General features: G+C 39.1%; 2 protein-coding genes across 4 annotated transcripts; one reads left to right on the top strand and one right to left on the bottom strand.

The window, feature by feature from the left end:
• Nucleotides 1-13,146: 13,146 nt before the first annotated feature.
• On the bottom strand, nt 13,147-38,998 carry tut4 (terminal uridylyl transferase 4). 3 transcript variants are annotated; one of them, XM_084909900.1, is made up of 31 exons: nt 38,854-38,998; nt 38,597-38,742; nt 36,984-37,545; nt 36,743-36,894; nt 35,502-35,618; nt 35,235-35,412; nt 35,020-35,108; nt 34,881-34,932; nt 34,626-34,695; nt 30,641-30,767; nt 30,111-30,230; nt 25,114-25,302; nt 24,847-25,021; nt 24,242-24,768; nt 23,374-23,524; nt 22,926-23,012; nt 22,518-22,621; nt 22,359-22,416; nt 22,153-22,256; nt 21,952-22,041; nt 21,224-21,337; nt 21,021-21,098; nt 20,590-20,767; nt 20,456-20,503; nt 18,837-18,919; nt 18,613-18,728; nt 17,418-17,572; nt 16,032-16,129; nt 14,751-15,315; nt 13,761-13,931; nt 13,147-13,674 (listed from the first exon to the last, which is right to left on the bottom strand). In XM_084909900.1, exons 3-31 carry the CDS (start codon nt 37,465-37,467, stop codon nt 13,586-13,588), a joined length of 4,569 nt encoding a protein of 1,522 aa, XP_084766026.1. In that variant the 5' UTR covers nt 37,468-37,545; nt 38,597-38,742; nt 38,854-38,998; the 3' UTR covers nt 13,147-13,585. The 3 variants fall into 3 exon arrangements, with proteins under 3 accessions (XP_084766026.1, XP_084766029.1, XP_084766028.1); XM_084909903.1 differs by lacking the exon at nt 38,597-38,742; XM_084909902.1 differs by having other exon boundaries at nt 38,597-38,998.
• Nucleotides 38,999-41,573: 2,575 nt separating this feature from the next.
• Nucleotides 41,574-49,836, top strand: gpx7 (glutathione peroxidase 7). The gene is made up of 3 exons (XM_084910871.1): nt 41,574-41,918; nt 46,661-46,922; nt 47,063-49,836. The coding sequence occupies exons 1-3, from the start codon at nt 41,787-41,789 to the stop codon at nt 47,224-47,226; spliced, it is 558 nt and encodes a 185-aa protein (XP_084766997.1). The 5' UTR covers nt 41,574-41,786; the 3' UTR covers nt 47,227-49,836.
• The last annotated feature ends 5,744 nt before the right edge of the window (nt 49,837-55,580 follow it).

The following is a 55,580-nucleotide window of genomic DNA, read 5'->3' on the forward strand; positions in this document are numbered from 1 at the left end:
GATTACTTATTTTCAAAAGTAATTAATTACTTAGTTACTTAGTTACTTTTTAAAAACACGATTTACAACCTGAATAGGTAATAAAGCAATAGATCTTTCAGCCCAATTCTACTTTTTCTGCATAATCCATCATATAAAATGTAATCAAATGGAAAAGTCTCTTTTAAAACTTGTTTTATTAGTTTTAATCTTTTAACTTTATGCATCAAGCAAAAATTTAATTATATGTAACATTCTCCGACTGGAAGAAATTTGTTTAACATTTAAACCTATTTTCTGCACATTCCAGCACATAAAATAAAATATTTTTTGTGTTTACACTCAGTCTTTGTTTTTGGGGTTTTTTTTGCCTGTCCCGTTTGGCTCTTTTGCCATCAGAATTGTTGTCTAAAGGCGAAGAAAGATGCCCAACGGATTTACTTTACCAAATGGACCATCCCAGCCTTGCCATAATGGGTCTATTTGACTCACCTTTTATTGTTTATTTTATTTTACTTTCACTTGTTAAATACGGGACAGACTTGACTGGGGAAAAGAAAGGGGCGAAAGAAAGAGGGAAAGAAAAACAGTGGGGAAGAGGGATGGGGATAAAGGGCAAAAAACAAAAACCAACAAAATAAGCAGATAAAAAATACATATCAATCACCTGGATCACCTGTTGAGAAAGAAAAAAGAGAAAACAAGCAGAAGAAAAAAAAAGAGCAATATAATAAACAACATCATCGCGATGATCTATGGGAATATAACAGTAAATACTAAATATTAAACATTATTGTGCAGCACGTAAGATCGAAAGCACACGGTGTGCTTTGAGGTAGGAGCCAAAAAGGGTGTAGTTTGTGTGTGTGAGCACCCGTGTGTACACCTGTGAGCATGAGCGCGCTTGTATTTAAAAGGTTCCTTCATGTAATGATCTGCTAGAGGGTGTGGGGGGCCATAGCCCCGTCCTCCAGGGCATGAAGCAGGTATGGAGGAGATCAAAACTCCAGACATCCAGAGGTCCTCAGAACACAAGAGACCAAGGAAGACCAACAGAGGGGCAGCTGCGCCACTATCCCAGAAAGAGCTGAGGAGAGCCCCAGATAAGGGGTCACTCAGTTATGATCTGGATCTATAACTATATCGAGTACTGTGAAATTAATATTAAATTAATTAATATACTGTTTATGTAATGGCATGCCACATCTGGCCTGATTGTGGTTTGGTGTATATGGCCCAGGCTCATAGAAAACAGGTCTGGCCCGGTTCCGGCATCAAGCTGGCACTTCTGACTGACTGGTGTCATGGCAGGGTGTATGTCAACCAGATGTGGGCCAGGTCTGGCAATGATGGCAATATTTATGTTCCTATTTTCCTATTTTAGTTAGAAGATCCAAATGCCATTTTGCAATACTATACTGCTATGGTGGCCAACGTTTCAAATGCAGGTTTGACAAGTTTGTGAGTGTACACTTTATCCAAAACCTAGTGAGGGTTTACTCATATTTGCCACTGGGTGGCTGTAGCTCAGGAGGTAGAGCAGGTCACCTACTGATCAGAAGGTTAGTGGTTTTATCCCTGGCTCCTCCAGTCTGCGTGTCAAGAGTGTGAATGTAGTTAGCAAACACTCAGTTTAGAGAAAGTGTGTGATTGGGTGAATATGACGCTTTGTATAGAGCACTTTGAGTAATGTGGGTGTGGCGGGGCGTGGCCTGCGGTGCCGTGCACGGCATCCGCAATCATGCCGCCGAATTAAATATTGTACTGGGTCCTGTGGTTGGCGTTGTTGTTGTGGTCATTATGTTGAGCTGGCAGCGGGAGAGCTGCAGCTCTGGGTGCGGATGTACAGCAACCGTGAAAGTGTTAATAAAGTATGCTGCAAAGCATGAACGTGCACCAGGATCTGCCGTGGTCATTTACAATGGGAGAGTAGAAAAGCGCTATTTAAGAGTCAGTCTATTCACTGTCTGAACTAGGGATGGGTACCGGTATCCGGTGCCATTATGGCACCGGTTCTGACATAAACGGTAGTAACCAGACCGAAAAGCAGCGCACATTTTCGGTGCTTTATTTCGGTGCTTTTTTTTCCTGAGATGTCATACACTTTGGATTCTAGCCAATCATTTTACCTTTGTAAGCGTAGTAGGCGGGCCCAGGTACATACGTTCTTTTAGAGCAGAGCTACAGATTAAAAATCTGGGGTTAATCTTGCCCAAGGATATTTGGCATGCAGACTAGGGGAAGCCAGGAATCGAACCACCAACCTTCCGATCAGTAGATGACCTGCTCTACCGCCTGAGCTACAGCCACCCCTTGAGGCTGTTTTCTTGTTTGATGGCAGGTACTCCCTTCACCCTGGCCAAAAAGGCTAAAATGACCAAAGAAAAAGTGGAAAACAGAGAGGTTTTTGGACAAAGTTTGTGTTTTTTTCCATTGTTTAAGCACTGCTTCCAGCCAAGAGTGATACCATATGTTATCTTTTTACAAAAAAAAACAGCTAAACATGAGAGGTTTTTGGACAAAGATTGTGTTCTCCATTCTTTGAGCACCGTTTAAGCACCAGCACCGTTTCAAAAGTACCGGTTTGGCACCGGTATCGGATAAAACCTAAATGATACCCATCCCTAGTCTGAACAGAGTTTCGTCATGTTACTTTTGCACTATTATGTTCCGGCACATGTTGTTATTACATGGCTTGATTAAGGTACACATTAGGCTGACATCTGGGGCCAGAGCTGAAACTGTTCTGGACCAGCACAGGGCCAGCAGTGTGTCTGCAACTGGCCTTGTGCTGGCCCATGTGTGGGTTTACCTCTGGTAAACCAGATCTGGGCCACCAAAGGTACGTCATTCTTTGCGGTATGCGGGCCATGTGTAAGCATATTGTGTGGGACAGATCCGGGCCATACCAATTTTGCTATGTGGGATGAATTATGTAAAAATGGAAACATCATAAAATTGAAAATGAACATAAAGTAACATGTACTGAATAGAACATCAGTATGGCCATCATTATTTGCTTGGAAAGTCTAAAGTTCCATGGCTTTGAACAGCCAGAGAACACAATGCCCAGCTTAGAGCGACTAAAAGTAACTTCTTTTAACATTCTGTCCACTAAAAATAGTAATTTGAAAAAAAAATATTCGGCATTTTTCATCAGTTTGGGTTCCTCTGTTTATAGTAATTAACCCAAGTTTTAGAATAGAATAGAATACCTTTATTGTCACTATACAGTTGTACAGTGAGATACAGAGCATCTCCTACTCAGTGCAAACATGCTGGGGGAGGGCTCTATCCGCCTTAGTGCAGCTTCCGTACCATACCGTGATGCAGTAAGTTAGCAGGCTCTCAATGGGCGAGTGCTGGAAGGTCAGCAGAGGATGTCTGGGATGATTGTACTAAAGGCTGAGCTGTAGTCCACGAAGAGCATTCGGACATAGCTCTGCCGCTGTTCTAGGTGACTCAGCACAGAGTGGAGGGCGATGGCGTCTTCTGTGGATCTGTTTGTGTGGTATGCAAACTGGTGGGGGTTGAATTCTAGGGGGGAGGTAATCCTTGGTGTGCTGAAGGACTAGTCTTTCAAAGCATTTCATGATTACCGGCGTGAGGGCCACAGGGCGTGATGAAAGATTTTTAGTTTTGTGTTATGTTTAGTTGTAGCTTCATTAAAGTAAGAAGAGCTTGTGAATTAGAACCACCACAGGAAAAGAGAGTGGAACCAGATGTGTAGATGAATGCGGTGACATACGATACTACCTCCTGTGTTAACAGACAAGTTAACGGTCTCTCTCTCTCTCTCTCCTTTTATGGGAATGTTTAAATTTCTATACATACCAAGCTATCTCCTGTTTCAACAGACAAGCTAAAGGTCTCTCCTTTTATGGAAATGTTTTTGTATTCTGAACATGCCACTCCTACTTCCTTGAAAGCTCACTTGAAGTATAAATAAAGAATGCGCTGAAAGCCCTGCGTGGTTTTTTCTGTGTCACATCTGTTGTGCACGCTGGTGCAGAGCAGATCGGACCGTGACCGCCCATGCGCATGTAAAATAGATATCTGAGTGTAAGTTTCTTTGCCTTCTAACAATTTTCTCCTCACATTTTCTTGGTCCTCCGAGCCGGAGAGGAAGCATCGGCCGCTGTATCCTGACGTCGTGGAAAGCTGCACTGAAGCCTGTCGACAGCCTCTAGGTAGGAGTGAAAAGTCCAGGGACGTTGAAATTCGATTCCTGGCCAGTGTTTTAATCGAGTGGTCCACGACGCTGGGATCCAGTGGCTGACTTTCAACATAGCCAGAGAATCTTGGGGAGGTAAAGAAACCACTCACTTATACTCGCGTAAAACGAACTTAGGTCTAATCCACTGAAAGGATTTAATGAGTCTGATCCACTGCACGGATCTGTAAGAATAGGACTAATCCGCCGAAAGGATTTCAAATTAAAAGTTTTTTAAGGACTGATCCGCCGAAAGGGTCCACGTGTAAGAATAGGACTAATCCGCCGAAAGGATTTCAAATTAGGAATTTTTAGGACTGACCTTCCGAAAAGGTCTGCGCGACTGTGTAAATGTCTGTGTAAATGTTTGTGTTTTCTGTGTGTTGAGAGTGAACTGATTTAAACAGCACAATACGCTGCTGAATCACTCTCATTGTTATTGTTATTTTATTTCCTGTCAGTAGCTGAAGTACTGGTGACAAAAGAGAATGGTTGAGTTTCATCTCATAAAATTGACACCGCTCCAGAATAGCTGGAGTAGAAGGGCGTGTCAATAACCACTCTTATTCGTCTAATACCAGTGAAGGCTCTGCAGTTCTGTTTAATGGGTAATCAGCCCACTAAGTTTACTGTTGACGAACAGTGGTTAGAAAAAAAAATGTCCAGGCGCCGGACAAATTAGTGTGCAGAGATGGAGAAATCCATCTGCACTATTACAGATACAGTAAGAGAAACAAAAGATTTAAAGAAAGAAGGAAAACGCACGCAAGAATTAGAATATTTCCAAGTGTGGAAGCGAGAGGTAACAGACAGGGACAGAGGAGAGGAAATAGAGGCAGAGGAAGAGGAGGATTTAGAGGAAAAGGGCCAGAGATACGTAGGACAGACAGACTTACGCGAAAGAAGTGAAGAAAGAGATAATACGTGCTGGAACTGTGGCAAGGAAGGGCATTTCGCCAGAGATTGCAGACATAAAACAGACAAACGGCAATATTCAAATGAATGACTAAATGAGAAAAAGCCAAATGAAAATGACAAAAGTGATGCAGAAGTATTTAATGTCTATCAATTAGTGTCTGAAGTAAAAGCCAAACTTACGCTGACAGTATATGTTAATGGCAAACCAGTGCAGATGTTATGTGATACAGGAGTATGTAAAACCGTTTTGAACAGAAAACCACAGGAAGTACAATTCTCAGAAGATACTTTAATAGTAAAATCAGCATCAGGTCACACTACAGTGCAGTGACTGATAAAACCCTTATTAAGTGATCAAAATAGTTTAAAGTAGTTTAAAAAGGTTGGAAACAGACCCCACCGAATAGATATAAATATAAGAAGTACAAAAATAAAATAAATACAGACAAAATTACATTAGAACTTATTTTTAACGTATTGAAACTAATAATAGGAAAGATAACAACCTGTAAACTGATATTAACAATGAAACATAGTTGGCATGACGATCATGCCCAGAATGTATAAAATGAATAAAAGGAAATAATTCACACGAAAACCTTTTAAATAAAATAGAGAGATGCATAAGGTACATTAGGGCTGTGTCATTGTTCAGCCAAGGAAAGTGTGTGAAAAGGTAAATGTCTCCAGCTTGGGAAAGGGTGAAACTGCAGATCACCCGAAGCCCTTGATGGATACAAAATAAAATATAAAATATATAATAATAAATTGCTTGGTTCGTCACGCAACAGAGAGAATGAATGTGACTGAAGGTTGGATCTGAGATGAGACAAACAGAAGACCAGTCTAAAAAGTAGCCACAAACCGTTTCAGAGAAAAGCAAATTTGTACAGATTGGATGAATTCTAAATTATCTGTTTGCTGAGTAAGATGATCCTAATTATTAAATTGGCTCAGTAGTAGTATAGTGGTATACACTAATAAAATATTGTAATATACTATTGTTATTATATAGAAAGAAAAAGATGATAATATTAATAATGATATAATATTAATAATAAGAAGCAACCTAGTCAGTTATGATGTGAGGTGGACGATTGTTATGAAGTAATCTGCATTAAGCTTAAGGTTTGCTCAAACTCAGTATAATGACATATGAGATGAAGAAAATAAAGAAACTATCTAAACTAATTAAGTGCATAGAGGCACTTAACCTGCTTAAAAACCTGTCATTTATCCTAGATAAAATATTACTGAGATATAGAGCACACCTATAATAACAACTAATAAGCCAAACCCTGTAGACAACAGCTAAAGCTACAGGATTGAGAAGCTGAATTAAATATGTGGACACCGCTAAGTTGATGAGCATGTTACACATTTTCTTTTATTTTTATTTATTTGTTTGTTTTTAGAGCAGAAGCTGCATAAAAGCCAACACATGCAGCTGTCTGTGAGCTCAGTTTTTCCCTCACACTTCTGCTCTGTTTCAGTAGCAGCATTTTTCTTTTTGTGTCCTGACTCATGTATGTTTTCTGTTTTGTTTGATTATTTTATTTTGTTGATTTGGAAACGAATTTGTGACCATACTTGTGGATCACAGTGACACATAGTGATTAGGCATATGATTTACAAATGCCTAGTTTTAGAACTGTGAGCAATTCAAAGTTTAAAAAATATATATATATATATATATATATATAAAAAACCCTAACTTCAAAGTTTGAAATATGTAAGATGTGTGAGATGGGTGAATTCTTTGAAAAACTAGAAATTATCTAAAAATGCATTAAGTGAAAATGTAATGTTGCATCTATAGAGAAGAAAGAAGAAACATTCAGTTATTTAAAAATAGGCATTACAGACAGATACAGTTTTAGCACTGCCTGACTATGATAAGCCTTTCTACTTACGTGTAGATAGAGGAGCAGGTTATATGAAAGCTGTGATAACACAGGCATTTGGAGAAAAACAACGCTCGTTAGCATCCGTGGTGAAATTTAGACTCGTGTAAATTAGACTCTGTAGCGTCAGGCCTGCCTGCATATGCAAGCCTATGCAGCCGCAGCAGAGGCAGTAAAAGAGTCAGCTGCACGTATGCAGTCATACGTGCATATGAATTGCACGCAGGCCAAAATATAAATATATACACTGACAGCCAGTTTGTTTTTTCAGCAGTGCACCACTTTGCAAAAATTTGGCATAACAGAGGTATGGTCACCTCTACGGATAACCCCGTGCAACACGGCAGCTTATTAAAAATTTTATTGGAAGTGATCACCTTGCCAAAACAATTGGCACTTTGTAAATGTGCAGCACATCAAACAGACAATTTTATTGTCACAAAAGGAAATAACTTTGCAGATCAAACAGCAAAGCAGGCTGCATAACAAACGATAATGCTTCTAACATCCGAACATTGTACACAAATACCACTTGACATACTAAGAGCCGAACAAAAAGCTGCAACAACCACTGAACAGAACAAGTGGCTGAAATGTGGAGCACAACTGAAAGATGACTTAATGGTCTGTAATGGAAAACCAATATTACCAGAGTCGTTACACAGGACAGCGGCTGTAGTGACACATGAAGTAATACATGTGTCAACAGGAGGGAAATATAGTATAGATAAACAATACACACTTTTACACTATAAATTTTGAAACTTCAGCGAAAAATTTGTAAGAACATGCCTATTCTGTCAAAAACACAACTCACAAGGAAACTTAAGACCTAAGAGAGGCCAGTTCTCCACACCATCCACATGGATTTTATTGAATTGAATGAATGTCAAGGATCAAAATATGCCTTAGTGATCATAGATGTGTTTTCAAACTGACCAGAGATATATCCAGTAAAAAGCAGAGGCAATCTCCATTGCAAAATGTTTATGTAATCATTTTATTCCAACATATGGTATCCCTTCTCTGATAAGATCAGACAATGGGACACATTTTGTCAATGATGTGATCAGTAAGGTCTCTGAAGCACTAGGATTCAGCATAAGAAATCATTGTGCTTATCATCTATGGAGTGCAGGGTTAGTAGAGAGAACTAACGGCACCATAAAACAGAGACTCAGAAAATGCCTGAAATAGATAAAAATGCAAAGAGTTTAGTTTATTTAAAAGGCAGTGTGTGTGAGAGGATTATGAAATTATTGTGTGAATGACGCTACATTTTAGATTAAAAGTTAGTAGAATTACAGAGGGTTTGTAGATTGTAAATACAAAATGAGTTTGATTAGCCTGTAGAAACACAAAAGAGAGTAACAGGAAGTGTGTGTGTGTGACAGGAACTTTGCATGCCCATAGAGGGAGTGAGCACCCAGAGAGAAAAACAGAAGAGACAGACTCTAGCCAGATGAAGAAAATGGAGGCTTTAAGAAAAGAAATGAAAATGATATTAATGGTATGGTTTAGTGTGTCAATATAGGTCACAAATAAATAAAGGTGGACTTTTCTCAACCTAGAACTTTGAGCATAGCAGCAAAACCATAGATCAACATAATTGGGAGAAAACAAGCCAAAGTTTGGCTTAAAATTTTACAGCTTGACCTCCCACTTGTCCCGATCCTGAGAAGAAGCTCAAAGGACAGTCAATCTCCTGATGAAGACCAACAGAACATCGTGGACTTGAAGAATTAACAGCAGGCTGGTAAGAACAGTGTGACATAACTGTTTAAAGGCACTGAATGTGATATTTTGCCAGGCTGGGACTTAATCTAAAAGGAAAATACTGAAAAGAAACAGAGAAGAAACAGATTGTGTTTGCTGGAGATTTAAGACAACAAAGGACACTTTGAGAAGGGTACAGGGGCCAGTGGGAAGGTGAAGCCCAGAGAAGTATAATTGGGTTGAAATTGAAGCCTGAACTCATGATGGTGTTTAGAGATGTCCACCAGATCACAACAAAGAGGTAAACAAAAATAGAAAACACACATATATAAATTGTTACATGTGAAATTATTTTTGGAAAGAATCAGAAGTAAGATAGTTTGAATCAGACCTCAGTGAAAAGATGCATGAATTGTGTGCATGAAAGTGAACCAATAGATAAATCTGTTAGAAAGACAACTTTAGTAGAATGAATGGCAAAACTAGTAGAAAATAGGGATATTGTTTTGAACTGCCGTGCGACGCTTCTCAAGTCTCTTGCAGATTAAAACCAGGTGATTGGGTCCTTATACGAGTACTCCAGAGAAAGAATTGGAACTCACCTCGGTGGGAAGGTCCATACCAAGTACTCCTAACGACGCCAACAGCTTGCAAAATCGCTGAGAGGCCCTCTTGGATCCACCAGAGCCATTGCAAAAAGTGGAAGTGAGTGACAGCACAACCTAAAGACACCACCACCCCGACTCTTTGGTGATCTACAGGTGAAGGGAGGGCTGATTGGGTATATCCCGCCTTCTACTTCTCGCCTGTAGTCTACTCACCAGAGTAAATCGGTGTGTCTGGTCATCATGAAGATTATTCTGTTTACCACCTTGGCCCTGCTGCTTACAGCATGGACTCTGATGCACTTAAAGGATCAAGAAGCCAACTTGCATAGAAGGGCATGGACATATGACAACTCACACCTGACTGAAGTGACACAGGACCACATCCATCCCTGGATGAACAACGCCTGGTATAGATAATATATAATCGCACAGAAGGCAAAGATTGTTATATATGCTCACACATGCCTGCTACAACACAGCATGCTACATTATATGGCAGACCTATGAACATGACTCAAGTGACATGAGCACCAAGCTTTGCCAGTCTAGGTTATCAATATTCAGGAATTGTCCTAAACCACAGCGACCCCCTGACTATTGGACTATAGTTTTGGGCTGTTTTTAAATGCATCGACCAGCATCAACAAAGAGCAAAATCAGGAAATTGATGCCATGAGAATAACTGTTATGCAACACCGAGTTGCCCTGGACATGATCTTGGCAGAAAAAGGCGGACTGTGTGTTTTGTTCAATACAACTTGTTGCACATATATTCCAGACAATGTGCATTCTGATAATATGACAAATGCTCTACAATTACTTAGAAATGTTCAACAGGCACAGGTAACCAATTGGGCAAATTTACAAAGTAATTGGTGGGATTGGCTTATGAGCGGCTCATGGAGAACATTGATGTTTAAGGTTTTGATGTTTATTGGCCTAATACTTATAATACTTATCATGTTTTGTATCTTTACTACATGCATTATCCCCTGTGTAAGAGGAATGGTATCAAGAATGATATCCTAATCTCTTGTTGCATATGTCACTGTGCCAGACGAGGAGGAAGGAGAAGACGATGAGTATGAAACTAATGTGATGAATGATTATGTTTGAATGATACACATTTTATGACGACCAGACCGAAAGCACTCACAATGTAGGGTCTGTGTCTGAAACACATTGATGTATCTTTTTAATGAAGCTACAAACAGGAGGGAATGATGAAAGATTTTTAGTTTTGTGTTATGTTTAGTTGTAGCTTCATTAAAGTAAGAAGAGCTTGTGAATTAGAACCACCACAGGAAAAGAGAGTGGAACCAGATGTGTAGAGGAATGCGGTGACATATGATACTACCTCCTGTGTTAACAGACAAGTTAACGGTCTCTCTCTCTCTCTCTCCTTTTATGGGAATGTTTAAATTTCTATACATACCAAGCTATCTCCTGTTTCAACAGACAAGCTAAAGGTCTCTCCTTTTATATAAATGTTTTTGTATTCTGAACATGCCACTCCTACTTCCTTGAAAGCTCACTTGAAGTATAAATAAAGAATGCGCTGAAAGCCCTGCGCGGTTTTTTCTGTGTCACATCTGTTGTGCACGCTGGTGCAGAGCAGATCGGACCGTGACCGCCCATGCGCATGTAAAATAGATATCTGAGTATAAGTTTCTTTGCCTTCTAACAATTTTCTCCTCACAGGGCGATAATAGTTCAGGCTGGTGATGGGAGACTTCTTTGGCACTGGGATGATTGTGGCCGATTTTAGACAGGATGGGATGGCTGCTTCATCCAGTGAGAGGTTGAATATTCTGGTAAAGATTAGGGTGAGCTGGTGGGCACATGCTCTTAGCACTTTACCAGGTATTCCGTCTGGACCGGCTGCCTTCCTGGGGTTCACTGCTAGGAACACACGTCTGACATCGTGCTCCGTTACAGTGAATGGAGCGGTGCAGGAACCAGGGGAGGATGGGAGCAGGGCTGAAGCAGATGAGTGCTGCTGTTGTGGTGTTTCAAAGCGGGCGAAGAAGCTGTTTATTTCCTCTGCTAGCTGCACACTCAGGTTTTCAGTTTTCACAGTTCTGCCTCTGTGGTTTTATTCTTTTATTCCCTGCCACACCTCCCTTGTGTTGTTGCTGGACAGGTGGGACCCCTTTTCAGGTCAGCTCAAGCAGCCCTGTACAGAGCTCTGTCACCTGACCTAAAGGCGGCATCGTGGGCTTTGAGGAGTGTGCAGACCTCGCTGGTCATCCAGGGTTTTTGGTTTAGGAAAACCCGAATGCTTTTGTCCAGTCACATTTGCAATACATCTATTAATCCCCATATCCAAGTATCAAAAAGTGTAAAAACAAATTACGTTCTTTCCTCAGTTTCTATTAATAAGACTTAAGATTACATGAAATTATTCAACATTATATACATTATTCATAAGGAGACAAAGAATTCAAAAACAACACGGAGAATGTCTTGATGCATGCTCAATCATCCAGGTAATTAAATCCCCAAAGTTTGATTCTGTTCATCTGGACATAGCATTTTCAATGGGAGAAAAGTTTTGTCACTCATCCAAGTGACTTCTTCGGTTTCAACTGATTTCCCCAATCTTATAAACAGTACATTGCATTTTCAGTCATGTACTGTTTAATAAAAAAAACTTTTTTTTGCCTTGACAACATACATTCGTCTTCATTTCAAATAAGTAGTTATTTTTCACACAGAGAGCAGTACGATTCTCCAGTCTCTGCTGTCCAAAACTGTGCTGTATTCACCTAGAGGCACTGTGTGTAAAACCAATTTAAATAGCTCTCATGCTTAGTCTGGGTTTTAGTTTGGTGGCCTCTTGTCTCTTTCTTGTGATGAGTCTTACTTCCACTGTCTTCTTATTCCCAATGTATCCCTGCTGTGTTATGCATCTGTCTCCAATTCATCCAAACCACTTTAAATTACAATAAAGAAACACCAGAGCATTAACCACAGCCGAATACTGTGGATCGACACATTGCAATTATAATTTTTGCCTTTTTCTTTGTTTATTTTTTCCATGTTGTATTATAACTTACAAGGATTTGGCTCCCTTCCTATTAGATTATATCGACACAGAACAGAGAAGTGCATCAGGGCTGTGACCACAAAAAGTAGAGAAGAAATCGCTACTCGGAATGTTAATGTTTCAAAAGTGATTCAGAGCAGCGTTCGATCTCAAATCAAATGGGACTTATCACATTAATGCTAGATTAGATCACAGTGCTGCTGTGGTTGGTTGTGCATGCCTTTAGAGGCAGGGTGTGCTCACTGAATCAACTGTAACAGCTGTAAAGTGCTGTTGTGAAATTGTTCTAAAACACTGAGGACCATGTTCCCATTTGTGAAAACAGCACCATTGCTTTCTTCTTGCCATTAGAAAGAATGCACATCTGTACTCGACTACAGAAATCTCTTCAACTGGCATCTTTAATATACGTTGTACACATTACTGCTTCCACTCTCTATAGTATCCCAAGAAACATCAGCGCAGCTGATTAGAAAGATAAAAGAAGTCTCAATCTTAATGTTACAATGTGCACTAGTCCACTAAGCATCTGGGTGCAAACGTTTTGGGGGGCTTTCAGTGGAGCCAGTGTACCCAGATGGAAGGAAATATTCAATTTCAGCAAATCATCTGCTCTCCACATGGACTCAATGCAGTCACAACCTGCTCAAACATCATTGCTTGTAGTCTGAGTTCTAAAGACCAAAGCACAAATGCAAACTAGATCATACATAGTATGCTGGAGTATTGGTAAGAGACATAAACACACAGGACACAGTGAAGCGGTTTGCTTTTTTGTTTATTTTTTTTTATAGCTTTTTTTTTCATTATTATTTAAGACTTTTCCCCTTTTTTCTTGCTATCAATGCTTTTGGCACTACATACTTAGGGTGACATGTTAGATTGTTTTTAAAACAAACATCTATTCAAAGCCTTCATTTTGTGGCAAGCAAAGTATGAATAAAGCTAATAAAAATAAAGGTTTACATTTGTCCTCCTTACTTTACACATAAAATAAAAACACTTTTTTGGACCCCCTCAAAAACGGGGGTATTAAAATATTTGACATTTGTATCACAAATCAATGTAATGACACAAAAAGTAAAACTTAAAAACTGTACAAAAATGATAAAATTCATTTTAAAAATTGTCTTGTGATCAAATGATGCTTTATGCGTTGTTTTACTGACCATAAGCCTGATTAAAAAAAGATGCCAGTTTACTTCTTCTGTTGGATGAAATTCAGATTCACTGGATGCCGGACATGAGGGACCAGTGGGAAGTTGGGATTCGGATGCATCATAGAACCTAAACAAAGAGAAAAAAAATCCCTTAGAAAAAAATGTCTCTTTTCCAAAAGTAATAAAAAAGCATTGCTGTTCATCATATCTAACCTTGGGCCACAAAGGGTTTACCATGCTGGTAGCCTCCGTTGCCCTGCTGGATGAAGTTCTGGGGCATTCTGTAGGGCCAGGATGGAGACAGAGTGTACTGAGGGGTTTTATTGTGCTCCCATAACCGAGAGCCTTGGCTCACAGCTACAAATGAAGCCGGGTGGCCAGACTCTGTAGACAAAGGAGAAAAAAATCTTTCTGTAACTGTCAAAAAGAGACAATCGGTACCGGTAAGAATTTTAATCCTAGTGCAGATTTTGCAAATCAAATGGTATTTTGTGGGTGCAGCACCCATAAGGTAGTAATCAGGATTAGACTAACAAGCTGAAATCAGCATGCCACAGGGAACTGGAGAAGGGTCAACACTGAAAATGCTGACTACTTGCATAAATCTGATTTATTTACAAATAAAATCATTAAAACTTATGAAATGCTTATGACTATTATAATATCATAGAAAATAAAAAAAAACAAACAAAAAAAAACAACAACTAAATACAAACTAAAACAGCTAAGTGTATGAAACTGACACTGACAAGCCTCAGAGCTCAGGTAGACTGTCGCTCCTGTGTACCTCGTTCTTTTCACTAACATTTTTAAATTGTCAGGGTCAAGAAACAATCCTCAGTCTCATGCACAATCTTTTTGACAACTGCAAACTCATGAGGGTTTGGTAACATTTCCTCTACATTTGCACCATTTTCTTTAGCCTCTCCTAGCTGTGATTGAGATCTGCAGTTTCCTAAGACATACACAACCTAAATCCGAAATGTGATCCTGGAACAAAAACTCCAGATTTACTTCTGAATGAAAGAATTCCTTGATTTTCTCTGTAAAGAAAGTGCAGACTCTAAAGCAGCTATACCTGAGCACTAGAGTCAGGTGATGGTGTAATAAAATAAGAAATGGTTTGATGCTTTTATTTAAAGATAAAGATAGAGACAGAATCCCACACAGACAGATGGTGTTCCCAAATCACCCAGTGAATACCTGACTTGACTACAGTGCCATTGCCCATGAGTGACCCAGGTTGTGCCAAGTGGTTGTGCCAGTGTCCTTCCCGTCCTGGCCCGCTGATGCCCAGCTGTCTCCCCGCCGGCTGGGCGAAGATTATGCTGGGGTCATTCAGATTCATGGGGCTGGGGTTTCCACCTGAACCTGTGGGACTCCCATTCCCAGACGCTGAACGCAGGGCGAATTTCATGCCAGGCGGAGAGGGGGCAGTGGGAGAGGACGAGGTGAGGACTGGTCCATGGATAGGCCAGGAGGTGGAGGGAAGGTGGACTGGGTGAGTAGACTGCCCCTGGGACTGGTGTGACTGGTGTTGGTGGGTGGGAAGAAGTCCCAGTGCAGTGAGTGCACCTGGGTGATACTGGCCTGGGTGGGAGGTAGGAAAGCTAAGGAGAGAGAGCGGGACCTGGGGATGTGCAGACTGCTTGTGGGGACCAGCAGAATTGGTCTTAGTGTGGGAGGGCTGAGTAGAACTGGAGTGGGTGGAACTTGGGGGGACAGCAGTGGGCTGTGGTGAGTAGGGTGGAGTCTGACGACTATCAGACTATTAGGAGGAAAGGGAAAAAAAAGGAAGAAGTTAAAAATCAGCAATCTGAACAAGTGATGTGCAAATAAGTTCTAATTTTATTTGTTCGTGATTTTTGGATTCAGATATAAAAGTGACGACTCTTTAGACCATGTTTTCTTAAATTCATTCATAAATCACACTAACTACAATCTTTTTTATTTTTATGGCAAAATATAATCATTGGGATTATTGTAGGTTCTTTACCTACAATATAAACTGCCTTGATTCAACTGTTATTGTGATTTGGCGCTGTATAAATGAAACTGAACTGAATATGCCCAGTAAACTTATTTTCTGTTAATTATTTGCATCTCTTTCCAGAAGCATGCACTTAATTTTCAGTTGTTTAAGTGAGAGAAGATCCTATGACCTACAGTAGTTTGAGAGACATTACAAAGTTTAATAACTTCCTTCATTATGAAAACTAAAACTACACTGAAGAAAAGCTGATCACATGTTGTTACATGCTGCCATTTATAGTTCTCAGAACTGGAATTGGTACCAAAAAAAGAAAAGAAAAGAAAAGAAAAGAAAAGAAAAGAAAAGAAAAGAAAAGAAAAGAAAAGAAAAGAAAAGAAAATCACATCTCAGTGTTGAATATGCATCACTTATGAACTTCTGTCACATCTGTGGTAGCCAGCGTCAGTGATTATTTTGAAAGCGTAGTGTGGAAGGTTAACTGTTGTACTTACACATTCTGAGGCCTGTCTGGTCCTTCCAGGACAGTCTGCAGCTGTCTGGGGAATAGGGATGGACTGAGAGCTCACTATAGTTCGCACCATGTGAGAAGCTGTAAAAGAATAAAAAGCCATATAAGCTATTTTTTGAGTTCCCACTGCAGAGAATATCTGATATGTCCCACATCGGATAATTATAACTCAAAATCAATAATTGTTAGGGTACTTATATACGTTGATATTTAAGATTTTAAAAAGACTCATAATAAGGTTGGGCGATATGTAAAAATCTCCCAACTGACAATTGCCACTCCAATAACTAATGATATTCACGCAGGTGACTTTTTGATGGGCAGAGCAATCACGCACACACTGATTAGCACGTTTAGAACATTTTTTGGAGGGAATAATTTACCTTCTTTATATGTTTGTTTCAATATTAACCCTTTAAGACCTACCATAGAACCAAGTCCGCCCGAGCTTATCGTTATATTTTCACATGCTGTAGTCCCATTTTGGGGAGTATTTCAAGTTGCTATACATCAATACAACTGTTATACCCCAAAATTTTATAAATGTATGCATTAAGTCCATAGTAACTGCATAAATTGCAAAAAAGTGCAATAAACTACAAAAAATGGAAAATCGTTTTTGTTTTGTTTTTTTTAAACACATATTTCTAGTTACAGGAATTTCAGAGGTATATACCTCAAAACTGTAAATACAAAAAAGTTGCACAAAATAGTTTCCAACCAAAGAAAATTTATTTTGAGTGTCTTCATAGTGTTATTTTTGCCATACACCAATTTTTATATACAGCATGAAAAACGAAAATAAATATTATTATGCAAATTTGCAAAAAAAAAAAAAAAACAGCATGTGCAGCAAAATAAACTTTTTCCAACAGTGCAACTTGAGTTCTAAGCATCTCAGAAACTATACAGAAAAGAATAAAGTCAAACATGACTTTTAAAAACACCATTATAGGCTTTTAAAGGCCCTGAAGGTAAAAACTATGTTTCCCACAAAATATGACATCCCTTCCGGTTTTGGCAGGCAATGGCAGACATGTGATAGTTCGCGCTGATGTCTATTCCAACGTAGAAAGTGCTATGAACAGCTGATCGGCAAAGCGTGTTTCTGGAATATTGTAATGTATATGGAATATTTTTGGAAAGCTATATGTGGAAGGAAACTGTGACTTAGGACAAGCTGAATGCGTAAGAAGTATGTACAATTCCTCCGGTTTCCTATGCAAAAAAAATGATTGCGCTAGCTTATGTGGTAGCAATTCTACCGGGACTTAAAAATAGTTACGCAAAACGGAAACACCATCCTGACAAATATTCATTTTCATACACAACTTCAAAGGGAAAAAAAGAAGCTTTTGTTTGTGCTGACCTGGTGCTCCGGCAGCTCTTTGTTTGAGGTGACGATATTCAGGGCAGTCTCGCCGTACATGCCCCATGTCCCCACACTGGAAGCAACGCCGATCCTTTGGCTCTCGTTCCTCCTCCTTGATGTCCTCATCTTTCTCATTTTCCTTCTTTTTTATTCTGACAAAAAATTAAAAAAAAAAATCATGTCACCACAAGAAGGTATGGAAAACATGCCAGATTTAGTACAAGTCAAATAAAAACAACTTTAATTTACGTCCAGTGCACTGACTTCGTACTTTAACATCCATGGCTGGTTGATTGGGGCCTAACATTTTTCTATTCAAAGTTATGATATTATATTCTGTACTGTACAGTGCTGTGCAAAAGCCTTGAGCCACCGCTCTCTTCTTTACATTTTGTTGTCAGTGAGCCTGCCTTTCTTGTAAGGTATCCTGAACAATGGTCTCCACGCTTCCTGAAGGTCTTTCAAAGGTTTTAGGACAATGGCTGCTTTGAGACTCATCTTTGGTCCTGTCCTTGTACCTGACCATTTTCAGAGAAATGTTTTTTAGTATGTTAAGCCCCTTTCTCAGTCAACAGTTAAAAAGAAGCTTAGAGCAACGGATGAACCAGTGTGATGTCTACACATAACAGATGACAGACAAGAACCAATTTTAAATTGTACCTTTGGGTACTTTGGTAATACTGGCCTATCCCAAAACACAGCATTAGTTCCCATTTGTTTACTTTAACCTACAAAAATATACCAAAGTTAACACAGTTTGACAACCACAAATACAATGTTTGCACCAACAAGGTGAATCCCAGCATGCTGTTAGCCAAAAACTTGGCATATGCTTGGGTGTGCAATGTACCCATTAGAAAAAACTTGAGGAAACTGGACAAGTAGAGAACAAAAGAAGTTGCTTACCACTCTTTTGTTAAAAAAAACAAACTGCAATTTTCCTAAGAGATACAACTGGCCATTCTCTTGATTATTCTATTGCTCATGGAAATCTCATGAGAAATGGTCTCAGTGGATGGGTGGCTGTCAAGATCACATTCTTTTGGACAGTTCCCTCCACAGCTTTAGTTGTATTTTTTAAGATGTGAGAGAAAACAACTGAGAGAAGTTCTTCGTATTTGAGCATATTTATTTTTTTCTCGGAAATCTAGCCAACTGAGAGATAAATCTCTGTGACTTAAGAGGGGACCACCTGCGTCTCTTTGGACAGTCCTTCATGTAGTGTCCAATCTTTCCGCAGATCCTGCAGCACCGGTCATTAGGAGCCAATTCACCATCTGTCAGCACCTTAGAGTCAAAAAAGTATTCCTGCAACAGAACAGAACACATTCAAAACACAAAACACCATTAGGCTGGGATACACAGCAGACAGCAGTCAAAGTCTGAACATTCAACTGTGTTACATGAATGACCTACCACTTCAGTGCCCGGGACGGGATAAAAGGGAGTTCCAAACAGCTTTCTCCCATTTATAAATGCCTTCATGATGAAGTTTGTCACTGGTGGAGGAATGAGAGGCAGCATAAGTAACAGGGCATTTTCATAGTTTCAAAGCAAGCTTCTGCAGACGTACCCAGGCCCAGAGCAGTTCTGAATCGATTTACATAGAATCCTGACATTTGTCTACATATTTCCCCTTCATAACAACTGTACGGTGGGTTATTTGTTTATTTTTAATATTCGTTTGGATGGAGTGTGGCCACTTTGACAAGTGTCCTGACACTGTAGGTGGCACTATTTGCTACGGCTCATTTTCACTAAACGCACAGTGGATTCACAAGTGACAACTTTATATAAGCACTAATGTTGAGACTTCAGGACCAGAAAGCAATGGCTGACATCACAATGACAAAACTTATGTTTCACATATAGTCTGTGGTTTTGGTGCCCATTAAATTTGTTTTCAACAATGGACGGGAATCAGAATAGCATTCTGCCTGATCTGCTGATGTGCAACCACGGATGATCTGATATCCTTGTGTCGGTGTTGTTCCCACATCATCATAATAAATGTTGTTCCAGGTTCAACATCGCAAGTGACCAATCACGTTGTTGTGACATCCCCCTTTTGTGCCTTTGAAAAATACCGCCTTAAAAAAAATCTACTTCACTTGCGAGAAGAGAAACCGCTTCTGTCCGCCGATCCAGGAACTTAATTCTTTGAATTTCAGGATACTTTCCTTTCATAAACGGTAAGCATTATACATATTGTCCTTACAGAGGCGGTTTCTCTTCTCGCAAGTGAAGTAGATTTTTTGAAGGCGTTTGTGTTTTTCGAGGTCGCGGATGACGTCAGGAGAAGGTGATTGGTCACTTGCAATGTTGAACCTGGAACAACATTATTTATGATGACGAGGGAACAACACCAACACGAGGATATCAGATCGTCCTGCAACCACACATGCTGCTACAGTGTGATTGTGTGTGTATTTACATTACTATCATAACCTGACAGGACCTGGTGTTTTGATCTAGTCTCTAAACCATCACAATTTGTCCTTTTTCAGAGTTGCTCAGGTTCTTCTTCTGTTCATTTTCAAGCATCAAAGTACAATGACTTCAACAGGTGAACAACTGTAAGTGTGGGTGCAGGTGTACAAATATTCAACCAGCCTCATCCTCTGGGCTAATCTACAATGGAAATGAAAAGCTGCAAGTAACGTGTACACGGTGTACATATTAGAGTATTGGTGTCCAAAGACTGTTGCTGACTGTTGCCTGCTTTTACAGGCAACAATTGCAGAAGGGGAGACTAACTGAAAAAAAATGCTGCTAAGATCCACATAAAAGATACTAAGAGGATGAGAATGATGTAGAGGGTGAGCCTTTATAGCACAAGGTAAGACTGGCTACTCAATTATTTCAAAGTTGCTTGAACCCAGTAGGAGGCTAAACTGACACGAAAAAAGGAAATAAAACCCAAGAACTGTCTAAGATTGTTCAACCACCAAAATTACGTTAAGTTAATTAAGTTTTCAAACTCAACAGAATGCATCAATAAGATATTTTTTGTATCGGGTATGGCAGGCACTTACTTTTACGAGAAACTCCAGCACCGAGGTTATGATTCAAATCAAAGGGATCTAAGAAGAAGAGCATATCAGTGGGATGAAAACAACTGAGTCTGGAAGCAAATCAAGTTTACGGAGATGCAGAGCCATGTGAGCACCTTCAATAGCGATGCATTTGCTGGTCCACTGTTTTTCAAACGTGGTGAGGCGTTTCCTTTGGCGAATGCTGATCACGTGCTCTTTGAAGTCAAACTCTTCAGTGTAAAAGCGTAGAAGTCCCAGCCACAGCTCTCCCACAGACTCTGTGTTCTGTTGATTCTCTGAGTGATGACGACGCTGTGAGAACAGAGGAAACTAATTCCAGAGTCATTACAAGACAAACTGTACTTGCCGCTTTTTTGTGTGTGTGTTGTTTAATTAGATTTGACTGATTATTCGATATATGTGGTTTTTTACACCCCAGGGAACGCTGAGACTAAAGTTAACTTGGGTATTGCTTTTAAATGATTTTCCTAAATAATTGCCATAAGACATTTTAACGTGGTTGCTAAGCTGCGAAACTCTTTTGTTTTTTGTTTTTCCAACTCACCAGATCCTCAAGGTCATCAAAAAAGAAAGCGTTCCAGCCATCTACCAACCGCTGAGGAACAGTATTCCCATCAAAGATCTAAAAAGACATCACACATCATTTAGGGCTATTTACTTCATGAAATTCAAAGCAAAAATATTTTTTAAAAAAGCCTCTTTAAGTTTCAGGCACAGCACTTGACTGAGTTAATCAGTGGTAAATACCTCCTGCAGGACAGGAATGACAGGTGGCTGCCTCTGCTGCAGAAAGTAAAGCACCATCAGGATGTAAGCATAAGAAGAGAGGCTCCCTCTGGAAGCGTCACCGATGTCACAGCGCTGTGAGGACAAAAAGTGGGTTAGTTACAGGAAGAGACGAAACTCGTGGTGAAGGCTTTTTGTAAGAGGGCACACTAAATCATGTTATAGATCTTATATTTTCTGTTGCATTTTCTTCCTTGTAAAAGAGATTTGATTTCAACGTTAAATAAAGGTAAATAAAAACACACTAACATACACATGTTATGCTTTCAGTGAGATTTCCGATTTTTGGGGGGAAGAAAACCCTGCTAACATTTGTTGTAAAACCCGTTCCCAAATTCAAGTGCAGACATCAGAAGAATAACCTCATGTATGTTTGAAAACATGCAGGTGGATATGCGTTTATTTGTATACTGAGCATCATTGTATACATACCATCTTTTATATAACTGCACTTTAATATTCCTTTTTTTTTGGTTTTGTTTATGCACTGGCCTCAATGCTGATGAGTCTTTATACAGCTTTAATTTACTTGCTGTGTTGGTTCTGTTACTCCCACTGGTATGGGGTGGGAGATCACTTGCAAATACTGAATTTGTGCTTCTTTGAAAACACCCAAGAAGGATCGTAGATCACTGAATACTCAGCCTGAGTACTCTGGTTACAAACCCAGATTGTCAATTTTCACATACCTTTGCAAAGACCTTCATTGTGTATCCCAGAAACTGCACACGTGGATCCAGAGCCGCATATGTAGCTAGCATCCTGGTGTTGTGTTGAGCCTAGAAAGAAGAATCCTCCAAATTAATTTATAATGCAACATATTTGACAATATAAAACATCTCTTATAACATTACATGACAACAGTCATAATGAGGGCATCTTCCACTCACCAGTGTGTTATAAAGGCTGATATCCCCCTCCAAACCACTCTGTTTGTGTTCAAACTTCACTATAGGCACTTTAGCTGTGGTGATAGGTAAGATGTTCCTCAAACCTGAGATGATGGAAATTGTAAGATTAAAGTCAGTTTTTCCACACAGACAGGAGTCTCCTACCAAAGTATTCAGGGGGAAATAATAGGAACACTTTAACTGACCTGTATGCTTCTTAAGCACTTTTGCAAGGCCTTCAATGATTTCTTTGCAGTTCAGCTTCTGTTCAGACAGATCCAAAAAAATGAATTAAACAGTGATCATATGAAATAATGATCATGTGTTTATTCAGGTGAGTGCATCTGGATGTTTTGTCTGCTAACCTCTGCAGTTTCGTGGCCCTCCAGAGTCATGCAGATGTCAAGGTCACTGTCACGGAATCCAAAGCCATTTTTGGAAGATCCAAACAAGCAAAGCTGGGCTTTTTCTGTGGAAACATGGACATTTTAAAAAGAAAACCAAAAAGTTTTAAAGTGTTCTCACAGTGATGTTGTACTCTCTAAACTCATTTCTATCAATTCTACTAAATCTGCTAATACTCATTAAGTTCATGGAACTCAACAGTCGCTTCACATTGAATGTATTCCTCAGTATATTGTGTCTTGTCAACTGCTCGACAGCTTTTAACTTAAATTGTGCAAAACACACTGTAACACTACACAGCAAAGTTACCAAGGAAATGGAGATAAATATTTGAGACTTTTGTTTGCAGTAGATTGTTTCAGGCTCACCATTGTATTCCTTCCTTATAAACCTCTCCAAGCCAGCAAGGATCTGCTCCCTCCTCTGCTGTTCAGCATGTGTAGGTGACAATTCATCTACCACAGCAGATCAGACACACACACAAAGAAAGAAACAACGATGCCTTAATTATTGAAGTTTTTTCTTTTTTAACAACTGCTGAAATACTGGTTTCAGACTGCACAATATGAGAATTATCTGCTTTTGATGCTATGTTTTCTCGTGTATTAAAGGAATTTTTGATATTTTTCTTAAGCTTTGTAGAGTCTTTACATTTTGATCACATATAATCATAAGGTATTTGCCAGCTGCCCACCATATACTGAAGAGAAGATGGGTTTTTATTTTACTCAAAGATAATGGCTATACAAGCAAAATGATTCCTTGCAGGAAAATGCTAAAGTGAAACAAGTTAGAAGTGCAGTGTTCGCTACATACAGTAACATAGTTTGCAGAGGCCATCGAGGATCTCTCTGAAGCGGTCATTCATAGGGGGCAGAGGTTTCAGCTCGATTTTCTTAAAGTCTTCAGGGCACTCGTCCTTCAGGTGACCATCTCGTTTGCAAATGCTGCATACGACAGTTGGAGGCTGGAACAGGAAAATTAACGATGTCCGGGAACAGCTTTAATGTTATGTAACAGTTCCGAATGTCACATATTGCAAAGCTTGAAAATATTTCCTTATGTTTGCTTTAATGTGTCTAAATACTGAAGCAAGTCATATTGTTGCAATCTTAAAAAAATACTTGAAACTGCCAGTGCTACCCCTCAGCCTCTAAGTAGACACACCTACGTTATCAACTTCAAAATCCTACACCTTGTTCTCAAGTTATTACATTCACGTGATTTTCAAATAAATAAACCAATTTAAAACTACTGACCCACCAACTCATCCATCCACCCATCCATTCATTCACTTTCTTATCCTATTCTGAAGCTTTCCCAGCTGTCAAAGGGAAAGAGGTGGGGTACAACCTGGACAGGTCTCAGGTCTACCACAAGGCTAACACTGAGACAGACAACCGCTCACACTCTCATTCACAATCACTAATTAACTTAGCATGCATGTGTTTGAGGAAGCCGGAGTAAGTGGAAAATAACCCACAAAGCTACAGGGAGAACACGCAAACCACACAGTTATGTAGCATGAGCAGCTAAGATGATGCTTCTTCTATACTACAGCAACAAGTTTAATGGATCTCTATTATAAACATATCTCAAACTACATTACATACAAAATGTTGTGCATTGCTAAGGCATTTACAAATATTTATCCAATGGATGGATGACATTAATTACTATTTACCTTTCCACAAGTGAAAATCATCTTGTCAAACACATAGTGCAGATCATCTGGTGCAACAGGCCCGTCATCCTCTGAAACTCCGTTATCCTCCTCTTCTTCTTCCCTGTCACTGTCCAGCAGGCCATTGGGGGAGGAGGAAAGTGTGTTTCCCTCACTGAGAAGCATGTCCATGAGGCGGGTGTCTAAAGTGCTCTCATTTCTTTCTTTGGATGGATCTGAACCATCTTCATCATCACTGTCAGGCTCTTCGTCCTCCTTTGATCCCTGGTGCCCTCTTTGGACACTCTGGCTTTTTTCTGCTTTGATGTTATTCTCATCCTTGTTCGTAGATGAAGGCTCTTTCTTCCCAGCTTCTTCCAATTTTACACCCTGTGCCCTTGCTTTCTTCTTTGTTTGGTGTCTTCCGGTGCCCTTTTTCTGAGGGCAAGCAAAGTATTTGTAAGCTGTTCTGAAACGCTCTTGGATGTACTCAAAGACCATCTGGCTGTTCAAGCTTCGAGCAACGTTCCTCTTCAAGGCAAACGGATCTAGGAACATAAGAATGAATGAATTTCTCCATTTCTCTATGCTTGGAAAGTGAGTTTTGCAATAGAACTATCTCTTACCTTCGATAGCAAGCCTGCGACGAGGCCAGTTCTTCACTTCCCTAGAGAGGAGGTCCTTTAAGCGGATGCTGATGATATATTCTTCAAGTGCAAATTCCAGTGTGTAGAAACGTAAAAGTTCCAACCATAACTGGCCCAGCGCAACATCTTTAGCCACGGTGAAGGTTAGGCGGCTCTTTAGGTGAAAGCAGCTAAGGTTAGTGCAAAACCCAGGGGCAAAAGCGAGAGTATCAACACTGTCACTGAGTTAGGTAAAACAAATCTTACCAAGCCCTCTGAGTTAGGGGCATCATTGCGGTGTTGAGGTTTGGCCCTGCCTTCTCCCCTGGCCTCGTTTCTGTTCTCTCCCCGTCCTTCGGTAGAGGTCGGAGGTCTATGCTCCCACTGGACATACATGTCCATTGTAATTCCAGTCAAATGATATTCATCCACATGTTTGACATCAAAGCCTTCAATCTGCAGGAGAAAAGCAAAGCCAAACATAACAGAGAGTAGAAGCAAAGTAAAACAGTTAGCAAAGAGATTACTAGCTTGTTTTTAAGAGCCAGTTTAACCCGTAGAACCTGATATCACAGCTATATTTTTACTAATATTTACTACTGTCGTACTTTTGATACATTGCAAAGAAGGTCAAAAGGCAGAAGCCTGACTGAAAATCAGTGGGCTTATGGAGTGATGAATCTGATTTTTAAATTTGTGATTCAAATCATTGTCAACACGGGAGTGTCTACAGTAAAACACAGCAGAGGCCCCGTCATGATTTGTGGCTGCATTCCAGCTAGTGGTGTTTGAATTTTGTCAAAACTAATGGAATTATGAACACTAAAAATACTGTCAGATTTCAGTACCATCTGGAAATGTTTGGCAACAATTTCATTTTCAGCATGATAATGACACCAAAAACCAATGCAGTCAATTCATACAGATAGAAAAACACATAATGGAACACTGCCAGTCATGGAATGTCCCCTACAGAGCCAGATCCCAACATTATTGAGGTGCTGTGGGATCATAACAGGTAACAAAACAAAGCAAGCTTCTCTTAGAATGTTTTCACACCGGTTTGGTCAGTTTAAGGCTACATCCACACTAGCCCAGATAGATTTGAAAACGGCGTTTTCGCCTGAAAACGCTCCGCGTCAAACGAAAACGCATTAGTGTGGACGTAGCCTAAATCAAATGCTGTTCATTTTCCCCTTGGTGTGGTGTATTTGTTTAGGTGTAAACACAGTAATCACACTTGGGTGTCAACCAAAGCAACCGCACAGAGACACTTTGGAGGGGGTGATCTCACTACGGTTCCAAATGAACTCGAGTGGTTTGTTTGTGGTGTGAAAGTGACCCCAGCCCGAGCTAAGAAAGTGTCCTGTAGCAAAATATGCTGTTTATTCTCAATGTGGGAAAGTGCTCTGCACTATAAATGTAAAAGCTCTGTAAGGTCTTGCAACTAGCTGTGAAATGAATGTAAATTGTCACTTTTCTCACACAGCACTTTCTTCCTGTATTACTTTTATTGCTCCCACCCCAGATACATCTGCCTAATAAGCAAACTGACACATTTTGATTGGCTCAGAGTTCACTTGAATTTTTCTCTATGTGAAAACCAACCAAACCATTGTAAACCTGTAGTTTTTCCCCAAACTCATCACCTAATTCAGACAGAGGAACTATAGGGTTTTTTTAATGTTGTATTTTTGCACATTTTAATAAATCACTATACCTTTTTACAATTTCCTAGCAAAATATAAAGAAATAAAAGGTGGCCTAAAACCTTTGCACAGTACTGTATGTCTAAATCCCCAAAAAACACTTTCTTTTAAGATATTTTAAGGCTGCAAAGCAGAAATATGGCAGCTTTGCAGCCTTAAAAGATCACCTAACTGCAGATTAAATGTATATGTAAATGTATATTTTTCTAGCCTGCCATGCCACTTCTCACTCTAGATTGTTAGCTGCCCAGTTTTGGAAACATGAGCTATAGAGATGATGTGCTTAGAGCATCAAAAATACTTTTAAAATATTCATAAGCAACATCCTTTCCAAGAAATGTTTTTCCGTTTACACAAAACGATCCACAAACAGTTTGGTTTGACGGGTATATAAGAACTACTCTTCTTCCTGTCTAAGGAGCTTGAAAAGTAAAATGTCTGGACTTCAAGTTTCCTTGAAGAGGTTTCACCTCTCATTTGAGAAGCTTCTTTACTTTTAGAACTGAAGAAGCTTCTCGGGTGATTCAGTCATGTTTACTTGAACTGAAATAATCAGCGAGTGAATGTGAGCTTTGAGAGAGGCCCATAATGCACTACAGCAAAGGAAAGGACCAATATACTCTGATTATGTTGTTTTTCCTAATGATTGGATGCCAGATCAAATTAAAATTTGACAGATTACAACTTAAGTGTGAAAGGTGTGCATCATTAGTGTGGCATTACTTGTTTAACCAGCACAACAAGTAGCTCCGTCACTCACATAGAGAAGCTACTGCCACTAGAATTGACACCTTCTCATATCCTGTTCTGCAGGGAATGTTTTTAGACCTTACACTATTAAAAAGCAATGAATCTCAGTGAGCAACATTAGATCAAGTTTGTAATGAAATCATTTCTGTTCTTCACCCTGTGTCATCCACATTTGTAACCATGTGGTAAAACTGCAACAAGTCTCATAAAACCTATTTTATTTGTTTTATTTATCTTTTTAAAAACTAACAGGAAAAAAGATTTTATCATTACCTTCTGATAAATGCATAGGTATAATATAGGTAGGCATCTTTTAAGAAAACTAATGATTTACAGCATCAGAAGAGTTTTCGTTATTACACATGCAGAGCATACAGCATAGTGCTCAAAAAGTCTGATGAGATAATCTAAGCAACAACACAGGATATTTTTAGTGTTGTACTTTTGCATCAATGTGTCCATTCGTGACAAGAATGATACAATTTTCCATCAACGTCTTGTATTTACACCTAGTTTCCAAATAGAGACTCGAGCCATGTGGGATTGTTTTTTTTAACCAAACTATCCTGAAGACACACAGACAGAAAATGTGGGTCATTCTGTCCATTAGATGCTCAGACACTGTCAACATTACACTGTCTGGGCCCTGCTACCACTGGTAAAAACTTTGACATGATGTGAAAGTGTCATATGATGTCAAAATTAGTTGTTGCTCTAGTAACACTATGCATTTGTGTTCTCTAATGTGTAACCTTACTTGCAAGTTGCACTTGCAGAGTGCAAACAGTGGATGGAAATTGCTGATGTGGTTACATGGTGGGTTTACCGCTTACCACAGCGGGTTAAAAAACTGAACCCAAGATGCAACATTTTTCAGTTTTAATTAGTGGTACAACGGATCAAAAATCTCACGGTTCAGTTCAGATCACGGTTTTAAGTCACGGATCGGATCAATTTTCAGATCAGCAAAAAGGAAAAAAGACAAAATTTTAACATTTACTTATTAACTTTTTAAGTATTTTTTGCCTATTAAAAACACTCAACTCAAGACTTATTCCACGCAATTATATAAAAACAAATTAAGGTGCGATATAGGGCAGTACAGGGCTTTATATCTACGACTCCGCTGTGATATAATGAGCGGTCACGTAGCTTTCCGTTGACCTGGAGGTCCACCCGTTTGTAGTTGGGCAACAAAAGATGCCTGGGACAGTTCAGCCATAACTTTAAACTTTTCCTGCTCATACATGCCTGGGTACGATCCTGTCACTGAAGTGGACGCGCAACGGGATATCATAGCGTGACTCAAGCACGTTCATCATAGTTTAAACCCCTTGTTTTGCACAAGGGAATACGGCCTCCCGTCTGCAGCTAAACACCCCAGTAGCTTTTGTAATAGCTTTAGCCCGGTCGGATTGGGCAGCAAAGGGCTGCTTAAATGCCGCAAACTCCTCTGCACCTCCACTTGGACCGCTAGCGCTGACCATAACTATCGCTTGACAGACTGACCACGCGCACCATACACATACTGTTTTTCCTTCTTTTTCGAATTCTTCGGATCACGTGCGTGCCGAACCGTGGAGTGGGATCGGTTCGGATTACGGATCAACCGTGATCCGTTGCACCACTAGTTTTAATATATTACACTACTGTACAGGCTCCTGAAGCATTACACAGTTAAGTTACTTTAGTTATTCTTAAACTAAAAGGTTAAGCAGTTATATGTTTACTTAAGATTTCCACTGAAAATCTATTACTTCTAGGCTGGAGGGAGAGCCTTCAGTTTTCAGGCCCCTCTTCTGTGGAACCAGCTTCCAGTTTGGATTCGGGAGACAGACACTATCTCTACTTTTAAGATTAGGCTTAAAACTTTCCTTTTTGCTAAAGCATATAGTTAGGGCTGGATCAGGTGACCCTGAATCCTCCCTTAGTTATGCTGCAACAGGCATAGGCTGCTGGGAGATTCCCATGATGCATTGAGTTTCTCCTTTTCAGTCACCTTTTTCACTCACTATGTGTCAATAGACCTCTCTGCATTGAATCGTACTTGTTATTAATCTTTGTCTCTCTTCCACAACATGTCTTCTATCCTGTCTTCCTTCTCTCACCCCAACCGGTCGCAGCAGATGGCCGCCCCTCCCTGAGCCTGGTTCTGCTGGAGGTTTCTTCCTGTTAACAGGGAGTTTTTCCTTCCCACTGTCGCCAAAGTGCTTGCTCATAGGGGGTCATTTGATTGTTGAGTTTTTCTCTGTATGTATTATTGTTTGGTCTACCTTACAATGTAAAGCGCCTTGAGGCAACTGTTGTTGTGATTTGGCGCTATATAAATAAAATTGAATTGAACTGAATTGAAAAACGCTACGGTGGTTACCTTTGTGTTTATATTTGAGGTATGCTGTGTCACTTGGTATAATATTGCATCACTACTACTGCACTATAATGCTGATGCTGCTGCGTCAATACATTTCACACTTTGAAATAGGTAAAGTGTCACTAACGACAGTAACTCACTGAAGATGAAGGTGGTAAATGCCCTTCATTCACTTGTACTTATAACTGCTGCTGCTCGGAAGTTTTATGCTCCAATCGTTGTTCTGTATTTTTTTTCCCATACTCTCAAAAATCTCATTGTCGCAAACTTTATGGAAATACTCTCAGAAATCTCAGATACAATTTTGAGACTATATCTCCCAACCCTATTCCAGGTTCTAAAATATAAAGAAAAGGATTTAAAAATAATTTTGTTTAAGGTTGGTTATTTGCCAAGGAGCACAGATACAGAGTGGCCCTTTCTCAGTAACTTACCCAGGGGCCCAGGTAGACAGGGAGGATAGGGTCTTTTCTCTGCTGCAGGAAGAAGATCACCATGAGGGCAAAGGAGTATGAAGGGATGCCACCTTCAGCCTGGCAGTCAATGTGACACAACTGTGTGGATAAATACATAAAAGAAAAAAAATCTATTTTTGCTTTCAGCGAAACATCAAAGCAAAATTTTTCATTTTGGTCCAAACAATACATCATACAGACCAACAGATCATCTGTGTTTGCCATTTGGGCATATAAGTTTAATATTTGTACACAAATGAGGTTGAAAATAACTCTTTTAACAAGAGATTTAAAAAAAAAAAAAAAAAAAAAAAAAACCACTTCCATTATTATCATTATTTCTCAGTCAGTTTTCATATCCAAAACATCCACTATATCCTTTGTGTCATTTCATAAACACATTAATTATCAAGTATCATGACACAAAGATACTTTTGCAACATGCTGAGAACTAAACAAATGACACATGTATTAGGTGTATGCATTCTGAGTGTCAGAAACAGGCTTACCCTCGCCCAGTAGCGGAAGGCCAACACCAATGAAATCAGTCTGGGCTCCAGTTTAGACAGGGCTGCCAGATGATTGGTCGTAAGACAAGCAACATCATTTCCTGCACTCACTTTACACATCAGACCGCTGTGAAGAAACAGAGGTGGGGGAAGATGACAATTAGCTGGACCAAATTCTAACTGTCATAATGTCTCACTGGCTCATGATCTGAAAGAGGTCACATTAAAAAACAAAAAACAATACCAGACTGCAGGCCTCAGTGATTTCCCACACACAGGCTTTATATAGGCAGGGCACTTGATACATTTTGATAATTCACAACTTACTTTAGAATTTTCATATTTATTTTTGTAATATATACAGTGGACATAAACAGTGTATACACTTTTCCCATTTTTAATGTGACCTAGAAGCCTTTACAATTCAACTGAAAAACAAAGTTGTTAGGAAAAATATATTCAAAAAATTAAGCTAGTTGCATAAGTGTCCACATCCTTAAACTAATACTGTGATAAATCAAAAGGTGTTACAACAGACTTCCTAGGAACATGCCTGCCATCAATTAAGAGACTCTGATTAACCCCAAATAGAGTTCAGCTGCTGTCCTGATCTTCACTACAGCAGAAGTCATGATTTGCTAAGAGCCTAAAAAGCATCAAAGTCTAGCGGTCGACAGGTATTAGTCAGTTTTTTGTTTTTTTAAAACCACTTAAAAGGCATTAGATATATCATATACATCAAAGTGGATAAAAGCAAACAGAAAACTGGTTACAGCTTACAAAGAAATGCATCAACTCTCCAAAAGGCATGAGAGAAAATGTGTTCAATCTGATAAAAACAAAAGCTGAACTTTCGGACCACAATTCTGAAAGGTAAGTGTGGGTGGGAGGAATGGAAAAACTTCTATCAAAAGTGCACCACAGGCACGGTGAAGCATTGCTTATGATTCAGGATTGCTTTTATTTACCTATAGCTGTGCTTTTAGTCACGGGGGGGCGAGGAGGATTGTGAACAGTCCCTTTTAACCCAAAACCTACAAACATGTAGGTACTAGAAAGCTGAGGATTAATGTCACCTTTTCACCAACGACAATGACCCAAGTATGCATCCAAATCAATAAAATGTCTCCACCACTCTGGTAGAGCCCAGATCTAAATCAAATGGAAAATCTGTGAGGTGACCTGAACAGGGCTTTGCAGAAGACATGCCCTTACAATATGACTGATTTGCTTTTGCAAGGAAGGGTGGGTAAATACTGGGTAGGACTTCTTGTACCTTTCCCTTGACCTTTTAGCAGTGAGATGCTTTGTCAGCTTTCTTAACAATGGCTGTTGCTGCAACAGAAAATGTTAAATGTCAGGAAAATCCCAGTAGGCAGGCTGAACTCTATTTGGGGTTAATCGGCCTCCCTTAATTGATGGCAGGTGTGTAGCCAAGAAGACTGAACACTGTATTCTACACTTATTTTTACCCCAACCGATTTGTTTTGAATTGTACAGTTTATGGGATACATTAAAGGTGGGAGACATTTTGAAATCTTTTGTGGTCTCATTTTTAACATCACAACAAGCTGACGCGCGCACACACACACTTTTTGTCCTTGGAGCCTCAGCCCTTCTTATACTGTCTTTCCCTGACAGATGCCTAACCAGGTCGTTGCCGTAGCAGTTCATGTTACTCAGCTGTGCTGCAGTGTCTTGATCAAACTCCACTGCTTTAGACTGCAAACTGCCAGAGCAGTCCTTGTTTTAGAGGTAATGATGAAGATTTGAGGGTGACTATGAAATTTAAGAACATCACGGCTGTCTCGCTTGAGACTTTGAAACCTAAGAACAATGTACTAACTGTCAACCATTGTGCAGGAAGCACCATGCTCTCGGGGTGTTTTGCTGTCCGTGGTACTTGTAGACTGTACAAAGTGGAGGGAATAATAAAGGAGGATGATCTCCAAATTCTTCAATTTCACCTCATATCAACAGACTGCTAAAAACTTGGACATAATTGGGTGCTCCAACAGAACAATGAATCCCAGATGGTTTTGGAATGGATAAAGCAGGCTAGCATAAGCTTCTGAATGGGTCTTTCCAAAGCCCCGACCGAAACTCTTAGAAATTTGTGCACTATGCTTAAAAGCCAGGTACCAATTCTGCCAAGGAGAACAGTCAAATATAGAGTCAAAATTATCTCTGATGCTTGTTGATGGCTACCAAAACCATCTGGTCAAGGTGCAACTTGTTAAAGTGACATTTATCTAAATGTTACTGGGGTTGTATGTATATACAGCGCTAATCCAAAGTTTAAGACCACTTTAAAAATAGCAAGCAAAAAAAAAAGTCATTTACTGCATGGTTGGATCTTAACAAGGTTCCAAGTAGACCCTTAACATTCAACAAGAAGAAATGGGAGTGAGCCTCCTAGGACCTGGCATACACATGTGGACATCACATTTTGGGTTGTCTAGACCAAAATACTTGTTTTTTTTTCTACAAAATTTAAAACGAATGTGGCTCTCATTTTTCTCAGAAACACAAAATTGGGTAAAAAAATAAATAAAAGAATCTCGTAATTCTTTGGGACCTGATGAATGTAAAAACAATCAGCCCAAATATCAAAGAAAAATTAAAAATGCAAGCCATGAAAGAGTTCGGGTCTTAGGAGATTAAAACAATGCTTGAACTGAAACAGGATGTTTTACAGCTGTTCAAGTTTAGGACCACACCTCCAAAAAACCTGTGATTCTCCTGGAAGAAGTCCCTTGTCCTGCGGGCATTGTGTACTGTAGCATTGTCCTGTTGAAAAACCCAGTCGTAACCACACAGAGGAGGGCCCTCAGTCACGAAAGATGCTCTCTGAAACATCTGGACATAGCCAACAGCCGTTTGACGTTCCTGCACCTCCAGGACCCTCAATTGCGCCACTGAAGGAAAAGGCATCCCATTCGATTATGGCCCCCCCTCCACTGTGGTGCGTAGAAAACATTGCAAGTGGGATCCATCAGACCATGAAGGTTAATTTTTTTTTTCTCATCAGACACTGAAACTTTCTTCCACCTTTAAACATTCTATGTTTGGTGCTCTCTTGGAAAGTCCAAATGGCCAGTTCTGTGGCGTTCAAGGAGACGAGGCCTCTGAAGACATTTTTTGTTTTTGAAGCCATTCAGTCTCAGATGCCGTCTGATAGTTATGGGGCTGCAGTCAGCATCAGTAACGCCGGTGCCGACTGCAGCCCCAGCAACACCGATCAAGGATCGTCCAGTTTCTTCAAGGACAGCCAACAGGATCGTCAGGCTCACTGCTGGTGAAATTTTTGTTCCATAATCCTCAGGATAATTTAAGAAATTCCAAATGACTGTTTTATTGAGCCCCACCTCAGCAGCGATGGCGTGCTGTGAAAGACCCTGCTTATGCAGTTCAACAACCCAACCACATTAGAAAAGTGGAACATTTTTTTTTGTCTTTGCCATCAGTGACTACCTGACAGAAAATGACTCCATATTTTTGCACAGATTTGGCCATTTAAAGGCATGTGGTCCTAAACTTTTGATCAGGTGTAAAACGGCCTTTTTTAGTTTAAGCGTTTTCAATAAATTGCATGCTCTAAAAATTGTTTTTTTTATCTCTCTCCCATTTCTTCTTGTTGCATGTTGGAGCTCTACTTGGAACCTTGTTAAGATCCAACCATGCAAAATATGATTTGCCATTTTTCAGGTAGTCTTAAACTTTTGATCGGGACTGTATTTAAGCCTGTTTGTATAATTTTGATCTTATTGTGGATTGTAGAAAATTCAAAATCAATTTAAACTTTTGCACCCAATTCTTGAACTAGATTGTTTAAGTTATTTCAAACCTTTACTTAAAATTTCCCAGTCTACTAGGCTACTCTACTACCTAGCCTTACATTTAACTTATTCTCTGTCACTGAAGATAATGCTGTGTCATAGACATACAACATGGAGGGACAAAAAGAGATCCTGCTAATGCTCACCTGCTAACATCCCGACAGAACACGATAGGTACTTTGGCATGGAAGTCTGACTCCACCTCAGAAAACTCGGCTAGGGAGAAAACAATCAATTACTGTTTTTGTTTTTTTAAATGATGGGTTTCAGCCAAATTGAAACAAAAAATGCAGATGGGGGAGAAAAAAAAACACCGAAACAGCGTTCAGCTAATCTGGAGTTATATACAGCCTAATAACAAGCACATCAACTTAATATAAAATGCAACGGAGAAAACTTACGACTGTTTTTGAGGATTTCCAGCACCTGAATTAAGACTTCAGGTTGTGTCATCTGAACAGACATAAGAAAAGGTCACTGCTGTCATTGTGCTTTTGTGTTAAGAGTAAATGGATTGCAAACTATTAGCAGCAGACTTACTGAGGGAGGGTAGGTGACATCAATGTTGATATCACTTGTCTTGAAGGCAAAACGGGTAAGACACGAACCATAGAGACGGAGCGAACAAGCTGGAAACCAAAGAATCAACGTCAGGCAGATCTATAGACTACGCAGAATAACACTCACAGAAAGACTGCCAACTGTCAATAAAGATAAAATCAAGGAATTGACTGGATGCGATCACATCATACAACCTGTGAGGTGTTTCTGTATAATGATCTCCATCCTGCTGACCACTGTCTTTCGAATCTCAAAGTCTTCATCTGATATCCCTTGCTGCCTGGCAGTTTCTAGGACAGCGGCATTGACAGCCCACAGCTGAGCAGCAGAAGGAGGTGGCAGGGCACGCAGCTCGTTTTCCTCTTGTTTCTCCTAACATGTCACAAGCAGAATGTGTAAACTATTTTAAAATCTTCCTATCAGTCCACTCAGATAAACACTAGCATATCACAAGTACTTACCATTATGTTTTTTTTGTGTCTCTTTTCCTTGATGTGTTTGTGTGCTCCTTGAATGTTCTCAATGTGCACAGAGCACAGCTTGCATATGTACTGGTAGTTTGGGTACTCAGGGGACTGCTGTAAAAACAAAGACATAGGCAATCAATTTATGTTCTCTACATGTGGGGGATTTGTTATTTGGATCCTCCAGCTTATAATTAAACAGTGGATCTCACCTTGCCATGCTGGGTGGAGATTTAAAAAAAAAAAAAAAGTGCCCAGTACAAAAAAACCAAAAACACACATTATGAAAATGACTCAAAGTAACAGAAGAATGAAATAGCGAAAATTAGGAAGAACAGATCCTCTGTTATACATCCTGTTTAAAAACTGAATGTTCATATCAAACATTATCAGGGCTTCATAAAAATAAGCTCAGCTTATGTACAGGAAATTCCCATCAGCCAAAACCTTCCGACTACTCTAGAATCTGTTTCAGGCCGTCTTTGCTAAGTATGATCTTAGAGACAGCGAACAGTTTGGGTTTGGTTTGTTATTTGTTTTTTAAAGAGGAGCAGCCAATTAGATGAACTGAGGGGCTTCACCATGGTCCAAATGGTAGAAAAATACGATAATGCGTCCAGTTTAAACTGAGCTCAATCTTGAGAGTTTACTCAGACTTTTCTCTTAGAATGAGCATTTTAGTCTTTTTTCCCCATTTATATGAGACAGAAATGATTAGCCATTAATGATCAGTGCATCAATGTTTAATTAGAACGATCACATTTAGGTTATCACCAAAAATGAAAATGAGATTTAACACATGATCTGCCTGTGTGCTACTATTTTTTCCCATGTTTAATTTAACTAGACAATTAGATAATTATTATAGTACAGTAGCAATCTGCTTTATAGCTAAATTGTAAGCTGATTTATTCCAATGTAAAGGCAAGACCTTACTGCCAAAATGTCCTCAAGCTTTAGTTAACCCTTTATTATTTACAGAAGAGCCATTCCATTTGGATATTTTCATTTGTGCTGCTGTTTATGAAAATAAGTGTATCATAAAAATACATGTATCTCAAAAATAAAGTTATGAACACATTCAAATTAAGATGTGGCTTTTTAAAATTTTTATACATGTGGAAAAATGCAAATTAAAAAAAATGATTGCACTATCTAGTAATTTAGCTACTCTGGACCTATTACATACATATTATTAAAATTTGGTATACAAAGGTTACACTGAGTGGTTTTCTCACTTTCAGCAATCGGTAGATGTAGTCTCTGCGGAGACGCTCCTCTGCCTGTCGGAGGCCCAGCTGTTGCTCTGTGAGAGGTCCTTCCTCCACAGTGGGCCTCACCTCTGGGCCCTCTTGCACAGACTGATGCATCAGTGTTGCGGCTTTCAACACTAAAAAACAGCAAACACAAAGAACTTTACTGGAGCTCTATTTGATGAAGAAGACTTCTTCATTTCAGGAAAAATGCTTTACAACCCACCTTGGGATTTTTCTTTTGCCAGGGCTCTAGTAGAGCTCCTAGCCTGCTCTGTAAGCCCTTTGTCAGGGGTAACAGGCACTACAGAAGAGCTGCTCTCTTTGTTTGCTGAGGGGCTGCTGTCTGCAGAAAGAGATGTTCTGGACTCAGAAGCCTGTGGCACCAGGTGCTGCTGTAAGCTTGCCCCTTTTCCTTTGCCTCTCTCCCCAGAACCCGTTCTTCCAGTCAGCCTACTCAATCTGGATGGCCGACCTCTTCTCTTGTCCTGGGGAGTATCTGTAGAAGTCTTGCCTTGCCCACGACTAACCTGGCTGCCTATATTATGTTCATCCTTGGCAGTTGTGCTGTTTTCTTTGCTGCGGCTTGCAGACTTATGACCCTCTCTCTGCACAAGAGTCTCTTTATTTGATTTCTCAGTGGATAAAGCTTTAGCTCCTCTGAGCTGAGACTGTTTGACTGGCTTTACTGGACTTAAGGACTCATCCATCCCTTTTTTCTTCTGCTCTTATTCCTGGTGGAGTCAACACCACACTGAAGATGGCCAGGGAGGCAGGCCACCCAAAGTCTAGGAAAAGAAGAAGAAATAAATTGTATCTGCAGTGAAATAATGTGTTGTGCATTGTTTTAACAATTCAGGTGAAGCTGACTAGCCGAATGCATATGTAAACTTTGAATGAGTAACTTAGAGAAAAATCTTTAGTTCATAATTGTAAGTTTATTGTTTATTTAAAACTTTTTTTACAATAACAGATTTTTTTTCCCCTTTATTTTTTAAAAGAGTTGACTTTGACTCATTAAAAAGGTGAATAACCAAGTTATAAATAAATAAGGAAGTGTTGAGTTAATTTTGGGTCAGATCTCTTTTGTTTAAATGATTTATCATTGTTTAAAAGTAATAAAGATGAGTGGGGGGGGGGGCGTTACAGAGCAACTTTAACTTTGTCTTTACAGTTCAAACAGATCGTTTTTATTATGCATTGTCCACGCTGAAAACAGAAAATCCCAGAGCCAAGTTACCAAGTGAGCACATCAACAAGTTTTTATGAAATCAAACTAAAATATCTTGGTGTGAGCACACTAAACAAAAACTATGATAGATATGCACATATAGTACAATTTATAAAGCTTGTTTGTAATATTCTCAGTTAAAACATAAATTGTTTAGCACAGAGATCCACACTGCTGCTAATGATCATTTTCATTCGTCATAAAGCAACATACCAATTTGTCTATAAAATGCCGAAATTAATCAAACAAAATTTAGCATCGTAGTTCCAACGTAATCAAACTAGCGTTTTTAGATCAAACACAAATGCCAAATAGACAGTTTACCACCCTGATTGCTTTTTTCCCCCAGGTCTGTTCCTGGAAATCCACCTCCACTATCGCAGTTGGAGATTAATTTCGTTTTACAGTAAACCACAGGTTAGGGGTTGCAGACATTACTACTCATTGGGGCTTCCGTGTGTTTCAGTTTAGAGAAAAACAAACTTAAACACAACACCGAAAGCTAACACACACAGTTAGCTAAACTTCCGAGCAACAAATAAGGGAGGGGGATGCCATCACGCAGAGAAAAATTGTGCGTTAAAATAGAATTAACTTAAAAAGCTTACCATTAAAGCTTAAATGTACCGTCTTACGTTATGGGAATGCTTCACGCTTACTTCCTGGGGTTGCTTTGCTCTGCAGAGTACGTTGTTAGCCCTCTCCGTAATGTTACTGAGGTTAGCTGCGATGCCCGGTCGTCCGCCTGAGCTAGCTACGGGAAATAAATAATACTGGTACTCACTTACTACACAGCAGCAAGTCATAAAAAACACAAAGGAGACGCTTAAACCGTTGCAACACAACAGAGCACGCACTGACTTACTTTCGAACTCTTAAGTTGATTCGAAATTATTGTTTAGCTATCTCCATGGTTCTGGTCTACATAATGTTTTCAAATCCCACGGCCCTGGTCAAAACAGCAAGCATTGACGCCATGTTAATACATTACCCCGCTGCATTGTGGGAGTGCCAGTGATGATGAAGAGGGGCGTGTTTCGTGCCGCGTTCATGTACTACTAGGAAGGTCCTTGCTTTGTATACAACACCCTTTCTCTCTCTCCCCCTCTCTCTCGCTATATATATATATATATATATATATATATTTATATATATATATATATGTGTGTGTATGTGTATATATATATATATATATGTGTGTATGTATATATATATGTGTGTGTATATATATGTGTGTATATATATGTGTGTGTGTGTATATATATATATATATATATATATATATATATATATATATATATATATATATATATATATATATATATATGTGTATATATATATATATATATATATATATGTGTATATATATATATATATATATATATGTGTATATATATATATATATATATATATGTATATATATATATATATATATATATATGTGTGTATATATATATATATATATATATATGTGTGTATATATATATATATATATATATATCTGAGCACAGACATAAAGTGTCTGGAGAAGCTGTGAAGAGTGTTATGTTGCTTGTAGCATCATTCAGCATGATCAGTTTGGTAGTGGGTCAGGGACATATCCATGGAGGGACACATAGAACTCTACATGCCAGATACCAAATGACTGCTATTCGGTATCTGGATGAAATCCTTGAACCCAGTGTCAAACCCTATACTGGTGCACTGAATCCTAGTTTCTCTTGGTGCTTGGCATAACGTGGCAAGAGTATGCAAATAGTTTCTGGTGGATCAAGGAATTGATTCCATTTACAGGCACCAAAGCTTGCCTGACCTAATAAAACACCGATAGAACAACTCTGGCACATTGTGTTTAAGTCCATCTCACTCCACCTGCTACACATCAGACTGTCCAGGACCTGGTCTAGCTGATGCCCTTGTCCAGACCTGGAAGGAGATCCCAGATCTGAATCCCAGATCTATAAGGAAAAGAAGTGCAATTTCAGTTTCATTATATCTCAGTTTTTCTAAAGAATAAAGAAAAGCTGTTGTAGTAAATGAACAAAATCCATCAGCATGACTCTTTGGGTTTAAATTGTAAGAAGTGAGTATGTGAAATAATACCGAAAATGATGATAGCTCATAGCTGTCCTGTAATTATAAAACAAAGGTTTTGTTAATTCACAGAAAATGCACCTTTCTTACTTTCCTTCTTTCTTTACTTACAGTGTGATGGTATATCATGAAAAAAATCATTAAATATGTATCTATTAGTTAATTGCATGAGTGGCATGGATTACTATTAGTTTTTGGATGGATGGCCATTGGGAAGGTCTTCCTCAGTAGGAAGAGTTGTAAAACCTCTCAAAATATAGTAAAAAGTTGAAAATGTATGCTTTCTTCAAAAATGCTTTGAGGCAACTGTTGTTGTGGTTTGGCGCTATATAAAAATAACATTTTATTAAACTAAACTGAATTGAATCAACTTGACTCTTCCAAAGACATCCAGTCGACCTGATTGGAATCTTTGTAGGGCTGATTCTGGCATGGAGGGCATGGGATGTGATGGTAAGTAATGTGTGTTACACACAGACACATGCTCATATGGTGGAATAGTATATAATAATGCAGTTTTCCTCTGGATAACTGCCCTTCACTTAAGTACCTAAAGCACAGTGCCCAGCAATTTCCCTTAGAATAGTTATCCCTGAATCAGAAATATATACATTCTCATTCATCCTCCTCTCAGTCATCTGAATTTTTGCTCTGTTTTCAGCGAGAAACACCTAAAAAGTAAACGCTGAACTTATGCTATATTACTTTTGTTGATAAGCCTACGTCATACTTGCCCTCATCCTCCCTCATCAGGTTAGCAGGTTTCTGAGTCACTAATTTGCGCTGCTCTTGGTATAATGCTGGTTACTAATTGCTGAAATGCACTGGCTGGTCTTTATATATAAATTAAAGAACACTGTTAATAGATCACACTGTGATTGCAGCATCACAGTCATTTGCTTTGCTTAATAAACCTGTCCCATAGCCTCTAAAATAAAATACATTGTATCGTAGCCATAGACATACTACTTCAGGAATATATATCATATTTATATTATAAATATAAATATATATGACAAACCTCACTAACTGAATCTTACAGAGCTTTTAATACACTTATCAGTTCACGCAGTTCATGATCTACACTGACAGTTCATGGAAATCTGTGTTTTTCATGCAAGGTAACAACTGGGCAAGAGTCAGCATGAATTGTAAAATACAGTTATAAATGATAATGATCTGTGTCGCTTTGTCAACTTTGTTGGAGGAATGTATGGTCCATTGCTATGAATTATGAAATGGCATTTTTTCCTCTCTTTTCATAAAGGATGATAACAGTTTATACTAAAAGTGGCGATAAAGCAACTATTTCCTTAGTATTTGGTAGTATTTGGACAATTAGAACTGCTCAAAGGCGCCACACAGATACTTCTGGGTCACTGCTCTCACGTAGGAACCTTCCTGAATAAAACCGGAATGCACCCTAAAGTGGGCCTCAGGTCCGTTATTTTGAGACATCAAAACACACTTTCCTCACGAGTTTACAGGCTAAATTGCTAGTTTCTGCTCATACCGAATACAACCTAAGACCAATAAGACTTTTATTTTTGTTAAGCGCTTCCTGCCCAGGAAACGCTGATCGCTGTGTGTAGCTTGAGTGCAGAGGAGGTGCGCAGACTGCTGGTGACTGCAGGGCGGACGGAGAAAGACTGCAGGAGTTTATCTTGGTTCCGCTGGTGTTGTGTTGGTGGTTTGAGTGCAAAGATGTTCCCTGCAGTGCTCACAGTGTTACTGACTTTCTTCAGCCTCGCTGAAAGCAAACAGAAAGACTTTTATACTTTTAAAGTTGTGAATAGCAGGGGTAAGCTGGTATCTCTGGAGAAATATCGGGGTTCGGTAAGTACGACTCACAACAGCTTAAACTACAGATGTTAGAGCGCAGTTTCTCGGCATGCCAGCCCTTTGCTTGAATGAATGTTGCATGGGAATGTTGGCTTCTTTCTTTCTTTTACTTCTCTCCATGAAATGTTGTTTGTAGATGTAACTAACACAGCAGTGATGAGAATCAGTTTGACTGTGGGCTGCTGGTGGGGATGTCCCGTCATGTAGCCCGGATAGCCTACGTGGCAGGCCTGCAGCCCCTGAAGCTGCAGAAAGTGCTGAGATTTCATTCAAACAAGTTACGGATCACCAGACCGCGTTAGCCCTAATCTGTCTGAAGACTTCACTCTATCTTCACTCTATCCGTCATCAAAGGTAACGGAACATACATGAGTTTGGTTTTTACCCCAGTTATTGTAATAAAGTTGAAAAATAAATAAAAGTAATAATGCAACAATGATGTATATTATATATGACAGCCTTTATATAAAATGATAATAATAAGACAAACTGCATCTTTTTTGACTTAGCTGTTTTTGACTTTATTTGCTTCCAAATTCTTAATCACAGAGCTTTAAATGATTATTATAGACGGTATCTTTTAAAAAGATATCCTTTATGTAACAAGGTGAAAGACTCTCTGGATTTTGTTTTAACCATAAACACAAACAGACAAATTAAACTATAAATCTTTCGCACACTACAAGTGAATGAACACAGTTTGTACACCACAGAGCTGTAGCAGTGCACTTTTTAAGGAAGAGTTAGTGTAACTAGTACAGTGCCTAAATGGGTTGAGTGTACGTATAGTTCCAATTTACATTTCATGTCAGCAAGGAATAATTAAATGTAAAAGCAAGACTGAAAACTGGTGTTCCATTACACATGAGAACTTTGCTGGACCTGCTGTGCTGCCTTGTAGATTGGACAAACAACCATTAAGATAAGACACTTGCTCACACACTGACATTCAAAGATGTTCAGTAATACGTACTGGATACCAAAGACAAGCAAAGCTTCCTAGTCTAAAAAGTGAAGCCAGTGGGAAATACTTTTAAACCTGCATTCTTTTTCAGTGAGTCCAAAAAATGGATGATCTTTGAACCAGTTCAAGACAACAGTAGCACAGCATGATAGTTATTCACTGCATCTCACTTCAAAATGTTATATTCAGTTTCAGTTCAGTTGTATTTATAGTGTTAAATCACAACAAAAGCCACCTCAAGGCGCTTTATATTACAAGGCAAAGACCATCCAATATTAGAAAAATAACCCTAACAATTAGGGTAAGCACTTCTACATAACATCTGCAGCACTATAATGTCAAGGATTTGTTTGAACCATTTTCCCTTGATGTCCTTATGCACATCCCATAGTTGAAAACAGTCAAACAGAGTCACTCTCATTTAATGGGTTATTGTGTTTTCCGTCTCCCCTCCTCCATCCTACCTCACCTCACTCTTTTCACACCCTCTTCTCATTCTATATGCATGTGTGTCACACATTATTATTAAGTTATAAAAATAAGATATCGGCACTTTGTGACTTTGTGACTAATAAATCAACACCAGCTGCTTCTTCAGCGAGATCCACATTCTGTGGATGAACTCCCACTCCACTGTCGCAGATTCCAGCATGCTGATTATAGTCCTTGATCATACTGTAGTGTAACTGTGGTTTCTTGTATTTTGTTCGAGTTTTTTGTTTGTTTTGTTTTATTTTAACTAGAGTTGTTCTTTGTGTGATTTTGGGGTGTATTTCTATTTGCTGGTGTTTTCCTGACCTCTCAGGGCCACTGTATAAAAGGCATCAAGGACTGCCAAAACAGCAGCCCTACCAGTGACAGCATACCAGTAAAGAAAACATAAGGCAATGGGTTGGCTTGTCCACTAGTAAACTGAGTGCAGATAAGGCTTTATTAGATGGCTAGATTGTAGAAGTAGAAGGTACAGGACAGACTGGGGCTGCTGTTGATATACACCTAGGTATCCTAGGAAAAAATGCTTTGTGTGTGTGAAACTTTAATGCCAGCAGATTTTTTCTCACAAAGGCAAGTGTGGCTTTGTGTGTGCTAAATGATCATCCATGAGAAATCACGGGTGGCAGACAGTAACTTTAATTCAACAAATGGGAGTCATCCAATGACCCCGTACACTACCTTCTCAGCATTACACCCACTAAGTTTGAAGTTAATCATATTAACTGTCTTTGAGATATGGTACCAGACACATACAGAGCTTAATTTATTAGAGATGTGGATATTTTCAGTATCCCATGTCATATATGTCACACTTGCAATTGTATTATCTTGACACCAGATGTCACTAGATGATAAGATTACACACTGGTTTCTCAGGAAGCCATACTTCTGCAGTGATGATCTTCTCTAGTTTAACTGCGAGTTAAAGTATGAAGCTGTGACATGTATTAATGTGTATTAGGATACTTATTAGTCTCTGTATCTGTGAATGGCGTCTGTAACGTGTAATGGCCTAAATCACAGTTATCTGTGGTCCAAATAATTAGTCAATCAGTGGGACGGCCACACTTCACTTTTGCTCTTTTTGAAGAAGGAGCCTGTCTGTCTGTCTGTACACAGTGGGGCAATACACACACTTAAAAAGATGACAGAGGCCTGTAATTTTCATCATAGATATACGTCAACTATGACAGACAAAATGAGGAAAAAAATCCAGAAAATCACATTGTCTAATTTTTAAAGAATTTCTTTGCAAATTGTGGTGGAAAATAAGTATTTGGTCAATAATAAAAGTTCATCTCAATACTTTGTTACATACCCTTTGTTTGCAATGACAGAGGCCAACTGTTTTCTGCAAGTCTTCAAGGTTTTCACACACTGTTGCTGGTATTGTCGCCTATTCCTCCGTGCAGATCTCCTCTAGAGCAGCAGTCCCCAACCTTTTTTGCGCGATGGTTTATGTCTGACAATATTTTCACGGACTGGCCTTTAAGGTGTCATGGATAAATACAACAAAATAAAACCAGTAGCAGTACCAAAAAAAAAGAAAATGTATTCATAACACACGGGAAAACACCCAGGGAAACCGAGTTAACAATAAAAACAATAAAAAATAATGATAAAAACCGATAAAAACCATAAAAAAAATTTCACACCCAAGCCTCAACTCCGGAACCAAACGACTCATGGTCCGGTACTGGTCCGTGGCCCAAGGGTTGGGGACTGCTGCTCTAGATCAGTCATGTTTTGGGGCTGTCGCTGGGGAGTCTTTGTCTGGCCTGTGTGCCTTCTAGGACTGGGCGATATATCGAGTTTTTTAAAAATATCGATATATTTTCATACGAAATATAAGATGTGACAATATTGTTTATATCGATATAGTATATGTTACGTTATAATTATACTTGTGGAGTCGCAAGTTTGCCTCTCTTTCATCCACTTTTGTCTCTATGCAATGTTACTGGGCCTCGCCTCTCCTTCACTGAACAAAACTCCCCCTCCCCCATCGCTTCACCTGCAGGCAACGACAAGATGGACACGGAAAATCTCCGTTAATGAGTTACCGCGGATTGCCCAGTGCGTGAGGCTGGACGGCGTCAACGTGTTAGCGAGCTAACCGCGCTAAGACATGCATGGCCTAAAATCCTTTCATTTTCTCCAAAAACGACAGTGCGCCTTATGTATGAATTCTGGTTGTGTTTACTGACCGCGAACCAATTTTATGTGGTACACGGCACTCAGCAATCTGTCAAGAAATGTTTTAGTTCGACTTTGGAAAGCTATGGAGCTGCACCGCTTGATGGATTGTCGGAGCATTACGGCTACCGTAGTCCAGAGCCTCGCGGAGTAATACGTACTGTGCTTCAACGTAATATTACCATGTGTGTATAAGGACCATAAATGGCACCTGTTAAGAGACACGGTTACGAAGCAGATTTCAAACTCCAGGCTGTCAGTCACACAGTAGAACTTGGGAACAGAGCAGCTCTGAAATCTGTCTTTGTTATTATGCTCAGCGTCTTTTAGTTTACATTTTGACTGCACAACTGTGAGCTTTTTGTTATGCACAAAAACAACATTGTTTTCTTTTATTTATGGAGCATTATTATTTAATAAATGCTGATAATTTATTTTTGAGTAATTTCTTCATGTACATCTGTGCTGTATGTTAATAAACGTGCCTGTGTGACATCTGGGACACAGCTTTGACTAAGAACTCTCTTTTTGTTCTTACCTTATGGCTTAAAAATAAATATCGAGATATATATCGTATATCGCCATCCAGCCAAAAATTATCGAGATATGAATTTTGGGTCATATCGCCCAGCCCTAGTGCCTTCTCCACTTTGCTGTCCATATTCACTGTCACAGTGCAGTAAAGACAAAAATAGTCTAAAAAGAGACAACTAAACAAACAATTTTACATCAGATATGGTCTCAGTGAAAGTAACCGTTATTTAACATAAATTAATGAAAAAATATCCATATCTGTTTCAGTTATAGCAGGTGGCCTCTTCACTGAATGTGTCATCCTCAGCAGCCTTGTAAAATTGGTCAATGGCAACCCCTAACTAACACATATAGCTTTATAGATCCAACATATACTGTACAGTGGGGTGATTCAATCAAGTGGTTGCCAACTTTATGTGAACTACATGCAAATAAAACTGCAAGTAGTTCATTTAATTATGCATGTTTAAAGAAAACATATATACTGACACATATTAAGCTAGGAAAGCTTTTGTGGTGTTTTTACAGTGTTTTCTGGTGGCTTTAGGTTTCCCTGGTGGTAAACGTAGCTAGTGAATGTGGCTTCACTGAGGAACACTACAATCAACTGCAGCAGCTCCAGCGGGACTTTGGTCCATATCACTTCAATGTGCTAGCCTTCCCCTGTAACCAATTTGGACAGCAGGAGCCTGGCAGTGACAAGGAGATTGACAGCTTTGTGCGCAGAGTCTACGGAGTCTCCTTTCCTCTGTTCAGCAAAATTGCTGTTGTTGGCACTGGAGCCAACAATGTCTACAAGTACCTTCTTGGTGAGTAAGTGCCTCTCTCGGGGGGGGGGGGGGAATAGAAACCTTTGAAGCAAAACTTAAAACAAAAAATGCTTTTTTAAAAGGTTACAAGCTTACACTAAACTGTTATTCAGACATCTATGTCATTTAATCTTTTACAGAGGCATCTGGAAAGGAGCCTGACTGGAATTTCTGGAAGTATCTAATTGACATTAACGGCAAAGTGGTGGATGCATGGGGACCAAAAGTCTCTGTCAAAGAAATTCGCCCTAAAATTGCTGAAATGGTGCGGCAAATAATCTTGAAGAAGAAAGAAGAGCTTTAACACATTTCGCTTCAAGACTCTACTTAATGTTAATACCACAGGGAAACTGTGGCAGGTTTGAGCAGAAAATGAGTCACTGCTTTGGTAACATTACACTAAAGCCATGGCTTATTCATTTGTGTTAAGGAAGTAAAACGATTTGTGGTAGGTCTTGTTTGTAGCTATAAATCATTTTTTAAAAAGGTGGCGCTACAGGAAATAGAAGATCAAATACACTGGGGATTAAGGCAATATAAGGTGTGATCAAGCAGCAACCCTCAGGCCAAAGAAAGGTTCCAAACATTCCTTAAATAGCTACACGAAGCTGGCTCCAAAATGCGTCAGTACTTTTGGCTCACATGTCTAAAAATCCTTGCAGGATTAAAAAGCACACACTGGAACAAAAATTGTATTTGGCCTCTAATGATACCTAGGGGTGTGGCTGCTTTAATCGACAGGTATGCTAATTTAAGTCTCACAACCTTCTCTCAGTGTTTGTGGTGTTGGAGTTTATCCAAATTGATCAGCTACAACTATACTTCTTTACTTGATCGACTTAGTAAGATTCAAAGCTCCCAAATGTGTTATGGAAATTTTCATCCTTCTGACACCTAAGTTTAAGTGTACTGTAACAGAAAACTTCATTTTTCTTGAATCTGTACTAAATTTTCCACAATTTCATTGTAATTTCTTTCCTCTACTTACATTTTATTGTTCTTATTGTCATTCTTCCCATGCTTTGCTCTGGTTATATTTAGAGTTCCTTCAGTTGTCCAAGCCAGTAGTGTTAAATAGTACATGGTCTCTTCTTTTCTGTTCAGCAAATGATTTAATGGGCATATGAACAATTGATCAGTAGTTACAAGACAAATGTCTATATTATTAATTAAATGTTAAGCAAAAATGAACGAAAATATTTTTGTCGGTTCATTTAAAATGTTTGGACCCCAGATTGATTGGATGGCGGAAGTAGTGGACCTCCAGCTATTTTAATAGGGGACCCCTGAGATAGTCTATATAATTATTAAATTGAAACAATTATTTGGGTTTAACATAAGGAAATGTTAGTTAGTGACCGATTAGCCTGGTGACCTTTCCGTGTTTCTCATAATAAACCATTTCAGTGCCTCATCTTCAGCTGCAGGTCTAAACATCCTTCAGTTCAGTTCAATGCAGTTAGAGCAGTAGAGCTAATGTCTGAACTACAGAACTGACTTTAATCAGCATTCAAGCTCATAGTGAGTTCTGTAGTCAAAAATCATTTATTTGTACCGATTAGCTAATGAACATGGCTTTCCCCAACACCCAACTGCTCATCCTCGCTAGAAACCATAAGGGGGAAAGCATAAGATGCTAGTTACTGCAGCCCCAAACAATGACATTCCACCACCATGCTTGACTGTAGGCAAGACACACTTGCCTTTGTACTCCTCACCTGGATGCCGCCACACACCCTTGACACCATCTGAACCAAATAAGTTTATCTTGGTCTCATCAGACCACAGGTAATACATGTCCTTAGTCTTCTTGTCTTCAGCAAAATGTTTGCGGGCTTTCTTGTGCATTATCTTTAGAAGAGTCTTCCTTCTGGGACGACAGCCGTTTGATGCATTGTGCGGAGCGTATGGTCTGAGCACTGACAGGCTTACCCTTCACACCTCCAACCTCTGCTGCAATCATACATCTATTTTCAAAAGACAACCTCTATGATGCGGAGCACGTGCACTCAACTTCTTTGTTCAACCATGGCGAGGTTATGTTAGGTTCTGACTGGAACCTGTGCTGTTAAACTGCTTTATGGTCTTAACCACCATGCTGCAGCTCATTTTCATGGTGTTGGCAATTTTCTTATAGCTTAGGCTATCTTTATGTACAATAACAATTCTTTTTATCAGATCCTCAGAGAATACTTTCCTATGATGTGGCATGATAAACTTCCAGTGACCAATATGAGAGAGTGTGAGAGCAATAACATCAAATTCAACACACCTGTTCTTTATTTGTACCTGAGACCTTGTAAAACTAACGTGTCACATGACTCCTGGAAGGGAAATGACAAACTGGGCACAATTTGGACATTTTACTTTAGGGGTATACTCACTTTGAAGCAGATTTTAATCAGGTTGGTACAGTTATGTTGAGTCAGTTCTTAATTGCACTGGAACATGTGGCAATGATTAAAAGCTACACTTTAGCTATTAGCAGTGGCTCAAGGTCAAAGTAGCCATTCATTTTACCTGAATTCTCAAATCTCTCTCTTCCTAATTATGTCCCTATTTCAGTCATTTTACTTTACTTGTTGGTGTAGGTATTATGGGCACCTGAGATGAAATTCCCCCTGTTTGAAAAACTGAAATATATGCAAGTATTTGATGTTTAAATTTATAGGTGCCAATTTTTTGTATCTGAAGCGGCACAAGTATTACCTGTTTTATATAAACATGTAAAGAATAATCTTATTTTTTAATACTATACCATTAGGCTGAATGTATGTTTGTTTGTTTAGAAATAAATATGCTAAATGATGTCCCTGTGTGGTGAGAATGAAATAGCTTTAAGACTAAAGCATAGATTTTGATGTTACAGACCTGATCTGATATTTCCCCATTAAAATGTAGTTACCAATCTCCACTTCGCTTTTAGTGTCACTGTGAAGGCTCTTGGCTATTGGTGAGTGTTCAAACTGTATGTACTTTAGTTAAATGGTAAATTAGTTAAACTACTACTAAAGTACATTTGCTTCACTTGATGTACTTACCTACGTTAACTGTAATGACTATTAACAGGATACATTGTTTTAACAAAGTAAATGATGAGACTATTTCGGATTTTTCAAGTGCTTATCTGAGTCAACACAGTGAGGAGTGCCAGAGGAAACAGAATACCCAACCACAACCAAGAGGATACATTCCCAACCCACGGAGCTAGATACTACAGATTACACCCATAATTTAGGAGTGGAGTGGATGGAATGTCACACATGCAGTTCTGACTAAAACCTCATTGTGCACTTGTGGAATCAGCGTGAGTGTTGTTTGTGTCACAGTGACCAGCACAATCACTTTCAATGACTTGTGACAAATGCTGGTTGAAAAATGGGATGCCAACCCACACCAGTGTGTGACCAAGCTGGTAACCAGCATGAGGAGGAGATGCCAGGCTGTTGTGACTGTGTATCAGTCACAACAGCCTGTCAGGAAAGGTAACTCCAGTATCAACTTCGGTCTATTAAACATCCGCTCCCTCACTGGTAAGGGACATCTCATCCAGGATCTCCGATCGTAAGTTGGACTTTCTTTGCCTGACTGAAACGTGGCAACAGCCCAATGATTTTGTTTCTCTCAATGACTTCACTCCATCTGAGTTTGTATATACCTGTCAACCTCGCAACTCGGGGAGGGGCGGGGGTCTCGCGATAATTCACCGGAAGCACTGGAAAGTTCTCCCTGTCTCTGCCCCTCTCTCCCATTCATTTGAAAACATTGCATTACAGCTCCCTGGATCTATCCCCACCAGTATATGTAAATCGGCCACCTAAGCCAAATAAGGAGTTTTTAAATGAATTTTCTGCTCTACTCACTCATTTCTCTATACTTTCTCCAAATCTGATAATTGTTGGTGACTTCAATATTCATATGGACAGTGACAAAATCCCTCTTTCCAGAGATTTTACCCCCTGCCTGGAAAGTTTTGGGCTTCTACAGTACATAAAGTTTTCTACTCATTCTAAAGGACATATCTTGGATTTGCTCTGTTGTTGTGGTATTACCCCTACACATTGTAAAGACACATTGTTTCCCCAGTCTGATCACATGTTTCTTTCTTTTAATGCAAACATAACCACTTTCAAAACCTGTACTCCTCGTAATATCACTTTTAGGAAAATTAGTAATATTAACCCAGCTGTTTTTTCATCTGCCATCCATGACCTTCCATCTATCCACAGCTCCTCAACCCCTCATGAACTTGTTTCTCATTATAATGTCAACCTCCATAACCTTCTTAACATATTTGCTCCCCTTAAACATCGAACTGTCTCATTTTCCCGTTCAGCACCATGGTTTACCCCCAACCTGCGTCATCTTAAAGCTAAAGGACACCAACTCGAACGTCTATTCATGAAAACTGGACTTACTATACATAAAGAAATGTATAATGATCATGTTTTGTTCTATAAGGGCTGCATTGTTTCAGCCAAATACTCATACTACTCTGGTTTAATCAGTTCTAATGAAGATAACTACAGGTCTCTCTTTTCATTGTTCAGTAAAATTACAAAACCTCCAGTCATATTCCCCTTCCATATGTATTCTGCTGACTTTTGTAATTCTCTTATCTCTTTTTTCACCCGTAAAATCTCAGATATCCAAAGTCAACTTAACTCTGCAGGAGCTTCCGACTCTTAATTTCCTGTTTCCCCCACTGTCTTCCTGTCAGTTATTTTCAAGCTTTACTCTTCCCTCCATAACTGAGGTATCTAATCTTATTATAAAATCAAAATCATCCACCTGTCACCTTGACCCTCTTCCCACTGTGTTAGTTAAAGCCTGTATTCCCTTGTTAGCGCCTCTCATAACCAGTATTATCCATTCCTCCCTCAGCACTGGAATCGTTCCTTCATCTCTGAAAAAGGCTTCTGTTATTCCAACTCTCAAAAAGCCTGGTGCAGACCCCAATAACTTTGATAATCTTCACCCTATATCAAATCTCCCCTTTATTTCAAAAATTCTTGAAAAAGTTGTCGCCTCCCAGTTTCACTTACACCTCAATAACCGTAATCTCTATGAACAATTTCAATCTGGTTTCCGCCCCAATCATAGCACAGAAACTGCTCTGTTAAGGATTACCAATGACCTTCTGATGGCAGCTGATTCTGGTCTCCTTTCCATCCTCATCCTTCTTGATCTTAGTGCAGCGTTTGATACCATTTCTCACAATATCCTCCTGAACCAGTTAGCATCCATTGGCATTAGTCACACCCCCCTTGCCTGGTTCACCTCCTGTCTCTCAGACCGCATTCAGTTTATCCAATTTAAATCCCACTCTTCAAGTCTCCATCCTGTTTTTGCTGCTGTGCCCCAGGGTTCAGTATTAGGGCCTCTTTTATTCATTATTTACATGCTAACTATTGGTCATATATTCTGAAAATATAATACACATTTTCACTGTTATGCTGATGACACCCAGCTCTACATTTCTTCTAAACCCAATTCATCCCTCCCACCTACCTCCCTCTCAAACTGTCTTATCGAGATTAGATCCTGGTTCTCCTCCAATTTCTTTAAACTTAACAGTAATAAAACAGAAGTTTTACTTGTTGGTACAGCCTCTATCTTATCCAAATCCCACAGTTTTTCCATTAACATTGAAAGTTCTCCCACCCTTCCCTCCCCTCAGGTTAAGAGTTTGGGTGTCATACTTGATAATACTCTTTCATTCCAGTCTCACATTAATTATATAACCCGGTCTGCATACTTCCACTTACGTAATATTAACCGACTCCGTCCCTTCCTTACTCCCCATGCTGCTGCCATCCTTGTCCATAGCCTTATTACGTCCCGTATTGATTACTGCAATTCCCTCTTATTTGGTCTCTCTAAAAGGTCCCTTCATAAACGCCAACTTCTTCAAAATTCCGCAGCGCGGGTTATAACTCGTACTCCGTCAAGAGCTCATATTACCCCAGTTCTTCAGTAGCTTCACTGGTTACCTGTAGAAGCCAGGATAAACTTTAAAATCTTACTTCTCACGTACAAGTGTATCCATAAATCTGCTCCTTCCTTTTTGTGTGACCTGCTCCATATCACCACTGTTTCCCACCCTCTCAGATCCTCATCTGCTATTCATCTTACTGTTCCGTCCGTACGTCTTACAACTATGGGGAACAGAGCCTTCAGTTGCTCTGCTCCTCGGCTCTGGAACTCTCTTCCTCCAACCATAAGAAATATAGTCTCTCTTCCCGCATTTAAGTCACAGCTCAAAACACATCTGTTCAAACTGGCTTATTTGCTTTAGTGCTGATTTTATCTGTTGTCAAGTTCTGTTTTTGCAATTTTAACTTATTTTATGTATTTTATGACTATTGCTTCTTTTATTAATTTTGTTCTTTTGTAAGCTGACCTTAGGTTTTTGAAAGGCACCCTCAAATAAAATGTATTATTATTATTATTATTATTATTATTATTATTATTATTATTATTATCATCATCACTCTTCCACATGTAATTAATTAACCAAGTAATTAGTTCAAAATCCCATTTATGCTTTTTTTCAGAGGACATGATTCCCAGGTGGAGGAGTTCAAGTACCTCGGGACACACAGAGAAGTAGATTGAGAAATAAATCAGAAGATTCAGTGTCCACATCACTGTAGATGTTCCACAATCCATCTACGTTCCACTCAGTGACATACAGATCAGTTTATAACTTTTATGTAATGTGTTTCGTCTGGATTTTTGGTTCATATTCTCTCTCCTATAAAATGAAACATATATAAAAATGAGAGACTGTTCATTTCATTTCTTTGGAAGTGAGCAAACAAAAATAATTATTTCCCCACTGTATATTCCTCAACTTATTTAACAATATCTTGGTAGTCACAGCGAAGACCCGGAGGTGTCTTTGGGGAGGGAGGTCATGGGGAAGGAGGTCTGGCATCATGGTTTAGGCTGGTGCCCCTGCAATATGGACACAGATAATTGACAATGGATGGATGGAATGACATTCCATACCATATAGGCCTGTTTGAAACTACTACCAAAGTGCAGTGACTTGGCTAAATGTACTTAATTACACTGTTATTACTATTAACAGGATGTCATAACATTGTTTTGAATTGAATTTTGAATTTGAATTGAAATTTATTTTCAGTCAACTACAACAACAACAACAGATTATAATTTTACATAAAAGTACTCAAACAGTAACCGAAAAAGGAATAGGCTGAAGCCTTATGGCTTATACTTATCCTATCCCTTACCCCCATAGAAATAATCAAATCCTTAACCAAGAAAATAAATAGCATTGATAAATAAGTTGTATAACAGTTTGAAAAGAAATCAAGGATAAATCAAGAAATTAAATCAACACAAAAAAATTTTAACAAACCAAATTTCTATAACCTCGTATAATACTAATTTTTAAAATCTTCCTGAAGAATGACAAAGAAAAACACATCTTCAGTTCATCATTAAGTCCATTCCATAATTTCACTCCCAAAACTGACACACATCTATACTTAACATTGGTTCTCACTTTAGGCATTTCAAACTTATAAGACCCCCTCAAATCATATTTTCCATCTTTTAGTTGAAACATACTTAAAATACAAATTGGAACATTCTTTTTCATCACACGATATATCATTTCCAAAGTTTTAGAATATATAATGTCCATGAATTTTAACATAGATGATCCTACAAAAAACTGGTTGGTGGACTTAACAAAGTAGATGATCAAAGTGCTCATCTAGTGCTCAGGGAGTACAGTGAAGTGTGTCGGAGCAAACTTGTTCCACAGAATACTCAACCCCAGCCTAAAGGATGCATTCCCAACCCACGGACATAGATACCACAGATCACACCGTCCCAGATTATTAGGAAAACTGGTGCATATCTCATATTCAAACACCTTTGTGTTCCATTGTGTAGCTCAGGGTTTTTTTTTGTGTCACTGAGCTTTAAATGGCAGAACTTTATAGCCTTGTTAATAGTCTCTCTTAGTGGTCATTCACAATATTGCAATAAATAACATATTCATATAATTAACATGTAAAAATCTGATGTATGATGTAGTTTATATATTGGTCATATACAATGCTGTCTATATTACTCATCTGTATTAAGGTAAGTCAGTGCTTTTAACAAAACAAAAACAAAAACAAAAAACATGTGGTGTAAAATCACCTAGCGTAAAATATTATGCTTAGGGAATGAGAACGTGTTGAAAATCTGCAACTTGTTGTGTTTAGATAAATAATAATGATCCCGCTGTCAGAATGTTGTACAGAGGTCCCTCGCTATAACGCGGTTCATCTTTCGCGGCCTCACTGTTTTGCAAAAAAAAAAAAAGTGTAAATTTGCATACTTTTTTTTCTACAACGCATGTGTTCTGCGTCCTGATTGGCTGTGGACCATTGTCAGTGAATCTCGTGCCGTGTCTACTGTACAGAACAGAATGCGTTCAGCTTGTCAAATTTACATAAATCTCCAATCGCTAGCAGTGTGACTCTGAAGTGCTGAATGTTTTTAAGTTTTCTCCCCAACACACACAACAATTTCGACAAAATATTTTGCACCGTCAAAAGCACGTGCGGGTGCCTGGTTTCATTCTGTAATACTGGACTTCTTTTTCTAGGAAGGTTTGAACTTTGAGGG

Source organism: Perissodus microlepis, chromosome 17 (assembly GCF_051167445.1).
Source record: "Perissodus microlepis isolate ML-2025 ecotype Zambia chromosome 17, ASM5116744v1, whole genome shotgun sequence".
NCBI classification, from domain to species: Eukaryota; Metazoa; Chordata; class Actinopteri; order Cichliformes; family Cichlidae; genus Perissodus; species Perissodus microlepis.

Excerpts from the sequence above, each read along its gene's own strand:
- gpx7 (XM_084910871.1), top strand. The coding sequence starts at position 41,787 with ATGTTCCCTGCAGTGCTCACAGTGTTACTGACTTTCTTCAGCCTCGCT. Across the intron at positions 41,919-46,660 it reads TGGAGAAATATCGGGGTTCG|GTTTCCCTGGTGGTAAACGT; the intron begins GTAAGTACGACT and ends TGGTGGCTTTAG. Across the intron at positions 46,923-47,062 it reads TGTCTACAAGTACCTTCTTG|AGGCATCTGGAAAGGAGCCT; the intron begins GTGAGTAAGTGC and ends AATCTTTTACAG.
- tut4 (XM_084909903.1), bottom strand. The coding sequence starts at position 37,467 with ATGGATGAGTCCTTAAGTCCAGTAAAGCCAGTCAAACAGTCTCAGCTC. Across the intron at positions 18,729-18,836 it reads CCGTCCCGGGCACTGAAGTG|GAATACTTTTTTGACTCTAA; the intron begins GTAGGTCATTCA and ends GTTCTGTTGCAG. Across the intron at positions 17,573-18,612 it reads GACTGTCCAAAGAGACGCAG|AATAAAAAAGAAGGAAAATG; the intron begins GTGGTCCCCTCT and ends ATTTTTTGTCAG.